Raw genomic sequence first — 72,089 nt, forward strand, 5'->3', positions numbered from 1 at the left:
GCATAATTTAAAAACAAAATTTAAACTTTAAAGTATTTATATCAACCAATCTATAGTTTATTTGAAATCAACTCCTTCGTAAAAAATGAAAAACTGTAATCAAAATAAATTTTGTATATCTATTTTAAATTTTAGATCACTGAGTGATACAAGATTTATACATCGTAGGGGCATTATACATTTTTCTAAATAAATGTAATCATGTCTTCTAGAGGCCCAGAGGTCAACATTTTAATCGTCCTTATACCGATGAAAAACCTCGTAACTGTTTTTAATTCTAAAATTTAAACATTGCGTAACTCTGAAATTCTTGTACATAACTTTATAATTATACTGATATGGTCATTGAGTTTAGAAAAAAAACATACTAAAATTTTACACAAAATCAAGATATAAATTATAAATTCTTTAATAATTTATAAAGTTTAAATCATTGTACTATGCATAAAAGGTTTATTAAAAATACATTGGTATAACTATCTCGGCAATAAGATTTAAATTGTAATTTAAGTTTAAAACGATAACTTCAAACTTAAATTAGTTAGTTATATTATAATTATTAATTTACCTGTAGGAAGTGCTTAAATCTTTTTAAGTAATTATAATATATTATTATAGTTTCAGACTTCAGTAGACTCTTGAAATATTTCATGTAATAAAAATAAAACTATAAAAATTACATAATCATAGTATTATTATACTATATATTAATATGCTAAAATTCTTCAAAACTGCATGCAACACGTCGTGCATTCATGCGACTATTTTATTGAGGCCTAACTTAGATTTTTAAACTTTTATAAGTATGATAATAATAATGTGGTTTATATATATACGATAAATAATTAGAAATAAAATTATTATTAATCTTAAATTTCCCGTTACTTAAAATTTTTTATTTAATAGGTATATTAATTATAATACGTAGATAAACAGTAGATATGTTAAATAAATGGAAAGTAAATAGCTAAATAAAAAATGTATAGGGAGAATATTTTTAGTGCAAAAAATACTTTACGGAAAAAACGATCGCGCCACGTAGAATTTTCAGATTTTGATCATTTTTGTTGTTTATTTAAGAGAGGAAAACTTTATTCAAGTTGCATCTTGCATGGAAGTCTGGTTTTTAATTAATTTTAATTAACGTCAGAAAAATATATTTAAAAAATACTCAAAAAATTGTGATACATATAGTCGTTTCTTTGTAATATAACTTCTGAAAATAAAGTTTTTCAAATCAGATACCAGTACGACCTGAATCTTTCAAACAAATATAAGATATCAAAATCTGACTATTTCATGAGTGTTGACTGCTTGAACATATTTTCTGTAATGAAAACTGTTGTACTATAAACGCCTCGGTTGTCGAGATTGTGCCTTTTTTGAAAATCGTGTCCTCTATTTTCATAGTTTTATATATTTTAATTTTTTAAACGTATAAAGTTAATAAGTATAACTTATAATTTATAGACATTCAATTCTTGACATTCTTGCAGTATAACGACCGTCGAGTGCCGATTATCAGCTATAACATGTCATATTTGGCATGTGGTACAGTATAATTTTAAATCCACGCCAATGTCACGTTTAGTCTAATAAGAAAATATTATCTAAAAAATCAAAATTATTTTTTAAAAATTAAAAATTAATTTAATAATACAATTTTTGGCGGTATTTTTCATTTAAGTAAAACCAAAATTATTGGTCTGGCTCGGTATACAATAAATAGGTCACCCTGCAAAGTTAAAGTAAGTAAATTTAAATTTAAAGTTAGTTTATAAAAATTGTACCAAATAATCAAACCGAATTCAAAAACATCTTTATTAATTACCTATTATTACTTATTAGTGTTACTGTTATCTTTATTATTTTAACTTTCAACAATTTTAACTACGTAATTTAAAAATACCTCAAACTTAGTTAAGCAAGTTATATTTTCTAAAAGTCTTCTTTATGATTTGAACATTTTCTTAACTAAACGTTTAAATATATTTATATACTTTTTGAATACCCGTCTCTTATCTATTTGTTAATAAGTGACAACTTGGGTAAAAGCTTAAGAGAACCAAGGTCTTGGTATATGTTAGTATGCCAACATCTTTTTTTTTTAATTAAATGGATATTTAATACGAATATTTAGATATTAAAAGATTAATAGTTGTTAACATACCTCATACTTACTTCTCTATTGTACTAGGTAGTTATAGGTAGTACTTAACTTGTAATAAACGTTAAACGAATTTTTTTTTTTTTATAAGCAATTAAAACTTTAAGATAATCATTATTAATTATTATTACTTAGTAATTGTTCAGTAGTTTAGAAATTACTAATGAACAGTGAACAGCATTTCACATTTTCACTATGATAAATCTATAACCAGTGTCTATTATAATTTTTTAAATAATTAATGTTATTAGTGATTACTTTATATTATATATCTAGATTCTAGACACTAACGAGTTATCTATGACAAATATTATATACGCTTTTCAAATTGTTAAATCAACTATATATATATATATATATATATATATATATATATATATATATAATATATATATGTATCTTTAATGTAAAAAATAATTTTAAACTGTTGCATTATGGAACGTATATTACAACACAAAGTTATAATTTATTCAATTAAAAACTAATTTAATAAAGATTTATAACTCTGTTCTCATTTTTTCTTCTAAGTACCTACAGTAACAGTAAGAGTCTCCAGAGTCTGCAGTAAGCAGTTCCGCAGATCTATTAATGTTTCGTTGTCACTTTTGTTTATTGGTTGTACTTGTACCAGTTGTACTATGGAAATGGAAATTTTACCAAATTTTTTTAACCCCCCCGTATTATAATTGTATTAAAAATATTAGATATTGTTTCTTTGTTTTGTTTGGCCACATTATTTAGTATCCCATCTTTCCTAAGGGGCAAGAGCTGAATGCCTTATTATGACTTCACACGCCAGAAAAAATATTACATACTTCTGACGCAGTTATTTTACTTAAAGACTGACTAATATTATGTGACTTTACAGAAAACTAATTTTTCTATCCTGATTTTAGATTTTGAACGGATCGATAAATGTATTGATTTACGCAATGATGTGTATGTTTTTTATCTGTCGTCGCATTTTGAGGCAGTAAAAATGCTTCAATTTTCAACTTTGAGAATGGTATTTCAGGTATTTCAGTATTTGGTAGAAAATTGGTTCTAGTTGAACTATAGTGGAATGGGGTCAAAATTACTTTTAAATATTTGTGAAAAACAAAACGATGAGATTAATTTTAAGATATTACCTATTTACCTACCTATATAAGTTATGGTATGGTATATACATACCTGTTTTATGGTAAGATAGATTCTCTCAAAATTTAATAATAATAATAATACGGTAAAAATCGTAAATATTTTTATGATAATTAAATTACTTATAATACTATAAAATATATAATGTTTTCAAAAAAAAATAAATCAACTTAACATATTATAATACTAATACTAAAATAAATTATTGATGATCAATTTTATAGAACAGTTGTTTTGGTTAGATTTTTTAGCACTGATCGTATATTATTAATTTTTTTTTAGAAATATTAATTTGAAAAATCTGCTTGTTACTTTGTTGCAATTATTAATTATTAATAGTAAGTTTATATTATTATATTATGTGACTCATATATAAATATATTTATACCAATTTTATACTTGTCTATAGTATATTATATTATTAATTATTATGATCATAAATCGTCCTTCAATTATATAATTTGTAACTACTAATTAATTGTAATTAAATTACAACAAATAGCTATTAAATCATTATTTTACGTAGGTAATTAAATTTCATTCAAAAACCGATTTTAATGAAATCAAATAAATAATTTTTTGATTCCACTTTTACAAATATTTTTTGTCTAGACAAAAATTATAAAACCGATATAATTAAGCATTTTGTTAACTGTTATCTATTGAATAATATAGGTAATACCTAGTACATTTTAGCATTTAGCTAAAATGCGTGAGTGAGTGTTGCAATGAAATTATACATCACAAATATTATATACAAATACAATTTACATTAATTATAATATTATTATATTTATTAAACAATACAATAAATGAGTAATGGCAATACAAGTAGCGTTTATTCTCGGATATTCTTTACTTAACAACAACTATCAATTATTAATTAACCCCAGCTATTAGGTAATCCAAAAAAATAATTGCCACAATTTTTCAAAAATATAAATGAAAATACGTCTAATGATAAGTTATTAATAAGTTAAGTATTCCCTCAAATTTTAAATAACATATTTTAAGAGATTAAAATAAATTATTTGTACTATATTCTGCTACAAATTATAAATATGGTCAAAAGAATATTTATAACAAACTTTATAATGATGGTATTAACTGTAAAGTGTTAAAATCCAGTAGTTTAAATTATGTGTGAGCTTAAATATTATTATAATGAAATTACCTATTATAAAACTTAAAAGTAAGAACATTATCTGTGTTCTCTCATTAGATTTGCATGATATATTAATTTTTAAGCTAGTTAAAACTTTGATATAACTTTATAAGTAGGTAAAATATTAATATTTAAAAATTGTAGTAATGCAAAAAGCAACGAGATAACACAGATTATGTTCTTAACTCTGAGTTTGATAATAGGTCAAACATCAAACTAAAAAATACTAACAAATACAAATTTGGAACTGCTACACGTAAATTTTGATAGGTTATGCATTAGTAAAATAAAGACAACACTTGCGGATACGATGTTCTCTTAACTATTGATGTCCAAAATTGTTATGGCATTTATTATAATATTGAAATGAACAATTCGTTTGCAACTAGTACTATACTATACTTGCATTTTCCTTTTCATTTCAACAGACGAAGGATTAAATATGATTTATTTTAAACACAGGTATAGTTATAAAAATGGTTTTTGCGGTCTCTTTGTTTTATAATAATTTATTTTGTAATAAGTTTATTGCATTTATTATATAACATCCGACAAGATTAAGTATGAATGTTTTTTTAAATTATTTAGAAGCAAACAAAAAATAAGATAAATATAATGATTATTATATATTGTGAACATTTGCATAAATATTTTTGGGTAACTTTTGAATGTTCCATTTATGTAAAATGTGTTGTTGTTACATATACATTTAAAAAAAATCAGAGATCCAACTAGTATACTACCTGTGATTAATTCCTACTAGTGGGACCCAACTTGGATGCACCAATTTTGTTTTTAGTAACTACTATTTATTATTTATAAATTTGTATTATCAAAATTACTCATTTATATAGTATATTACTTCTAAATATATGAATATAAGAAAAAAAAAATTACATGTAAGGTTACTTTTCCAATACTGTTGAAGCTTAATAATTAAAATGAATGAAATATATGATTAATATTTAGTATAATAATACTGAGTAAAATTTTAAAAAGGAATAATTTACTAAGATTTATCAATTTTGTTATATTTGGTATAAATTAAAAAGACTAATTTCTTTAAAAATAACTTGTTTTATTTAAATTTAAGCAAAATACTGTAGTACAGTCACATAAAAATTCTGTTTTTCACCATCTTGGTCATTGTAAAAAATAAAAATGGTAAATCGATTGATTAACTCATTTACACATCTTATAATAATTATACTGTCTACACTAAGTCAAAAAATTAACAATTTTGTTATAAGGCATATTGATGTATAAAGTTATGCACAAATATAACTTATTTTAACAAACCAAATATATTAAATTTTAGAAAAAATCAAAATACAAAATAAATTATTTACTCCTGCTTTAAAAAAAAAAATATTTTCAAAGACCTCATAGGATAACACAAACATAGTTGTACATAACATAATACTTTCTCATTAAATGGTAAGTACAAAAAAAAATTAAGCAATAGAATATAAATATTTATAAAACAAAAATAGACAATTTAAACAAACAATTGCATAGTTACTAAAAAAAAAACGCTCCTTATAATAAATTATTGTTCTCTTTGTTATACTTTAAGTGTGAATTTATCTGAAACAATATAAAACATTGATTAATTATTGGAAAAGACTAGATTTTGTGAATGTTTTCATAGAAGTTGTATACCACTAAGATTTTCTACCATACTAATTTCAACAAATATTATAAATTCACATTACATAAGCAAACTGTAATTTCATTTATTTAAAAAAAAAAAACTAATTTGAAGTTCATTTTTTCTTATTTTGATTGTAAAACAAATCATTATATTTAAATAAAAATATTAATTGAAGCTGTAAATGTTTAGTCATAATACTCATAACTTAATTTTAAAATAAAATAAATATTTATTACTCTTTAAAGGTTTACCATATATATATATATATTACTGAAAATACAATATATTTAAATCATTGGATATTCAGCATTTATATATATTACATATTGTGTTAATAATATTAATAATAATTATACGTATCATATTAAATTATCGGTGAGGAATGTTCATCGATCTTTGGTGAATAGACAATTTTAATACGCATGCGTTACAATTTAAAGTTGACAAAAAAAGACTATAAAATATGTAATTACAGGGGATTCTCCTTAATGTGGACACATTGAGACCAGCCCTGATTGCCCACATTAAGTGGTTGCCCATAAAAACCGAAATTAGTTGTATTATTTATTTATATTGGGACCAGACCACTTTGCCCATATTAAGCGGATGCAAATATAACCAGTGCCAGAATTAGGAGGAATCTATTGTACTCATATTTGTAACACACAATAAATTGGCAAAAAAGAAAATAATTAAATTATTGGTATAATTATACTTTATTTTCCATTACCTAAGTTTCATTTAAAGCTTCAAATATTATATTCTTATTAATACAAATAAATGGCAACTCCTAACCTAGACACAAAAATGAACTTTATTAAATAATTGGATCACCAGAAATGTTTGAAACAGGCGTGATCATTTTTGAATCAAAATTGACAAACTTCTTTTTAGCAAATTCAATCATCAACAATACTAAAAAAAGAGCCATATTACTCTCATCAGTCAGTGAAGAAATTCATAAAGTACTTTTTAGTTTATGTGTTCCTAGTACATCTGACAATGTGGAGTATGACACTAATAACAATTTGAATAAATATTTTAAACCCGTTAAGTTATACTTCATGGCTAGACATACCTTTTTTTTACCTTTTAACTAAGTAAAAAAAAAAAGACAGTATGAAAATGTGTGCTAATTTGTATAATAATTCATATTAGTAATACTCAACGTAAATAAAATAAAATATTGCATATTGTATGGACATACGGGTATATTAGGTATACTTTATAGCACCGGTCAGACTTACATCAGCTCTGGCCCATAAAGATTCTTAAATCGACACACAAAAGTAAAATTTTAATTTTGAACTCCAGAATAACCATATAATCATAATAACTATATATCCGAGTTGTTATTGTTAAAAAAAAAAACAGTGAAATTCATTAAGAACTAGAGAAGAAAATAATAAAATAATTCTTCGCTATTTTATAATTTTGTTATCTTTGACTCTATCTCTTCCTAAATAATTTTAACCAGTCATGTTGAATAACTAGCTACTAATAAAGAAATCTATAGGTAATAAATAATTCATAATTACTAACAATTTTTATTTTGGCTGCACATAGGTTCTTTGTTGATGTCTCCTAACACGTCTATATTGACGTCCTTCGATAAATCCAGCATCCCAATCGATTAATAGTTGTTTTCCATCTAATGTAGTTCCATTCATAATTTTCATGCAATTTTCAGTTTCCTTTCTTGTTTCATATCTAAGTACAGTGTCAATATTATAATTAAATACAATTTATTAGACAAAAAAAATTGAAATCAAATTAGTTTTAAATTTACATGCTATGAATATGGAAATTAGTTTTTTAACTAATAAATAAAAATAAAAAAAATAGTCATATTGTTTAACCAATTTTGTTAGTTTTAGAAGCTTTACAATTATTTAATCCATCAAAAAGCTGATAATATGTCACATATTTTGCTTTGTGAGATTATAGCCTCTTACCAGTCTAATCCTTTCACGTGCGGTTACTATAATAATAGAGATATACCAGAAACTTCTTTATACAATGTCATCTCTAAGCAATAATTTACCCTATCTACTCATATTTGAGTTTGGTGGTACTTCTAGCAAATTACTGTAATTATGAACCAACTCTCAAAAATAAAAATTTAAATTAGTCTAAAAAAAAATATATATAAAGTGTAAATACACAGTACATAATAGGTATTTAAAACAATAAAAACCAAAAAAATAGAAGATATAACACTTATAAATAGCACAAAATAGCCAAAATAAAATAAAATCAATTTTGAAAATAATTTAAATGATAGGTCTAAAACACATCTAACTTCACAAAATAAATATATTTGAATTTAAAACTTTTAAAAAGAATGTGTAAACAACTGTATACGTATATATATTTATAAATATTTATGAAATTTTGAAATTTGCGCCCCTAGCTCATGCCCTCTTCGCCTGTCTTGATAATAAATATGATAAAAGAAAGAATTTATTTTTTAGTCACATAAATATTTTAAACTAACATGCAGACTGACTAGTAATAGTTTAATTTCAATACTAAATCATTCTAAAATTGCTGGATATAACATAAATATAACATTTGAAGAAAGTTATTAAACAAATTTTCTCAAATAATAGTAATATAACAACTTTATTTTATAAACTGATAACAAAAAATAATTTTTTTAATAATTACTACTACAAATACTCTATACTTAAAAATTAAAAAAAAAGGTAATAACTCTAAATTAATAAAAAATAGTTGATCAATAAAGGCCAATAATTTAATGTGGTTTAAATCAATCATACTATTATAAATATTTTATCAAAATTAATTAAATACTACTAGGTACTAAACTTACAAAGTAATTTATAGTAAAGCATTAATTCAAAAGTTAATTTTATACCCTTTTTTTTTTTTACAACAAATCAAGATTATTTAAAAATATTTAGTATTAATAATTATTTATACATACTCAATGAAGCAAAATCCACCAGGACCTAATGTATTTTTATCTAATCCCATGATAATGGTTTTTATTTTTCCTGCCTCTGAAAATAGCCTACGAACATCTTCTTCAGTAGAAAGTAAATTTAAATGTCCAACATACACAGTAGTTGATTCTTCAAGCTTTTTTGAATATTCTGTGCGAGTCCCCTAAAATTGAAGTAAATTTAAATGTACTTAAGAGGTTGCCAGTGTAGTATTTGTTATCTCTCTCTAACCCACGCGCAACATAGAAAATTTTACATTCACAATAACGACTATAACCATATTAATTTCTTAAATTAGAGTGAAATAACCTCATATGAGATTTAAAGTTAAGAACATTAACTAGGGCATCTCATAAGTGTTTTATTATATTTTAATTTTAAAGCGAGTTATGAGTATTTTTAAATAGTAAATTGTTAATACATCTTAAAAAACTTATGACTCGCTTTAAAACAAAAATATAATAAAACGCTTATGATATGCCTTTGATAATGTTCTTAACTTTAAATTTGAGAAATTAATATGTATGTTTATAGTCATTATTGTGAACGTAAAATTTGCTATGTTGCGCGTGGATCAGAGGGAGAAAACAAATAGTATGCTGACATCCTCTTAATGATTTTTAATACAACAAATTTACATTTACTTAGTATAAATAATAATAATCACAATTATTATTTGTAAATCTAAAAACATATTTTTACAAATCGTATTATAAAACTAATTACTAGTTTTCAAATTTGACAATATTATCTTTACAGATCAACATATAGGTAACATAGCTTGGTACATACCTTGAATTTACAATCAAAATACTTAGATAAACCCACATTGTTCAAATTACGTTTAGCAGGTGGTACATAAAACTTGGGACGTAATTCTTTATTTTCCGAATTCAGCACATTATTATTGATCACCTTTAAGATTAAGATTGTTAAAATTTTTTATTATTTTGGAGACAAAAATATTTAAATTTAAAATTTTTAAATAGGTTTATGAATATATTATACTGTAGGTATCAAAATAATATTATTATTATTATTATTAAAAGGTATATTTGATTCATCATAATATAATTTGATCTAATATCTAACTATTATAAAGGAAAATTCTTAATATAAGTAATATTCTAATATAAAAAAATGTACCAAATATTAAAATAATACTTAATAAAATACATTTTTAAATTTTTTAGATAAAAAACTAATCCTCTTATAAAAAATGTTATACATTATAATTAAATGCTTAAAAAAACTATTAAACAATATATTTACAAATATTTTTTTTTATTTTAACCTAAATGTTATGAGTAGGGCTTGGGACTTCATACCCTAAAAACTTAAAAATATGCATGCATTTATGCCCTAAAGAATCTTTAAATATGCTATTAAAATATGAATTTAAAAAAAGTATATTTGTAATAAATAATAATATTTGTGGATATGATCCATAAATAGATAAATTTGATTAATTATTTAAGATAATTATTTTCCTTTTTTTAGATTTGTTTTTATTTTACATCAAGTTTTAGTCTAAAATAAAAACTTTTAAATTTTTTTAAAAAAATAACAAATTGAATACATTTGTATATTTTTAATATAACAATAATTACCTTGAGAATTACATAAAAGTTTGAACTATTAGATATTTTCTTAAGTTGAAAATTAAAAACTTACTTATTCATATAAATAATTGTCAAATATGCACTTAAAAAATGAGAAATGGTCAAATATGCAACTATAAATTTTTCTAGTATTGCTATGAAACAAATTGTTATATTACTTAGATATGTTTTTAATGATTATTTAAAAATATGCAAACTCCTAGAAGTTCCGAGCCCTAGTTGTGAGGTAACATAAGTGTAAGGAAATAATATCAAATAAAATTTAATTAAGTATAAAATAAGATTGTAATCAGTCAAAAAAATAATTAACTGCCTAAGGTTATCATTTTAATGTTTATTTATATTTTCCAGTGCTTGAATTGTGAGAGAAAAAGATAGGAATCACTAAAAATAAAAAATATTTCACAGTATTCTTTTAGACATTTTTGATTGACAATTACATTATTCAGTAGTTAGAAATAAACAGTACATTTTAAGTACATACATACATACATCTGTATAACTTATCTTATTTTTATATACTATAATGTTTCAAGTTTTAAAACCTAAATAATCCTATCCCAACCTCATGTAAGTCTAAAATAATAAAATATTTATCAAAACTGGACATTAGCGAATTAAAAGTTAAAATTGAGTTAAAACGTTAAGTTAATTAACTAGTTACTTTTTTTTCAATTTAATTTTATTCAAAAATATCTAAATTAAATTAATTTTTGTCTGAAGAATAAATAATGCAAGAATAATTCAAAATTTTCAAATTTATTTTAAAAATTTGATTTTTTCATAGCTAGTTAGTAATTTGATGTATCAATTTAAATTTCCATGGTAATTTTTTTTTTGAGTGTAAAGAAAAAGTATTTAATAAACAATATTATGTGTCTGGAATTTTTTATTTTTGCAAATTAAAAAATTTTAACTTTAAACTAAGTTCAGTTACTTTTTTAAAATTTAACTTTTAACTTAATGAGTTAACAAAAAAAACATTAGTAACTTTAAATATAACTTGAGGAGTTAAATAAAAAAGATAGTTAACTTGCCCAGCCTTGAATTAATTATGTTTATATTTTTTAAGCAATCTCCTGTGATTAATTAAATAAAATAAGGTTTTGTTAATAACATTATATGAATAGGTTATAATTTTGAAATATTAATACCTAAATAATATTAACTTATTTTATTAAATTTAAAAATGTATAATATACTATATAATATGCTAAATGCATGCTTATAATTTATCATGTTATTTAATTAAAACACAATGTTTATACTGAAGATATCAATATTCATCTAGTAATATAAATGTAGTTATACATATAATATTCAAACAAAGTATAAACTTAATTCTCATTAATTAAAAATAAATATATTTTCATACCTTTGCATTATTATTCACCCAATTGGCAGTATTATTGTTCAGTGAAGCAGTATTATTGTTCAGTGAAGAAGTATTATTGTTCAGTGAAGAAGTATTATTATTCAGTGAAAAAGTATTATTGTTCAATGAAGAAGTATTATTATTCAGTGTATACACAGTTTCTACACATTTTTTTCGCAAATGGGGAGGTCTATATATTGCACAGGACCGTACTGATTCATTACAATTGAAAGGCATATTATTGACAAATTGTAAGACAATAAAATACAACTATCTGAAAAAAAAAATTTATCTCCAGTTAAATGGCAAAATAATAAGTTTCACTTGTGAAAATGAAAATAAATAAATTAGAAAACCACTAGCAAGGGATAATAGTATGTAATAATTTAGGCACCTTTTTATTAGATGCAGTTGTTTTTTCTAATTGATATTCACTGTATTGCCAAACAACATTAGTGCTACATACATTTACATTATTACTATATTAGGTGATAGTGTGACACAATATTACTAATATACAATTTATATATATTATTCGAATAACTTAAATTATTTCTCTATAACCAAAATATCAAGAAGAAAATTAAAAATAACTTCATAAAAATGTGCAAATTGTCATATTTTAATACAAGTACTTATACAAATTAGCCATGTTGAATAATATAATATCAATGCAGGCCAAAACAGATCTCTGCCGAAGTACAAATATACCTCAAATATCAATATTATAAAACAAATATCTAATTATAAATAGGTAGCAATAGCATATAATTTATGAGCAAGTAGATAAATTGTAGATATATATTTCAGTACCTATTGAATAAATAAAGTAGATACCTACACAGTTAAATGCATTTATACTATATGAGGTTCAATTAAAATTATGGAACTCAAAACAAGTTGGTAGGTAAATGGCTCACAGAAAAAGTATCTCTATAGGTCTCGATAGGTATTCTATATTATTGATGTAAGTTATTAATTTACATTATTTGTATTCGTAAACATGTCATAGTGATACATTAATAAGATACTTAATAGATATTACTTACCTATGTACGAAATTATAAAATTATGATCAAAAAAATCAAGAACGAAAATAAATTAGGTTAAAATATCATGACACATGAACAGTCACAAATGAAATGAACTATCAACTAGGTAGTCAATTCACAAATGAAATTGCTATTAATTTTGAGTTATAGCTGTCTGGATGTATTTGGTACGGATTATGTGATTTTTATTATAAATCATCGATTGATTTGGATGTTTCTAACCTCAATTTCGAATAATAGGGATTATTTATTGTTGACAATCATCGCATTAAACATCGAATATACCTAAAAATAGGTACCTGCTCATTTTTACGAAAATACATATGTTTGATGATAATAATTACGACATATTATATCAAATAAAACTTTTAGACTAGTCGCCATTGAATAATATTTATTTACATAGTTATACAAGGTACTTACTTTATAATACCAAGTTTGATTACTTACCTACAGGTTTTCGACGTATGTTTTTTGGTTCTAGTCTTCTAGTACATAAGACACATAGTCACCGTTGTATTATTGATATATGCGAATGACAATCGTGGTAAAGCGAAGCGAGCAGCAGAAAATAATGTTTAACGTTTAACCACTTTTTCGTTGACAGTTTAATTTATTAACTAAATAGTAAATGCCCGTGTTTTTATGACAACAATGTGTCTCAAAATAAAATTACGTATGGTTTATTTTCTTTTTTTTCGTTATCTAATCTATAATCTACGAATGTCGTTGTAGGTACCTACTCGTTCGAAAACTGTACAAAAATAAACTTTCAGCTAACCGGTTCATATTTTGTGGTTTTAATGTTTAATGCTTTTATCTCATTATTATCGTCGATTCATCGATTGGACCCGCGAAGTAGTTCCGAAAAATTACATATTTTAACTCATTAAACTCTTGTATTTTGTATTGTCGTTTCCCGGTATCGGAACCTAAACTCATTATATTTATACATAATATTTAATAATATCAGATTTACGAGTAGTCGCAGAGAAGAAATAAGCAACTTCCTAAATGTAAATTTATTATTTAAATCACCATATCACTTCTGTTCAACAATTTATTTTGTTATAAATGAGAGTAAAGCTTATGCTTTCTAATAATATTATTCGTACATTTATTCTCCACAAGAATAAAAAAAAAATAATAGCTAATTTTCAAAAGTTCATTTTTTATTATTTACTTTAAATGGATTTTTGTTTAAATATTATGAAAATATAGTTTTAATTAGTCAACAAATTAGTTATGGATTTATGATAGAAGCATATTATACAGCGGCATACATCGTATTTTGTGAACCATAGTAATGTAAAATATGATTATACCTATAATAATTATTATTATTAATTATAAGCAAATATCTATATTGACTATATATTATATAACGTAACAATACAGGAATATTCCAAACATAATTATAATTTATAAGGTACTATATATTTTGACATTATGTACATAATTGTATAGACATTAATAAATTATTAATTTATTAGATTAAAAAAGGAAATTCACTGATAGTCGCTTTCACAGTTTCGCGTTTTCTTGTCCAGTTGTCTCAATAAACATCGAATGGGACGCTTTTTTTCCATTTTAATCTCGTTATATCGATGTAATTAAGTGCGTAAATGAAAAAAACTTGTACGTTTGTACACCAAATAAATACAAAACAATATTGAAATCAAAGTTAATTAGCTATAAACTTATAAATAACAGTTGTCAGTTAGAACGAACGTAAAGTATTAATTGTTTCTCTACGGTAACCGATAAGCATAATATGAGACAAAAGGTCATATTGCGCAGTGTATAATTTATTATTATTATGAGACCTCGAAAAGTCATAACTGACACTCTTTTAAACAACACACGCCTGTCCCAGTGTCTATAAAAGGCATAGGCCTAGCGGTTTATTTTAAGGGCCTGCAATTCTTATCAAAATTTACCCGAAGCTATAAGATATTGTAACCAAGTTCGTTGAAACTGTGAAGGCCCACTTACAAATTACAATACTAACATACATTTAAAGTATTGTTGAGTATTTACTCATTTACCATATTATGAACTTTAAATGGTTATAAATTATAATATATTTGGGAGGAATGACTTTGAACAGTTTATACAAGGTGTATAAAATATTAAAATTCATACCTATACATTATATTATTACGGTTAAAGAAAAAAAAAATCGGTCATTGCATGTATACTATTCTAGGATAGTGGGCATTGTATGTATTGCACGTAATATTTAAACCAAGTTAATTATAAATATTTATTTCCCACGTAGATTAGTTGCACTAGTTGCAGTATACAGTATTACAGTGTTATTATGTTAAAACTGGCGCGGGAAAATGCACAATTCATATGACATAGGTACTTAAGTTTATACTATATAAGTATATAAGTGTATAACCTAACTAAGTATAATATCATTTAGAACAGTTTATTATATTAGACAGACGATACCTAGTCTAATTGAGTATAAGACGTACTGAGGAGTGAGGGAAGTAAAAATTTAATAATCATGTAATCGAACGCTTTAAAAGCTACTTGTCGCTATTATTGTATTTGGTATATAGGTACCAAAGGCGCCTGCAGAAATATTAACCGGGTGGGGGGGAAGGGGGACAAAGTCAAAAGTATAAATACTTAAGTCATGCAAGTAGGTAATAAAACAATTGAATATTGATATTTAACATTAACTAAAATAGCGGGGGGCCATGGACCCCTGGCACCCCCCTGCGGGCGCCCTTGGTAGGTACGCAGCTTACTAGTATGCAGCTATATGAGCCATTATTATTATTTTACATACAGAGTATGCATATATTATACTATATAGTATATATTATATTATATATTATTATTGTTGTGTATGCCGCAACAAAGCCACACATGTGTTATACGTCGATGATGCGTTCGATTTATCGTACGTATATATAGGTATGTACTGTTACTGTATAAATGTATAATGACTATAATGTGTTGTAAGAATGTAAAATTTATTTATTTATCGTTTAAATAATATTCATTATTGTAATAAATAAATAAACTTTAAAAGTTAAATGTGATGATGTGAACGTTAGATGTGATTACTCAATTTTTTTTTTTTTTATATTTATTCTCTAAATAGAATTTTAAATGTCAATAAATCATAAAAACAAAACTATTACCAGTATTATCACTATTAATTATTACCTATACAATTTTTCACTTGAAAATTTTAGTACACAATGATCATTGTACACGATATTTAGTCATTCTACTCTATGCACTTATAATTATCTTATATAAAATTCCAACACTGTATATATTAATAATAGTATCATTGAATATTGATTATTATATACCTAGTCAGTGTTTATAATGATAACGATTAATGGCCATTTTTCTACTTGGACTATAAGTTATAGGCTTTAGCATAAATATATTTAATTATAAGTGAATTATAAACTAATATTATTATAATACCTAGTTAATACATTTATGAGTAGGTACTACTTATTAAAAAAAATAATATATTTGGCATTTAGGTACTATACATTTTAATTACATGTTCCTTAATTATACTTTTTGATTTTTATGTTTCAGAAGAACTAATTATTTATTTATTTTTTTACTTATTATTACCTTCTATCTATTATATTCTCTGAATTATTAATATTGAAAATGTTATCCACTTTTAATTGAAAATTATTTGAAAATTTTCATTTTTAAGCGCTTAAAACAAAAATCGTGCCTTTATGTATTTTTAATATTTTCGACGTCGGGTGGTACTACTGAGTATCTTCCCACTCTGTTGTTTTCACCGCTATTTCACTCAACAAAATTATTTATTGTACAAAATTATGTATAGCTTGTAATTATTCTTAATAAAATAAAAAAAAAAAAATATTTTCGACTGCTATACAGAGAAACTTGAGGACGTTTCGCCGCATGTGTTGTCTCCGTCTTACACACGTACGACATAGTACATTTTCGTTTACGTTTCAATAATCAATAGTGTGCTAATATTAAAATTTAAAACTATATTAGAGTGAATTGACCTATTATCAAACTTTTAGGTAAGAACATTATCTGTGTTCTCTCGTTGTTTTTTTACAATATTTTAATTTTTAAGTGAATTATGAGCATTTTTAAATATTTAATAATTTCATACTCATAACTCACCTAAAAATTAAAATATCGAAAAAAGCCAACGAGAAAACAGATAATTTTCTTACCTAAAAGTTTGATAATAGGTCAATTCACTCTAATATTAAAACTAAAAGCACACTATTTAAACTGGTGAACGAAAATGTACTATGTCGTACGCGAGTAAGACGGAGACAACACATGCGGGTGAGACGTCCTCTTAAGTGGGATTTTATATGATGATTGCAGAATATCCAATAATGTTATTCAATTTACCATAATTTTATTTTTATTTTTTTCTGTTTGTATTTAAAGTACACAGACATTTTTATTTTCGACCAACTAATAAGTACTAACGATTCAATTTTTTACCAGAAAAAAACTTAAAAAAATTAAAAATGTTTAGTTACATAAACAGGGTTCTGCTTAAAAAATGATGACAGTTTAAAATTTAAATTGTGAAGTCGAAATTATTCGTTTTTTTTTTTTTACATAGGCTTTAATCATACAAATAATAATGGATTATCAACAACAAATTATAAATTATAAATTTATCTAACTATCTAAATATACTAAAGTCATTTAAGGACTTATAAGACGTTATAAATACAACATAAATACCAAATAAGCAGTTATTTAAATTGAATTTTTTAAATAAGTTAATAGTTAATACATAAAAGTAATAATTCAATATAGATTATATATATTATATAATAAAAAAGGAAAGTATAGATAGGTACCGGAAAACTAAAATACATATTAATATACCATTATACGAATACCTACCTTAATTGGTATGTAACATTTTTTATTTATTTTAAACAAATTTACTAGTTCTTATTCATTATTAATACTTTAATAATTTTTAGTTTACATTGAGTTGCTCAATACAACATATTTTTTTAAATATCGCCTATAAAAATGAATTAAAAATCTTAAATACTCATATTGCATAATAATAAGAATTTGTTTGATGTACCATTTAAATAAAATGTTGATACATTAAAATTACATAAAATTAGTTCCAGCCTTCCAGGTTACAATAAAAAAGTGAATATTGTCTACATTCACATTATATTTGATATGATTGACAATCGACGTTTACGTTCTTTCTAAAGAATGTCATAGACTCCTAGTTTGCTACTGCACGACTAATTCCACACACCAAAATATTTTAAAATAATAAACATAGACCTAGTAGTACACAATGCACATCAATACATCATGCTACATATATAACTTTGTTGCATGATTATTGTTGGTACTTATTAATAATTAGTTATAAATTAGGGCACGGATGTTGTTGCATTTGTAACTTTTTTTCTACTTTTTCAATACATCGCTAAGTACGTTTTAAGTGCAATGTTTTGCAATTTTTGTAATTTTTGGATTTTTATTGCAGTTTTATTGAATTTACTCATTTATATACAACTATTTTAGTTATATAGTTGACACTCAACCATCGTAACATCTATGTTATCTTATAAAATAAACATAATTTCAAGTTTTTAGGTATCTAATACAGCAAAAAAATAATTTGTAAATTATAACTATTTAACAATTATGCGTTATATTGTTTTAATTTGTTCTTCGGCTACTTCGACTAGAATACTGAATTATTTATATTTATATTTTTGGTAGAATTTTAGATAATAACAGTAAATTTAAAACATTTATAACAAAACGCTGTTATTTTTTAGTGCAATTTTTAATATTCTAACTTTTAAGTGCAATTTTTGGTATTTTTTAGTGTAATACTGCAATCAATTTTACTAATTTTTTAATACTACAACAGTACAACATTCTAACATCTGTGATCTACTAATTAATAATTTTCAATAATCAATATTGAATATTATTCAAATAAAAATGTATAAAATCCAAAAAAATACTGCACACTTTTAAATTTGCTACTGCACATTTAATATTAGCTACTACACATAGTGTGTGCTACTGTACACAATTTTAGGCCCTGCCAACACCAACAACTATAGTTGGTTCTAGTGTAACTAAACTAATAACAGTAATAAGAATAACTAATAATACTTGTAAATTTATATAATAGTGTAAATCTAGATTTCTCAGTGACTAGTGCCCCCCCTAGTCAACAGAGTCAACAGTGAGTGTTATTACTTATATATATATTTATTTAATTAGTAATTTCTAATTAGTCTAATTACCAAAAAGGCCAGAACACCCGAGATTCGTAAGATTCGTTAGTCTATTACAAAAATATTGTTACTTTATTTAAAATTCCCATTTGATCTAGGTACCTAGTACATTGACTGGAACTTGGGAGTGTAAATACCTATTTTATTTATTTCATACAATAAAATGCGCTATAATTTCGTAGTTAGGAACATTCGCTACCTCGCACGGATCGCAATTCGTGAGTGATAACAACAATAATGAAATATAATATTCTATTATATAACAAGTAACAACAGACACGGTACACGAACGTTATTTTTAGTTTCCGAGAAACGATAAGATTTACTACTACAATCACACGTGTCCCGTATGCAATATAAACGACAAATAATTATGATACACGCGTCACACAGTATACGGGGAACGTGTTCGTTTTGCCGAATCCTTTACGATAACGACTTACACTTTTATAATATTTTCTAATACACAGACAATCGATGCATTTCTCGCGTTACTATTTACTACTATGCAGTTTTACGGTCAACGGATGGCAGACGCGTCAGTTTTCGGTAGGTATTCGACGTCGTCGCCCGTCTCAACCCTGTCGGTCTGAGACCCGTATCGGTCCGGACTCCGGAGAGCACGCATTGCACGCCAAGTCACGAGACAAGATGAAAACATACATCACGTGTCGCCTCGGGACGGGTACAGTCGGAAAGTCGTCGCGCAGCTGACAACACGCGTTCCCGAAGACGTCTGTGCACGACGTAGTCAATAGTCGTGAACATGAGATAAATATTTAAATCCATCGTCGTCGAGTGTAGTCAATAATATTTTATTATTGCACGGCGAGAGTGTTTGCTGCGCGTGCGCGTCCGTCGCAAATCGCAATTAGACGGTATACGCAACGTCGCCAACTCGCAATTATTCGCACCAACACCCGTCTCCCGTAGCGGTCCCGTCTGGCGTCCGGCTGTCTACGATCTCCAGTCATTGCCCGCTGTGGCACAGTCTGCCACCGACGCCGCGCACCCGAGACGTGTTTGCTGTTGGACTTGGAAACTCCGCCGCCGCTCGACGCGGTCCGCCGGAACACGTTCGGTGGCCAAAGCTCTCCGGTAACCGCCATGACCACTTACCTGGACCTCGGACCGTTGTTGTTTTCGCTGCGCTCCGAGAAACTGGTCGAAGTGCTGTACAGACGGACCGACAGGCCCCAGTCGACCATCAGCATGTCGTGCAGCCGCTTCGTGGCCAACGCCAGGTGAGCACCGCGCCCGGGGTAATACTTACTTTTTGTGTAATTACTTTAGGGCGAGACTTTTAGGGTAGACGTCTACAATTGTCTTGGTCGGCCATAATCGGCTTGTATCTCTTGTCTTTTATTTGAGAATGATCGTACTTTGAAATGGCGGTGGAGAAGACAGTGTGTGGCTAAATTGTTAATTAGTTTTTTTTTTAATTCGCGTAATTGTTTTTTTATAATTTTAGTACAAAAATAATATACTTTTAAAATTCATTTGCTAAATAAAATTCACGATATAAAAAAAAATCTTCCAGGGGGGGAATTACTTAGCCCAAGCCTCTCGCCCTGGTTATTCTGAAAGTTCCGTCGATAAAAGTGACTTAATAAACTAATGACTTTTATAGGTTACTGAACCACAAGTTGAGGAAAAGCTGAGGGATGGTTAGGACAGGTAACCCATATACAGGAATTTTCTAGATAGGTTCGATTTTTTAAGTTTAAATTTTTATACAACAAGTCTTTAGACACTTATTTTTATAATTGTTGTAAAAAACAGTGGATTATGATCAGAGTATTTGTTATTTACCATGTTATCACATTAATTGAAGTATGCATTTTATTTAGGTACCTAAGTATATAATTTGTATTTCTCAAAATTTATGAAAAAATCAATAAACAAACTAAATGATTATGTGACTGACATAAAATCATAATAAAAATATCTGCTCTACTATTCTTAATTTAATTAAAATTTTTTCTGTATTATAATGTTTTTCCAGACAATACTAAGCAATTGTACAGGTTGAATCTTATTTAAATACTTTTGTGTTAATAAACTAATTAATTTAGATAATTTCAACACATTTTTAAAATTAATTATAGAAATATATGATATTTATATTTAATTTGTATTATTTTGACTGTTCATATCATGTTTTTTTAGAAATTTCGATTTTTTGTATGACGAAAATGTAGAATATGAAAAATATAGTGATGATGAATTTGATTTACATTCAGATCAATTTAAATTAGGCTCTTCTATTGATGAGAATGGGTTATTTAATGTTAAAATGTAAGTATTTATTTATTAATTATATTTAATCATTTAAAGTAAAATTAAATGTATTTCAACTATTATAATTACTGAAATAATTTTAGTTTCTATTCTAACATTATAGTAATTTAAAAGTTTTAGTTTATAGCACTATAATGAATTGGCTTTATATGTTTTAATTTTATTTGTAGATGTATTGTTGAATTACTTCTTTAAATGTAACAATAAAAAATGTACTTAATAATTTTATATAATAAAGATCAACCTGAATTGTTAGGCTTGAATTCTTTATGATCGCAGGAATATAAGAAATTTTTAATAGTATCGGTTAAAATATTATAAATTAAAATCTTGGCTGTTCTATTAAATTTGAAGAATATTCAAAATCAAAATAATAATAATTTAAATAGTCTAATTCATTGTTTATTGTAGGAAAGTATATGAAAAAGGAGTAAACAAAATTAATGCAGCTCTTAAGAATATAGGTTTGGTAGTGTGTAATTATAATTCTATTCAATATAATATGGAGCCATTACAAATATATTATCATAAGAATAATATTGCCAGTTACATTTCAAATAGAAATCGTTATTCACCAAAATCAGATGTTAGTATATTTTTGTTTATTTTACTGTATATAATTGTATTCGTGTATAAATTAATTTAACTAATCAATTTTCATTAATTGTGTTTTAGAATTCAATAGATAGTCTGGATAAATATTATTGTGAAGAAAGTGATTACAAGTCAGTTTCTTCTAAATTATCTTTTGAGAAGAAATTTTACATAAATGTTGATGAGAATAGAGTATGTATAAAATTTGTATATCTTATTTAATATTAGATTTGAAGCTATTATTGTTTTGCATAATATATAACTTAACTATTTTACAGGGATATGTTAATTGTATAATATCATTTAGGTTTGTCAAAATGCTATTATTTTTAGTTCATACATAATTTTTAGTTTATAGATCTTTTTACTCTACCTGACTAAGCTACATATAATTTGTTAAAAAGCCCTTTAAGTATACAATCTTGAATTAATAAAATATTGCTAATTTTTTTTTAAAAATATTTAATTCATTATTGCTTTAAAATAAATTAAAAACTTTTAAATACATAAGTCATACTATGTCATATCTATTAAGTTTTTCAAATGTAAAGAGTGTTTTATACCGGATCACTTAGTATTTTTTATTAGGAAATTTAGTGTGATTGTAAATTGTATTATAACATTTAAATATTGCGCCTATAATATTAATGTAACACTTTCAATGAATTACTGTCAATAAAAAGCTTGACTGTAAATAAATCTATTTATTAGAATTATTATCAAGACCGACCAAAAAGTACAGAATATATTCATTCAGGAAATAAATATTCTCATAGAATCAGTAATCGAAGAAGATTTTCCAATAAATACTGGACAATAAGGCATATGTTATTTTCAAAATTTGAACACGGTATTCTACTAGATGATGGTAATACTAACACAATTTGTTTTTGTCTTATATTATTTTTTTATAAAATTATGTTTTTTACAGAAAGCTTTTATTCTGTATGTCCAGAAATATTAAGTTATCATATGGCAAAACGTTGTAAAAATGACATTTCCTTAGACCCTTTTTGTGGTGCTGGTGGAAATATAATTCAATTAGCATTTACTAGTAAATTAGGTATTGTTACGTATTAATTTATTTTAAAAGTAAATTATTATGTAGGTTTTGATAGAAATTATTTGTTTTAGTTATAGCCATTGATATAGATCCATTTAAAATAAAACTAGCACAACACAATGCCAAGATATATGGCGTAGCTGATAAAATTGAATTTATTGTTGGAAATTTCTTTGAAATTTTTTCAATGTTAAGAGCTGATGTTATATGCATGTCACCTCCTTGGGGTGGTCCAGAATATTTGTTTGATAAGAGCTTTAGTATTACGTCCATGTGCAAGAATTATAAATTTGGTGGTTTTGCTATTTTTGATATTGTTAAAAATATTGCACCAAATATTGCATTTCATATGCCCAAAACCACTAATATATTAGAAGTAGGTTATAGTTTAGGTTCAAAGTTTTTCAATTATCATATTTTTTTGTTATTGCTTTTCAGTGTTTATGGTTAGCAAGATTTTTAGGGAAAGTGGAAATACAACAGAATATCATCAACCAAAAGCTGAACTCAATTACAGCATTTTATGGAGACTTTATTGATTTAACTAACAACGACTATTAAAAATATATATATTTATATATATATAATAAATTTAAATAAAAAAAAATGTATAACGTCATATCATGTGTATTATGATGTTTTATTTAGGTAATTTAAATGTTGAACGTATAATTTGTTATAACTGTTTTATTTTTTCTATTATAATTTACTATCATATATAAGAAAAGGTGGTAAAGAAATATTGCTAAAAAATTACTACTGTTTATAGAAGACTAAATAGTCAAAGTAACTAATAACAATATTATTACAAATGTATGTTAAATACGTGAATATTGGATTATTGTTCCATTCTATTTCTACAAAGTTCTATTTGAACTTATAGTTTTACAAAAAAAAAGGGCATTGAATACAATTTTAGCAATCTATAATCTAATTAAAGACCTACTTTTATACTATTAACTAGTTCTTAAATGTTATAAAATACACGAACATGTTCAGTGGAGCCCATTATCTTCTTGAAGAATAAATAATAAAATAAAATAAAATACATTTTTTATTAATGATTTAATTGGAATTCGTAATTTATCCAACAATAATTAACTTTCATAAGTTGATTTTTTATAATATCTAAGTAATTTGTGTTACCAACTGCTGTGTTATACTAACTGACAGTTATATAATTAGTATTTTAAAGTTTGAATGTAATATGTCTATACACAATTCCTATAAAAATCTTTTGGGTGTTGTACATTTACTATTTAGATGCTAATCTGGTGATAAGTTACGTATTATTTTTTATGTACCTAGAATATTTAGTAATATATTCTATAAGGTGGATTGTATTTCAATTATTAACTATTGCTTTTCGATATTGCTGTCTTACACTGACTACTTATGATTTGTCAGCGTCTCGCTCCTCCCTATTAAAACATATGTTTACTCTTAAAAAGTAAGAAAGAAAATAAATCTATTAACATAATAGTATCTGATATGTTAGGATAGTTACTAGTATTAATTACTACGAGGAGTACCACGGACATGGGAAATATCAATAATTTATTAGATATTACACTGATGAAGTGGATGTATAGAACTGTAGTTGAATTGTTTTTATTTAGCGTGTACGAGAACACACGTACAGTAAACCATATTATAACTCATTGTTATAGGATTATTATATTCAATTTGTAATAATATTGTTAATTAATCAAACACCGATTGTAAAAAATTATTATAATAATATTATCATGTCAATAATTCATGTATTATTATTGAATGATAACAATAATTATCTCGCGGAGAATAATTTGATAGTTTGATAACTGCACAACTGTAGTAATAATTGTAAACGAAGACATTTTGTGGTTATAAACATCGCTTTCGTATTAAAGTCGCCTGGCCTGCCCGACCGTTTATTCTGTGATAAGTGATAGGACGTACTGGCGTTTCGTTGATAACGTTTCACTAACGGTTTGAAAAATGAAAAATGTGTCTAATTAACAATATAATAAAATATTTTATCATGTTTTTGTGCATCGCGTAACAGCGTAACGCGTTCCATTTCGAATCATTGGTTGTCTGACACTTAATAATAATTATAGTTATAGAAATTATTGGCGAACTGTACCTTTGAGTAAGTTGTCTCGTGTGAGTACGAAGCGGATTACACAAATTCGTTCAACTTGAATGTGTTTCGTTGTTTGAGAGCAGTCTACAAAATCATGCATTCTCCGCTGTTCTGTTACCCACCGGTGACCAGTACCAGTAAGTACATCGTGAATCATTATCTTGTAAACCTCATTTTTAATATTTATGTTTATTTAACAGCTCTGTCGTCAACATTATTAGCCTCTGTAGACCCGAACAACTCCTGTTATTCACTGATCGAGCGAATCCGAGTGATCACGAGCTATATTGACGATGCGGACGAAAGAGATTTATACAATATCTATGTAGAAATTATATTTGAAATTTTTGGACGGGGCTCCGATAAAGGATGGGCATTAGATAAACTCAAGACAAGAGTATGTAATTTTTTTAAAAAAATTTTCTTACATATTTTATTGATAGGTATAATTAATTTTTTTACTATTGAACATTAAAAAAATAAAAAATAATTTTGGTTCAATCGTGTGACTTTTATTAAGTGACTTTAAATTTTAGTGTAATTAATATTATTTTACATTCTAAAAGTGAAGTAATCTTTTTTTCAATTTAATATTATCATTCATATACCTAGTATTAAAATATTCTTTTAGTGGTTGCTGCTCCACGATCTATTCTTTAATTCTGTTGGATAAATGTATTAAGTTATTTAACAAATATAACAAAATTATTAGTACAAACATACAGCACATTTATAATTTTGATTAGATATTCTTTTTTTTCTAAAAAAAGCTAGTGATGCTTTTTATATAAACAATTATGTTTATTATTGTACTTGGCGAGTTAAAAATAAGTATTCAGTGTGAAGTTTTTAAAATAATAGCACTTACTTAGTGTATGATATTTTATTATGTAGTGAAATTTCTCTTTAGCAATTATTAGTAAGATAAAAATGAACATCTTATATTTATAGATTGACAATATTTTGATACTGTGACATGTCAGGTTTACTATTATTAACAATAATTTATTATTACAGATATATGATGATCAAAAATACATTTGCCGAGAACCAGATAGCGTGTATCACTTTTTATCTAGTAGTGGCCATATTTTTAAATTATGCTATAAGTTGCTGTCTAATAATTTGCTAAAATTTAATATTTATTTTTCTGATTTACCAGTAAGTTTACTTATTTATTATATATCTAAGTATTAAAATATATCTGGATTTAATAATTACTAAAATATATTTCAGATTGAGCTTAGACAAAAAATTGATAAAGCATTTGGACAATCTTATTATGGTTCACGGTTTTTGTACCATGCTGATTCAAATTCACCCATTGGATTAAACTTGAGTATCCTTTTTATAAAATATTGATTGCAAAGATACATAATAATGATTTATAATATGCACTTGTAGTGTACATATTATACAATAAAAATACTTTTAAACACATTTGAAAGGTTTTTGCTGTTTGTTATTACTTATTAGCATTTTGTGGTATATAAATGCTTTTTGTGTTGCGTATAAAATAATCATTATTTTTTTTCATTTGTATTCAAATTATTCTTTAACTTAAGCATTAGATTCTTTTGAATACTATATGTTTCATTTTGCCATTTATGGATTAAAGTTGACCTTTGATGATATTTATAATGACAATAATGATTCTAATCAACAATCCGTGTACAAATTGTTGTGCATAGAGTATCTTACATTTTTTTTGCCATTAGATAATTCAGCTTCTATGATTTTACCTCAAATACAGTTCAATGTTCTATCGCCAATTTCTAACCAAAAACAAAATACAACTACAAGGTATGTTTAAAGCAATGTTAAATACCAAATTTCATTTTTCATTTTTAAAAAAATGTTCATTTACTTATACTGTTCTTGCTTGACCAAATATTATAATTTTAATTTATTATATGTTTTTATTTTAGTAAATTATTGAATTTCATAAAAAAAGATATTGCTTCGAATGATTTATTAACTGATAAAATCCTAAGTTCATCCTGGATGTTGACATCAGAAGCAACATGGCGTAGTGAAGTAGTAGCATTTTTTTTTGCTGACATCTGGTTAAATTATAATTTATTTACAAATGTAAGTATGCAGCATTTTCTGTATTTATCTATATTATATAAATTTAAAATGCTCACCACTTGCTTAACTCGGCAGAAATTATGATGGAAACGCCATGTTCATATTTTAATATACTTAGGCACCACCACTCACCACTGGCTAGTACATTTATTTCATCTTAAACTATAAATACATAATGAATAATTAAGATACCTTTATTTAAGTGAAGGTCCTTAATTACCTATATTTATTTATTTATTAAATTTCCTTAATATATTTTTATTTATAAAAATAAAACAATAAATAACTATTATAAAATAGAAATATTCAATCACAATTGTCCTATTTGATAAAACTATTATTAGAAATCTTTCAATATTTTTTAATTTGTAAATCATAATATACTATCTATTATGTATGTTATTGAAGTCTGTGATTTTTTATTATAATTGAAAAATTAATCACAGTTGGGTGTGACCAATAACAAAATTTCATTAAACTATAAAAAAAAATGTTGACAATAATTTACCAGTTGGTCACTCAGTCCACCAGTTTCTGATCGTTGCCTTAGAGCTTAGATCATATTCTAACTTTCAAATTTGATAACACTAGTTTTAATAATAAAGCTGAATATCGTCAGCTATGGATGAAATCTTCATAAGTCACTTTTATCAAATTGTTCAGGAACAGCAAAAAAACTGTGACATTTTTATATTGATAATATAGCATTTGTTTTTGTATGATATCTTATGAAATTTCCGGGAAACAATATGATATTATGATATCAAAATATGCACAAAAATACAGTGCATCTAATAGAAAAAAAAATTTATGAAAATTTAGATGAGAGGTTTTCGTTTGTATCCGTGATATACAAAATTGGTTTTACTAATCCTAAAGTTGTTATGTTGTATATTAGTACAATAGGGATTAAACATCGTTAAGGTGTGGTATACTCTTATGTATTTAAAAAAAAATGTATTTTAATTCTTTTATATATTATTAATAGTTATTATTGGATTATTACCGCTACTATTGATTTTATAATATATGATAGCATTTAAAATCATGATATTGATATTTTATAAATGTATGCTATTATAGTGTTGCTTAATATTTAATTACTGAATATTTTTATTGAACGGGAGTACGGGATATCTATCTATTATAAAATCAATGTCATTATTAATGTTTTTTTTACAACTTTTATTTTTTTTATATTTCCAGGTACCATGCATCGATTTAACAAAGCTAATAAGATGTTTCATAAAACATTTACATTTATATTCAAACTGTGCTAAATATTTGCCAGTAGACAATTTAAAACTGTAAGGTCATTTTTGTGTTATTAGTTAATAGGTAATATATATTAAACACTTTTTCAGAATATTGATGGCTCGTCATGGTATACAAATCTATCAGTATTTATCATATTATATGGTTCATTGGCCACAGGATTTTTCATTTCGTCTTTTACTTGAGAATTGGCTTTGTTATATTCAACCTTGGCGTTACGATGAATTATCTAAACAGTAATAAATTAAAACTACATTTTTCTTTTTTACATTTAAATGTAATCACATTCTTTTTTTTTTTTTGTTCAGACAATGTTCTATCACAGATATAGAAATGAATGATAGATGGAGAATTTTTGTCATCAGAAATTTACTGTGTTACACCAGATTATTTCATCTTGCTATAAAAAGATTCATATGTATTGATGTGTGTTCACCAAGATATTCAATTATGGTTTATCGGATGTTAAAAGTGAATTATATAAATTTTAGTTATTTACTAATTTAATAATGAATACTTCAATAAAAAAATATACTTATTATATATAAGATCCGCATGGGTTTATATTTTATTATTTTAATAATTATGTTATTATATTTATTATATTAGGTTTTTACCCACCCATATTTATTGAAAATGGTACTTGATATAGAACATTTATATGTGAGCAACCAACTACAACATAAAAAATGGAATACACTATTGACTGAATGTTTGGTTGAGGCCGAAGGTCCATCATTTAAATATGAACTGATGTTTTCAGAAGAACGTAATCATGAAGTAAATAATTATTTTTAATTTTAACTTATTAAAATTAATAATTATGGTAACAATACATTTTTTTTATTTTCAGTATAAACTATTTTATTTGAAACTACAAAAATCACTGGATCACGTTGCTGTAGAATTATGTCGTTGTCAAGAAGACAATGTAGGTAGAAATAATTCATCAATGTTGGAATTAATATTAACACCTAGAAAAAATAAAATGTCGGACTATACTCTTAATGAATGGACAGATATTCAAACTAATTTAAAATCATCGGTAATGTTCTTGGAGCAAATTATTGTGAGTATATTATCATATATTTATTAATTTCTTAAAAAAAAAATTATTCATAGTTGATTTTTAATATTTTAGAATGTTAATGTTACAACTACACCAATGATGGCTGATTTTTCAGCGTGGTCTATTTCTGGTGTAAGTGGAAATAACTCTACTTCTAGTATCTTCAATAAAAGTCATTCACTTCTTCAGTCTTTTGAACGTGTAAGTGAAATTAATATTTTGTTTTCTATTACTTATGATATTAATTTATTTTTATTTTCAGAATACAATGAATTTACCTTTTAGACCTGTAATTCATGCAAAAGAATGGGAGATCGACCCGGATTATTTGGATGCTTTATCATATGAAAACTATTTTCTTGTTAATTTAAGCAAGTTCTTAAGAAATACTGTGGAGTTATATGTAAGTAGTTTATTGTTTTGAGTTAAATTTAAAACTTGTAGGTTTTATTTGTTTTATTTTTATTAAGAGAATTTCACGCCTATATGAATTACAAAATATGTACATATTGAAAATTTGTGTGTTTAACAGAACTAATTATGTGTTGTTAAATTTACCATACATGTAACCAATATAGTCTATTTTAAAAGTTAAAGATTGGAACCTAAGGTATAGACCTAATTAGAAATTTAAAAATACTCAAAACTTCCTTATAAAACTTTACGATTAACACAGATAATTTTTATCTAGAAGTTTAAAGTGGTTATTCACTAATATAAAATCTATCTACACAAAAACTGGTTTATATTCTGCCAAAAAAATTTGCTATGGTGTATATTTTTAAAGTGGACACAGCACATGCGGTATGACATTCTCTTAAATACCATTGACTACATAAAATACCAGCTCTAAAATAAGATAATTTATATTGGGTATAGAAAATAGATTATAATATTTAATAATTCAGTTAAGTCGCGATAACTCGAAATTGAAGGTAGATAAAAAATTGCTTCAAGATATCTAATTGAATTTATAGTATTTAATATATAATTTATATTCTTAGAGAAAAAATAAATTTGAGTTGTCAAGTTTTTCATAGTATCACGACTTGACTGTAATACAATTTGTAATTTATTTAACAATTTATTTGTTAAAACTTATTAAAAAAATATAATTTTTATTTATTTATTCCTTAATTATTTTAACAATTTCTTTTTTTGTAGGCTGTATAGATAAAAAAAATTGATGACATTTTTTTGAGAAATATATTAATATGCTTTCATAAATTATTTAAAATAATCTCTTAATATTTAGAAATATTATTTTGTTGAATAATTCATATTTTTTCCTACAATAAAAATATATGATTTTTTTTTTTTTAATTGGGTATAAGTATACTATATACAGTTGCCCCAAAAGTTATATATCACCTTAGTATCTTCATAAAAAAAATCAATATATATTTAAATGTGGTTTTTTTACAGTAATAAGCAAGGTTTAGGGCTCATAGCACTTAAAAACACTAAAATATATGCTTATATATCACCCAATAAACTTAAAAATATACAATAAAAGTGAACAAAAAAAAAAACATTTGAAAAATAATCAACAAAAAGAATTTATTAGATATGAAAATTTTTTTTTTTTATTATTATTGGAAATTATGTTATTATTGATAATAATTTTAAATTAATTAATTAATTATTATAAATTTATAAATCAAATTTCTTAAAAATTAGTTTTTGAGTGTTCTGAAAAAATATGTATATTTATAAATAATATACAAGTTTATGAGTTTTGCTGCATATCTATTAAAAATAGAACATAGACCTTATGTTTATGATGTAATATTAAAAAGATTAGGTTTACAGTCTTTAGCCGATAGACATATTACCAAGGTCTTCCTAATTAAACTTATCAATGGGTTGATCGACTGCCCTGAACTACTTTCCAAGGTCAACTTTAAAATTCCCTATGTCCAGGTCTGCTTATTCTATCCTTTCACTATTCTACTGTTTATGACAGATTATTCCCGTAACAAACCATTGAATAGGATGATGCGTATAGCTAACGAGGATCCGTCTTTTAGTTTTTGAGTTATGATATGTAATTCTTTTCTTTTGTCTTATTACCTTTTCTATTTCAATTGTCATATCTACTACACATTTTTGTATTGTCCTTATATTATGTTTAATTTGATATTTTGTACTTTGGCTAAGGCCCGTATTAAATAAAAAAATACAGTAAAGCCGCTTATTAGTAACACTTTGGGACCAAGGTGACTATGTATGTTTATTATATAATTTAAAAAAGTAGAAATGTATATATTTTACTATATTATTTAAAATATGTGTCTCACAAAATTTGTTTTATTGTGTCGAGTAACTCCATGACCATATTTATATACGAGTAATGCTGCTCAAAACCTATTTCATCCACACGGTGCTGCACGGCTCTCCTGAGGACACTTAGAGCTTCTACAATTTCCTTGTTTGATGAGGGTGCCAGGGGTGCCTCGCTGTTTTCTTCTTCATCAACAGTATTAAACGAAACACTAATCGCCTTTACGTATGTAAACCGAATCTGAACTACAAACGATACGTACAGAAATAGTATTCTTATATGTATAGGTACTGTACTTATGATAAAGTACAGTAAAAATAAACGTAACGACAGAAAATATAAGATTTAAGTACATTGGTTATCGCTGGGTATGTCAAATGACATTCGTTTAATTGTTTCAAATAATCGATGTGATGTTTCAATAATCCGATTTATTTTCAATGTTCTAATATATGGCCGGTCCGTCTCGGAACATTTTGTTCCAATAACGCGATTGTATCAATTATTATCCGTGTTCCTAATGAGCGGCTTCTACTGTAAATAAAAATAATATTGATGGTGACAAGGCTAAAAGGTCTAAGCGACATAATTCATAGTTTTCGGGAGAGCCAAAAAACTTTTATTGGTGATTTAAATTTTTTTTTTTTCGATAGGCAATAATTTTTACAGTAAGAATAGGGCATTTTTTTATGGAATACTTTTCTTTTGTTTGTATGTGTTCTTATTGTGTATTAATATTTTTAATTAGCTTTCGATTATAATTTATGTGCATACAGCAATTTGAACATGGTTTTTCAATAATTTTTTCGTTAATGATTATCGATGTCGGTTGTACTACAATCTTATCATTCCTATCACAATATAATATAAACGTCTGAAAAATTCGGGTACGAGCACATTGCCCATTATCGTCGCTTGTCCCCCAAAAAATAGCGCCAATGTCTTTTGTTCCCTATTTTTGTCGTTTAGACTTGGACCCTTTATTAGAGAAAGCAAAATATAAAAATGTTGCTTAGACCACAAACTTAAAATTCAAATTTTCATCATTATAATGGTTATAGCTGTTTTTGCGCATGCCCAATAGATGTAAAATATATTTTCCCATCCAATAAGTCGTGTCGCTAGGCCCTTTTGACTTGTCACCATTGAATTATGATAGATAAATATTTACTAAAAATGTGTTGTTGTTAATACAATTAATACAATTTCTATTTTTATGCATGTTTTTGAACGTTTTCAAGCAGTAAAGCTACTGCTCCCATACTACCTATCAGCTAGAATTTTATTTTCATTTATTTGAGATTGAGATCAAAAACAATAATATTACCTAAAACATTTTACAAGATAACAATAATTAATATATTGTTCGATACCTACTCCCTTTAATGAAAGCTTATGTGAGAAGCGAGAAGTTCACAATTTCATGTTGTGTAACTTATTAAACAATAGTTAATGAATATTTAAGCAATACTTAAAAATCAAAATTAGACATTCATAAAAAAATTAAGTAGAGAAAATAAATAGTAATAACATAGTAATGGAACTGTTAGAGAAATAATTGCAAATAAAATTGTAAGATTTTATCGTAATTCATTGAATAACTTTATTCCTTTATTGACATAACAATTTTCCATCTATGTAATATTAGGTTTATTTGGAATACTAAATACTTTTTGTATTTTCCCTATTATGGTGTTTGAAGTTAGATTTATTTTTATAATCGACATATAGTATATATGTATATTATTGTATTATATAATTTGATTAAGTGAGAAAACCTTGAGAATTTTAAATAAGTTATCTGTTTTATAGTTGTTATTATAATATTTTTTTAACATAATTCTAACTAAAATTTTCTGATCTCCTTATAATTAAGCCATAAGTTAAAATAGATTGCTAGGTATATTATTCTAATTATTTTAATACCTAAAATATTTTGCAGTACCTTAAAAACATGGAAACATTTCGAATATTTTCATGTAAAAATTTATTTAAGTGTAACTTCAAAAAGAAATTATTTCTTTAGGTAAATTTATTTTATTTAAGGAAAATAGAATAAATACAGATTTATTATTATTGATAGATTAACTATTTTTTATATATCATTTATTAACTACTATCAATAGCTCTACATTTTGATTTGTTTCTACTTCATTCCAATTCTGACCTTCAAAAAACAAAACAGTATTGTCTGCAAAAGCTAATTTTTTTTTATTTATGTTTAATTTAAGCAAGTTATTTACATTTATCACAAGAATAGGAACTAAGAGTCCTTTTTGGTATAGTGTATCTTAGTTTTTAAAAATCATTAATATTTTTGTTAATTTTACTGATTGTGGTCTATTACTTAAATGTCTTAAGTATGATTTAAACTAAATAAATGTTCCACGTCAACAGATGTTATGCAAGCATACTTAAATACTTTTAATAAACCAACTCGGATAGCTACATTGTTATTGATAGTTTTAAATTATTTTTTTTGAGTATTCATAGATCACGTTAATATGCAACATTCCTGTGACAGATAGCTACTCAAATAGTATTACCATTGATTATAAATACTAGTATTTATAGTCAATAGTATTACTAGGCTCAAAACAAATGTTTGTAATTAATCATTCAACATTTTAATTAATACATTTTGAATTATTATATTATCAGATTATCCATAACTTGATAAAAATTGTTGAATATGCGTCAATATAACAAAAAAAATTGTATATTTGAATTCTCTGTATTATAAAACGTATTTTTATATCACTGCTATGTTTTACTAATTTACTACATCTATGATAAAGATACAAATGCTATATTCTGAACCCTGGTAATAAATTGAAAATTCTGATTGAATGGCATAAGATTCAATTTTTATTTTTTAAAGTTCAAAAATTATTAAAAAAATGTTATACAATTAAGTTTTTTAAATTTTCAAGTTAGCTATTTTTTAATTTTATTTTTTAAAACAGTTTAAAAAAATATATATTAAAATTGAATAGAAATTGACCAAGTTAGTGCCAATTAGGTTTTTTAATTTCTAAGAATAATACTTAATAGTTATGTTATCCAAGTAAAATACAAATTGCATGATTTAATCAATCTTTGATTTGATTTATTAGTGAAGCTTTCAGTTAAGATTAAAAAATTTAAATTTTTGATAACCAGTATTTTGTATGTCAATTCGTAATAATTAAAAAAAATTAATTATTTTGTATTTCAATAATAAAGTATTTATTTAAGTCTGAAAATACTACATACATATCAAATTAATGTTTTTATTTTAATAGAAATAAGAATAGCTGTGTCTTATTGCATACTGATTAGCGTAACTGGTTACCTATTTTTTTTAAGTATTTTAATTATTTTGAAATTAACTTAAAATTAAAAAATGGGAATAAAAACTTTAATTAGGTGTGTATAAGTTTTGTCAGGTGAAATAGATATTTTATATTGAAATGTAAATTAATTAATTTTTTGAATTATTACAAATTGACACTAAATTTATGGTTATCATAAATTGAAATTTTAACTCTAACTTAGTCGATTTTTATTCAGTTTTAATATATTTTTAGACAGATTGTATAGTTGTAGCCAATTTTTAGGAGCACTTTTGGGTCAAGATGAAATGTGTTAATTAACTAATTGGTTTTATTTATTATAAAAAAAAAAATGTATAGTTTAAAAAAAATTTATCTACTATGAAGAACACTAGTTATTTTATAATATGTTATGTAAAATATGTATCTATTAATGTTTGCTTTTTCGTCGACTAATTTGATCACCATATTTTTATAAGAATAGTGTTACTCGAATCCAAAACACTAACCTATATGTACGCTGACCGAAGGTAAACTAAAACGATAACAGTAAAGAGCACAGTAGGTACTGTACTCACAATAAAGAACAGTAAAAAAATAACAAAATTAATTGGACAAGTGCAATACTGTATTTGTAGGTTTCTACTGTATATTCTATACAGTATATACATTTAAATTAATATTTAATCATAATATATTTTGCATGTGCCATTAGGATTTCACATATTGTACTAATACATTTAAAAGATTATTAAATTAATTAATAATTAACTATATTTTCAGTGTAATTCACATATACTACATTTATCAACTACAAATTCCATTCTTGCGGGTATTCTACGTCAAGCATTAATAAGAAAACCAATGAAGATATTTTCCTACGAGCCTAGAAATGATGGATCTGGAAAGCGTGTTAGAACACCTAAAATTCTTCCACCCACAATTAGTTTCCGGTGGATGGCATCATACTTTAATCTTTTTTGGATTTTATTTTTGTTGATATTAACTTATGTATTTAACAACATTGGCTTTTGGATAGGTGTATTATTTGTCTTGCGTATTGTATATTTAAGTCTTAAATATTTAATTGGGTATGCACCACCATTCAAGTGGGACAATAATCACGAAGACTAGTTATTTTGTTAATATTTTTTGAATTCATATTGCTAAATGTCATTTTTAAGTTATATAACTAAATTTGTACTGAATTTAAACTTAATAATATGATTATTGTTTTTATACATTTGTAATGTTTTATAATTTTTAATTAAGTTAAATGTAAGCATCTTTTTTTGATTAACAACTTTATCTTACATTTTTATAATTAGATAAGATAAAATATTGTTTTGAATGACATTTTCCTATTAATTTTATCAAACACAAAATACATTTTTTTATGTTTATGTATCTATTAAATATTAATAAATATTGTTGGTAAGTATATTTTTATCTAAATATAACACAATATATATACATGCAATATATTCACTATGTATATTTCTTTGTAAAATGTTTCATAATATTTTTGTTGTAAATAGCATATTGAAATGCAATAAACACTAAAATAATTTTTAAAAATAGCATTGATAATAAGAATATTCAGTAAATATTTTAAATAGCAGCAAAAAATTAAACATCCAAAATTTACTTAACTTGAAGGAATTGCAAACTGTCAGTTATTTCAATTAAAATGCATCAATATTTTGTTAATTATACTAATGACCCAAGTAATGTAATTATACTTTTGAAAAAATACCAATTGGTCATCCAAATTGTTTATTTAAAAATTAACCTCTCACTTAAAAAATAAAAAATTCAAGTCTAAGTATGTCACTGCCCAATAGAATATTCATTTGGTTAAGATATTATAATGTATAGACTTTTAATTGGTCATTATTCGGGTTTATCAGCCTCTATTACTAAGTAAATTTCATGATAATATGTTTTTGATATTACTATTAAAGAAATGTATTTTACTATAAGTATTATAGTTGGTTGATTTATTTTTTGTTGAAAACATTGCATTTATTATATTTTTAATATTTATATTATGTATAACGGTGTAAATAGGTAGATTAAATTTTTTTCTAACAACAATTGCCTAATTTTTAATAATTTTTATTGAAAAAATAATTATCTGCAATTTGATTTATAGAAATTATAACGTTGATCGATATTTTATGCTATAGATATTAACATTCTGTACTTTTTGTTATTTCAACTGTTGACATTTTAGATGTCGATGTTTCATAACACACCCATTTGAAACTAATCTAAATGTTTTGAAAATATTGTTGTATACGTAAAAATATATAATAATATAATATATTATAATAGAGTCTATTATTAAATAGATAATAGTATTTCCATGAATAATATTTTTGAACTATATTAAATTATACAAATTGTGATTGTTAGTGGCAAAAATGTCTGTCAGGCCAGTTAAGGATGGGCAAATTACTCAAAAAAAAGTAATTAATTACAAACTAAAAATTTCTTAAAATCACTGTAATTAATTACAAATTACTATTTACATGGCTGTAGAATATTAATTAATTTATTAATTACAAACTACATAATTCAGTTACTTATAATTACAAATAACATTAAAAAATAATATTTTATTTTATACATAATACATTATATAATTTATACTTTATTTGTGTATTTAATTATATTATTAATTATTATAAAAAAGTGAACAAATTAAATGACAAAAACATTATTTTGGTAATTTTGGTTACCTTTTAAAAATACAAGTTTTTCAAATTGTTGGTCAGGTAAACAAGAACGAGTTGGTGAAGTTTAAAAAGTCAACAAAAAAAAAACAATCTCTACCGGTGCTGAATAACAAAAATTAGTATTTTAATGAATAAATAATTATTTACCATGAAAAAATTGTGATATTTATAATTCTAAACTATTTTTGGAGGAATCTGTAGAAGCAGAAGCGTTGCTACGTTTCAGTGACATACATATTAAAAAACTGCTCTCGTCATCAGATATATGGAGACAGGAATGGGCAATTAACTCGAAAAAAAGTGATTAATTATAAATTACAAAATACATAAATAGGTAATTGAATTACTATTTACTGTAGTTGAAAAGTGCCCTATCTTGGTCATATTATTATTATTATTATTATTATTTATCATAATATTCCCTCGTGCGAAACACACGATATACGGGTTACACCTAACAAAGCCAATCGACAAAAATCCACCCGACAAAAAACCATTAAAAACCGACATAAAGCCACGCGACAAAAAGCCACATACCTACATTTTTCGTCGGTCTTTGATTTTTATACTTTTTTTGTTCAAAATTCACTGTGTGCGTACTCTTGTTACTAATTACTAGCTATTGTTATTGTTTTATGCAACAGCAGCATTCTATCATTGTTTCTGTGATGTTCGTTTAAATTATTTATGCACAATATAATTATTATAACAAACCGTACATGACGACACATCGTAAGTTTTTTTTTATCATTATTATTATTATTATTATTATGTCATTGGCATAATATATCGATTGTACGCTTGGGCGTAGACACCGACATCACAGCCATTATCGGTACAATAACATAATATATACATCAGCAAGGTGGGATCTATCGGCTGTTTAGCGTCGCTGTTTCCGCGATCGAAGTCAAGGCTTAGGTCATCTAGCCCCCTTCGTCTTTTCACTCCACCTGTGTTTATTGTTCACCAGATTTCAATAGTCCAAACAAGGACTAGGGGTTTGGCGCGGTTTTATATGCGCTTTGTGTCGTGTACATAACATATTTAGTTTCAGACAGGTACGTATATAGCGGGGAGGGGGTTGGGGTTCACTCCTTCACCCCGAAATATTTTCGAGTAACGAGGAAAAAATTGTTTTATTATACTGCGGCACAATTTGTATTGCTAAATTTTGTAACCTCCCCCCCGAAAACCGAAATTTATTTTTATATACGTGTGCCTTGTTTCAGGCATTTACAAATCGTTTCTGTAAGACTGTAATAATATGCTAGCGGGGTGTAGGAGCGTGTGGACTGTATATGACTGTATGAATGCGGTTTTCTAATTGTATGTTAGCAATAACGAGCGATGGTAAGGTATATGCGCTAGTAAATCGAATTAAAGGGACCGTCACGACATCAACTATTGTTTTCTTTGTCCATCTGGCGCATAATATAGGAATAAAGTTATTCCGATATTCAGGAAATATTCTTGAATTCTTCTTTATAAAATATATTTAATAGGTGCTCTTGCCCTAAAATAAACCAGTGAGTCGCAATCGTGAAAATACGGAGTGTCTTTGTTCCGATATTATATGCGCGATAGACAGAGAAAATATTAAATGTCGCCATGCCGGTGACACCCGTATGATTCCGCACAATATACCTTTTTGCCTACCCAATTCAGCACATTTTAGTAATACAAAAGATTTTTTTTTCATCTGACAAGAATGTAACACGATGTCGCATAAACATGTTTGCTACATTACCGGTTATGGCAACAAAAAAATATATACCTAATTGTAATCATAACTTTTATCAAATTTGATTGTAATAAAAATAAACGAATTATTTAATATACCCAATAAAACAAATAATTATAAATAAAGTATACAAAAACAAAAAAAAGTTAATTTCAATTCATTCAAAGGTTAATGATAATATATAAGTATTGGCTTTTAAATGCTAAAATAAAATAAATATAACAAAAAAAATAGAAAAAATTAGTGAAAATGACTCTACTTGTGATAAAAATGTCGTAGACTATTCGGAGGAGCTTGAATTCTTTTGTAAAACATTTCGATGTCTACAATTATTTTTGAAAATACAATCGGCAACGTCGCAAATTCATTTTGTGTGGAGTCGTGCGTGATGTGGAATCGTGAATCAACGAGGGTGGCGTCCTTTTAATAATAACCCACCCGAGTTTTTGTAGTATATACATGTACATTGTACATATAACAATGTATAGAGAGAGTGTGAAGTGTATCCTCCGCATACGTGTAAGATATACAATCGTGGTAGGTGTCGTATATTCAAAAACCGTCGCCGAACGTTGTCGCCGGTTTCGGTATAAATTATTACCACCATTGTGAGCATAAAAGGCGGAGAAAAATACACGAAAACGTGCGTGTACCCCACTGCACGCACATTGTTCTGTAGGAGATTCAAAGATTAATCGTCGTCTGGACCTGACAGTACATCCCAACCCTTTTGGTTTTCGTGGAAACGACCGACGCCAAGTGCGAGTTCGCGGCAGATGTTCCTTTTCTTGTCCGACAACATTAATGCCGTCCATTGTCCACGATTCATATCGTGTCTTACTATAATATATTATATACATTTATCCATTATATTAGTTTTCGTATACACGACGACGACGACGACGACGATAATACAGTTTTGAAGAAGGTATCTGCACCGTAGCAGTTTGAGTCGAAATAATATTGTACATATCATTATACGACATACGTACATTATTCGAATATTTACTACATGATATAATGTTTAAAAATGATTTCAGTCGAAGGCCGACTTGAAATTATATTCGTGTATGCGACATAGGCGTGCGCACGAGGGGTCCCGCGTGTGCCTGGACACCCCCGACATGTAATCGAGGCCCTACAATTGAAGTCCTATTATAGCATATAATATATGGGGGTCCGTATTTTAACTAATGTTACTAGAATAAAAATGGTATTTACTATTTTTTCTAAAAATTATGTCGTTTAAAAAAAATAATACAACGTAAAATATTTTAAATTTGTGTGATAAAACTCATTATGATTATAACAGCTAGATGTTATTGACTACATAAGTAAAAATAATAAATAAATATTGCAATTATCTTGGAAATAAATTTTAGATCCGACTATCTAATGAAATATTATATTACTTGGTACTAGAAATACCACTAATTAATAATATGTGATATAATGTAATATGTATTCGTGCATTATAATTAATTAAAATATGTACCTACGTGTCTTGTTAAGAGAGGGCTCAAATTAAGAAAAGCGCCTGAAAAAATTGTAGACACCCCCGAAATTCAGGTCTGCGCACGCCTATGTGTGTGGATTCACAACAATTTACGCCACTACGTTTTATTTTCGAGTTGTAGAACTTTTTAAAAGGAATCGACAATTTATTATTGCCGAGTAATATTATTATTATTATTATCAAATCGTGGCAGGTGTATAATATAAAAACCGTCCCCGAACGTTGTAACCGGTTTCGGAATAAATTATTATCATTGTGATTTATATCGTGTCTTATTATATATTATATACATTTATCCATTATATTAGTTTTTGTATACACGACGACGACGATAATACAATTTTGAAGAAGGTCCGCACCGTACAAATATACGCAAATATATGCTTTCAGTCGAAGGCCGACTTGAAATTATATTCGTGTATGGAATGAACACAATTCACAACAATATATACTCCACTACGTTTTATTTTCGAGTTGTAAACCTTTTTGAAAGGAATCGACAATTTATTATTGTCGAGTATTATTATTATTATTATTATTTAGCGTTGATTCGACTGTCATAGCGTCACACAGCGCCTCGTACGGCGCCGCCAGGCGTATAACCACAAGGTAGGAGCAGTGGCGTACTGGCGTAGACATGATTTCTAAAAGGGGGGAGGGATAAAAAAAAAGCTTAATGGGAGGAGTAAATTGAAAAATCCCTTATCCTCCAAAACTTTTTACTTTGGTAGTAAAATATATATGAACAAATGAGGAACAACGAATAACATTTGAATTGATTCAAAATTCACTTTAAACACAATATAGAAGATTATCAACTCCAATACTCCATAAAGTCAAAATTTCTGTACATAAAATGCTACATCATTAAATGTACAAATAAAATAAATAATAAATTAATTAACAAATCTTGTTTTTCCTTTTTTTTTTGCTATAGTTAGTCTAAAATTCTGCTGTAATTAAATATTTCTATAAACTGGCATACATTTTAGGCCATTTAACCGTTTCTGTAACAAATACATTTTCAACGATCCCGTGAGTGTCTTTTTTAGATTTTAAATAAATAAATGGCGAGTACGTACTATGTGCCTATACTGTCTATGTAGGTACTATGTCTATATGTATAGTATGTATACGCGGTGAACTAAACCCGTAGCGATAATGATCTCATTAGTCATTTCTCATAACAACGATAATATTATCTGATAACATTTTAAACACAAACTCACAATGGAAGCATAATAGCTCTTTTAGCCGAGCCTATTACATACATAAACTCATACTGGGCAGGAGCGGTAGGACAGGTAGATGGACTGGCAGTATACGACTGAATATTAAAATATAATAGTATTTCTGTTGAATACACGAAGAAAAATACTTTTACTATACTATTCACGATTTTATGTTCGATATAAAAATAAATATGGGAGACACAATTCAGCCGTATGTTGAAAAAAGTCTATAAATATATAGGGTATACATTGCAAAAAAATCACTGTCAATCATCATATCATTATAAATCAAATGGACATAATAACATAAGCGTGTTTACGGGTGTTATTAGTTATTATACTGCAGTTATCCAGTATCCTTTAGCAACAATTGCATTTTTCTTTTCAAATAAATATTTTTTACTTAAAAGTCATAAGTGTGTTGCGTTGACTAATTGACATCATATTTTGAATATTTGTGTAAAATTACTATGGTTGTTCATTATAATCAGTAATGGTAATTAATAATTAATAAGTATAGGCCATAATGTGTCCCAGTATGTATAGTTTACCAATCACTTATTTGATGTAGATGATTGATACAGAATTTATATTTTGACCTGTAGTTAGGCTAAAATAATTACTACATATCAGTTGTTGACCGTCTTTATTATAATATATCAAATCGGAAAAGCATCGTACGTTGTAATAACTATTAATTTTATCCGTCAATACTCAGTTTATCGATCGTATTGTTTGTTCACAATACCCGTTTGTTACATATTATTTTCTATGCATGTGCGCACTAGGTAACTAGCAATTGTCGAGTTAATAAAAATGTACCGCACGATTTCCAAAAACTAAAATATAATTATACACAATTTTCAATTAATGAATAGTATATAGTTATTATAGTTACTTTATACTTGATTAAGCATTTTAAATTGGCTACAATATTCATTTAATAGATTACTTAGGTATCTATTATACACTAATCACACTCTAAAAAAGTATTATAATTATTTAGAAGCACATATATTAATTAATAATTTATACATTATTTTTCACAATTTAATTTATTTAGCTTATTAATTAAGTTATCTATTTGTCAAAATAATATATCCTGTAAATTGAGAGTAAACTACAAATGCTATTATACTCGTACGCAAATAAAATATGAAATATGTATTACTCATTTTATAGGTATCATATGAAAGATCAAAGCATTTAGGTACGTAGAGTTACTGGTTAAAGTGTTAAGTCTTATATTGTATTGAATACTAATAAATGTTTTAATTTTAACATTAAAAAATGTAGGTTGTCAGTCAAGTACGTTATTTAATACATTTATAGAGTCTACAAAGACTTCGTAGCCATAGCATTATAGTTAGATTTCTCTAATTTTGAATAGTATAAAAATATTTTTTAAGTATAAATGATTGTATAACGAATAACATATTATACGCATAGATTAAAATACGCGTAGGTAGTATCAATTTGTAGTAGCTATGGAATGTGACACCATAAACAATAAATATCACACATAATTGTCATGATTGTTGTCGAAGGATGACATACATTTCAATATAAACATTATATTGGAATGGTTTGTGATTAAATTTATAAAACACAAAAATACGGTATCATATATAAAATACCCCCGTACCACTTCACTCCACTCACCTTAACTTTAAATATTTATTAGTTATAACTTATAACTCAAAAACTATTGGTCCGAATTTTAGGTTTTATGAAAAAAAAAATACTATGAAAATATCCTGTTTTACAATATCCTGTATACGAAATTTAAAAAGTATGTTGACATTCAAAAAAGTAAAAACTTAAAATTAAAACGATAAAAAATATTTAAAAAAATATTGTTTTATTTCGATTGTAAAAATTATGTAAATAAATATTTTCAAAAACATTAATAGATTTTGAAATAATGAGTGTTGTTCCTTATATTTTGTATAGGTATATTATAAAATATATAGAGTATGAAAATTGAATGAAATATAAAATTTTGAAATATTTTATGTAATTATTTTAATATTTAAATAAAATATTTTGTCTTTCTTTTTTAAATAAATTTTATTTTTACGAACATTTATCATTCCATTTATAAATTTATAATTTACCAAAAGCTTATAAAGAATTAATTAATTATATATTTTTTATGGAAAAAAAAAACAAGTGCTATAAATAGACGAAAACAAGACCCTAAAATATAGAAATTTCTCGAGTATTGTCATATTTTGTCAACCAAGATATTCAATTTTGCATTAAATATTAATAATTAATATTAATGATTAAAGCTACAACTTGTGGACTATATATTTATTATTAATTAATAAATAATTATTATCAATATTTGTATAAAAAAAAATTCAATATTTCACTATAGGATGAATTTAATTTTTATTCAGTTAATTAATGAATTATAATTTTAACATATAAATATTGTTGTTATTATTTTATATAAGTGATGTAGACTGGCTGATTTCCATTTCAACGATCGCTAAAGCACACTTTTAATCATTCCTAGATATTTTCTTTTTAAATTGACGGTCCTAAACCTATAAAATAGAAAAGGGAAATGTGTTAAAAAGCGGAAACTATAATTCGAGCATTAGCATCATTGTAAGTTTAAACGGGAACCAATGTTATTCGGCTTTTTCAAAACGAAACAACGGCAAAACGGGATACGATCATTAAGTTAAATCTTAAACGTATATGATGGTATCGTGATCCATATAATTTTAATCTTTAGATCATCTAGACTTAATGCAATTTGTATAACCTTCCAGTATAAGTTCGAGCAATTGGCACTTCGACTTTGTCATATCGGTTCCAAATCAGTTTTATTTTTTTGCAACCAATTTGCGACGTTGATAAAAAAAAATTTTCAGCTCATTTTTACGGTGGTACAAACAAGCTTTGGGGTGCCAACTTCACGTACGTTTCCAGTATAGTAAAATCTAACTATATCTAGATTTATGTCAAAAGACATAAAAAAGACAAACAAAATCTAATTTGATTGTAAGCTAACCTTACCAACTTTCTACTTACTTTACTAACTAGAATAATGCCTCTGGGAGTATATTAACTGACATAATACATAAGTTTGACTGTGTTAATATTAAATAGGTATTATATTACTTAATAGTAAATGTATATTTAATATTGGAAATTTAATATATACATAACTATTTAAGTGATCACTTAATGAGGAATAATGTTTTTTTTATATATAATATATTTATGGTGAAAATAGATTTAGAATATTTTACTACTACTGTTTGATCGACAAATTAACAATACAATTAGAAATATTTTTTTAAAAATGTTTTTCTATTTAGTAAAAATGATCTTATTGTTCAAAGGTTCAAACTTTTTTTTATCGTAATTTATAATAAATCTACAAGTATAATATAGTATGTTCAAATATATTTCTAAAACATGCAATAATAATAATTATTAATAATACATAATAATATACCATCATGTGTCCATGCCTACAGAATGAAAGTTTGAAGTTGATAGATATTAATTTTTAATTAAATTGGGAATATTATGTTATATTTTGTATTGGGAGATCTTAATTTTTTCAAGCGTTCAACCATTGAGTGATCACACGTTTGATTAAAATAACGTAGTATTGAATATCGATAATTAATAAGAACTTAACAAAGGGAGAAATACGTATACATATTAGATGGTATAATCACTAATGACGTATAATATTGACAAAAAATATATGAATATCTGCAGGTGTCTGGTAGTGATGTACAAGTTCAGTTATCTTGATATTGTTATTAAATATAATATATGTATTATTATAGCATGACAACTTTTATAACTTAAAATGTAATAGGTAAGGTAATATGCATGCCCTATTAGCCCTATCATTGCCACTTAACTCTATATATCGTTAATCGATTGTGTCCTGTAATATTAGAAATTATAGTTTTAATGATGGCCATAAAATATGTGTACACAGTTATTCCGCCTGGTCACCACAACCGTGAAGGAAATGGCCGGTCTTGAGTTTTTCTTGTAAGGACTGAACTCTCCGTAAAACTTTGGATAAATGTATAGTTGTCGTTTCCTTAGGTCTCGGATCTTCGTTTGCTTTAATATCGGCCAAAAGACTCGATGATGAATTCGATAGTTCGTCTGTATTCACAAAAGCCGCCTAAAATAAACGTATGTATTTAAAAATACATAATTTTATAGGTTTGACGAAATTTGTTTTTTTTTTTAAATTTATTTACTTCTTTGTACACGTCAATAGCATCTCCTACTTTGGATTGTAATGCGTTAATTTGGTCTTCAGTATCAAGTAATATCGGTATGAGATTTTTGTTTTGATCCCGAATATGTTGATCGTATAGCTTATTGTATTTTCTAATGACATATGTAATAATACCTATATTATTTATTTAGTAGGTACTTAATGATATATTAAGCACGATGATTGAAACGTATTATAAATCTAGTCTGGGAAAGTTGGTAAAAAAAATAAATAAATAATGTATTAAAGTAACTTAAAAAGTTTTAAATATAGTAAATTAGTTGACTATAAGTTGGTTGATTAACGTAGGCACTATAACTAAGATAGAAAAAGAGATTGTAATAAGGTAATTTTGACTTGCGGTAACGGTGCGTAACTGTTTCGATTGTTTATATTTATAGGTAATTAAGAAAATGCATAATATTTAGAACCATTTTGATGTGTGCTGAGGACGTAGGTCACTGCAATCTATAATACTTAGCTACTATGATGTACAAAGTGACTAGGTACATTCGAAATTTACAATTGTACAGAAGAGCGTCTTTCCCATTTTTAAAAAAATACAATGTTGATACGAACGAATGATCGGAAATGTCTGCGGTGAGCGACTAGCATAGAGAAAGCATAATTATTAGCGAACATTATAATAACATGCGTGTAAAGTCGTTGCTTTTTATTCAAATCAAATTTGTTCGAATAACGGAGTGAAGTGGTGGCACCACACGATAAATTGGGAGTTTGTAATTTGCACCAAATTAAAGATATGTAATATGCACTACCCTCAGGTAGTCAAAAATAGAATTTGTAATTTGCACCAAAATGATTATATTTTGTTCGATTATTGAATATTCAATTTTGAAATATTCGATTATTCCTCGATATCCCCGTTGACGTCAAGACTAGATGGACACGAATGATTTTTTTTTATATTCATAATTATTATACGATTTTGTATATATTTACAACATTACGTGTATAAGCTCAGTTATTTTATAAATTAAAACTAAGCTAAAGTTATATATATATATTAGGATTATAGACATCTTTATCGAAATCTATATTGTATACTTACATTTGTTTTTTTCAATTTTACGCATAATTGTTTTAATAAGCTAACTTTTTTTTTTTTCATAATTATACGATTTTATATAAACTTACAACAATGTGTGTATAAGCTCAGCTATTTTATAAATAAAAACTAAGCTAAATTTATATTAGGATATAGAAACTTGTAAGTTGGTACTATCGAGATACTCTCAAAAAAAATAATCGATTTTAATTTTGGTGCAAATTACAATTCCTATTTCTTACTACCTGAAGACGGTGAAAATTACATATCCTTATTTTGGTGCAAATTACAAACGCATTTTAAAAAATATGGTGCAAATGTTGTATATATTTTGAGTCAATTTTGGTGCAAATTCAAATCACCTTACAAAAATGTGTATCGTCAATATTGCACCGGTAATCTATCAGCGCACGTTAAGAGGACGTTATAAGTATCCGCATGTGTTGTCTGTTTGACTAATGTAGATCATAGCAAATTTTCGTTCAGCAGAACACATTTTGTGATGTTAGCTTTAATATTAGAGTCAATTTACCTATTATCAAACTTAAAGGTAATAATGTTATCTAGAGCATCGCATGATGGGCTTTTATTGGTATTTTAATTTCTAAGCAAGATACGAGCATTTTAAAGTTTTAATATTTTATATAACTATAGCTAATTTAAAATTAAGATATTAATAAAAACATATGAGATGCCCTAGATAATATTCTTACCTTTAAATTTGATAATAGGTAAATTTACTTAAATATTAAAGCTAACATCACAAAATGTGTTCTGCTGAACGAAAATTTGCTATGATCTACATTAGTAAGACAGACAACATATGCGGGTATAACGTCCTCTTTAATTGGGCGTGTTAATTATAGCGAACAACGATTAAGCGCATGCAACATTTTTGTGCGCTTCGATTCAGTGCAACAAATTTTATATTTAATCATATATTTATACATAATCGAAAGAATATCCGTTTATACTATAACATAGTGTTAATAAATAATAGTGTTATTACCCAGGTACCTAACTAGATAATCGAGATAATCAGATATATAACTAGTTAGTATATTATAATTTAGTATAATACCTATCAATTAGTCATTGCAGATAGGACAGACGAAATAAAAATAAAATAATTTGGCGGTAATTTGGGCGAAAATCAACATTGCACAGGAAGAGTACATTCATTATATAGTAAGTAGGTAGTAGGTACACACTAGTTTTGACATTAAATAAGTGTTGAACCTAACCAATCTTGACTGACGTCTTGCAAATAATACTTTTATGATATAATGTAAAAGACTCGTAATACTGCCGTAAATACAAATAAATGTCTTGTCACCAAATTATTTAAAACAATTAACACTATTTTTTTGGTTTTGAAAAAAGTGTTTTACATATATGCGAATATTTTGAAAACCGAACACCTACTTATGAATACCTACTTACAAGGATGAATAGACCATAGTTCTAATTTTAATAAGTGATATACATTAGAATATAATGTTTACTAAGCAATAGTTATATTTTTAACATGATTTCAATTTAGTATTTTATTATATTTATTATTTTTAATTCATTTAGACAATTCAGTAAATTTTAGTTAAGATGATGCGCTGGCTGTCGTATGCTCTTATGCATTGTATTATCGTTCGTTGGAACGTCATGGCTGAAAATGACTGCTCTAAATTGACACAGATTCTTCCAAAATAAATTATTAAGAAACGCCAATTAAAAAATAATAATTAATATTATAATAACATACAAAGTGTAGCCTGGCAAAGTAGTTTAGTTTTTCTATAAATATTCTTATGACAAAATTATAAATACTCGTATTGTTCCCCTTCCAAATCGCAGTCTAGCTCAAACGAAACCATTATTGTATAGGTAATAGGTAGTATGTTCCTAAAATGCCGTATCACGAAAGTATCATAAACTAATACTTAAACACTAGTTTTTCAACAGACCATACTTACTATATACTGTCAATATACTATATAGACATATAGTAGTTACTAATTATAGATAATTAATCCAAAACATTTTTACTCTGTTAATGTTCGAAGTTCGTTGTCCATTGCGCCTATAGTTAGCTTAAGCTCTTGCATGTGTTTGGACAATAATTCGTAGTATTGTACGACTTTTGCTTTAGTGTAAGGGTTTTGAGGAGCTTCTATTGATTTATGTTTACGTTTCAAATGAATCATAAAAGGAGCCATTACTTTATGGTAACTGTCCATGGAACGATTCGGACAAGAACAAGAACTTTTTTGTTGATCGCACTAATTTAAAATAATTATTTAGTTATTATAATGAGCAATTATTCGTTTATCGTGTACTTTGCAATATTTGAAACACACACTTACATCCACATTTCATACATTTCATACAGATTTTAGGTATTTCAAGTATTTGTGATAAAATATATAAACGATGACAATTTTAAGATTATATTATTTATAATTTCGAGGATATTTAACGAATTTCAACATAAAATGAACACCTATTACATATTTGTATATTTATCGTTAATTTTAGCGTCGATATTGATTTTTATACATTTTGTAATTAAAAGCCAGAAGGGGTAGGTATTTATATCAATTAGACGGACGACAGTTATGATTTCTATAAAAGGGTAAAAAAGGTTTTCTAAAATTCTAATTAATGATGAAATGTATAATGTTTTTATTTTCCTTGATTTTACCACTAATACAACAGGCTGTCAGAGTGAGCCATTCTCCTCTCCCTTTTCATAATAAATTTTATTAATTTATCTTATAGAAAAATAATTAAGCTTATAAGATGCTGAATTAATTAATATTGTTTATCTGCCTAGATTTAGGCGATCGCAAACAATTGTACGATTGTTCTTTTTTTGTATGTAAATTCTACTGGAACTAACTTTTGATTTGTAAAATATACCTATGTTAACTTCACTGACATTATTTTTATACTTATTGAATCGACGTTTTTTAAAACTTTTTTTTTTTGATAAAGTATATTAGTCGTAATAATAAATTTTTCCAATTATACTAAATAAAAACTGATAAATTTAGTTTTAATTACCTAATTAATTTTTTATTGTATATACTTGAATATAATTTTACATGAATTTTTTCATTATAATATTGTTGTTGGCTTTTAAATTAATTTAGTGTCGATAGAGTTTAAATTTATGTTTATAGGTCAAAAAATGAACCAGTAGAATCTGCATGATATTAATATGACCCTTAAATATTGACTACCTGAAAATTGGTGCAATTTATATACACCCATAATATTATGGTACAAAACTACAAAATACAGGTATTTTTCAATGTACACCTAAGTTAAAAGAACTTAAGCTCCGCCCACGGACTGCAGTTGCAGCACAATATTATTTATTAATTTATTACCTACTATAAGTTACCTCAGAATGATTTTTAATAGTATCGGTTTGTTTCACTGCCCACGGGTTTAGCTTAAAAGAATTATCGGTATTGTCCTCTTGGATTATAAATTTTTCTTCAGAAATAACTGGGCAAATTTGACCATCAGAAGATTGATGTGATATTAAGCTCGTTTTGCTGTTTTTGTTCGATTTTGTTTCAATGATAAAGTTAGTAGATGCATTTATCGAATCCAGATCATCATAACTTTGACCAGGGAATTGCTGAATTTTCATAATGGTATTTATTATTTTTTATAAATAAACTTAACTTAAAAAATATTACTTATAAAACAATAAACAGCTAAATAATAATCATAAACTATTATTCTTAGACGCTGCAAGGTGAGTGAAGGAAATAGCCATTGATCGAATAATTTAATAGATCATGGCCAGACTTAGTCGGAAGGGGGGGGGCTGATTTATGATTTGGTCACCTACATTTTTAATATCAATAAACGATAAATTCAGAAAAATGTATTTAATGAACAAATATTCTCATATTAAAAACCTATAATATGGACCTTTTTTTTCTATTTAAAATTACATTTTCATCTTATAAATAATAAGTAATTTTTATTATAATTATTAAAGTATGCAATATGCGTTAAAGTTGAAAAAAAACATTGATTATTTATTATTTTACAATACTCAAAATATTAAAATTTTACCACGAGCTGTTTTAAACACTATTTGTAATAATATATTAATACTATTAATAGGTTATATTTATTGTAAGTTATAACATATTAGTATTTATAGTTATAACTATTAATACTTACCTTTATCATGGACAAAGTTGTTTGTATGTTTACACCCATATTATAACTTTTGTTAGCGCTACTGGCACAAATAAACGGCATTTTTTTCAATTTTTGTTTTGTTTCTTTGAGAAGATTTTCATTAGATACATCGAGTTTGGATTCCTAGAATTAATATTTTATGAGTAGTTTAAGATGGTTACGGTAATATATTATACTTTAACAACTGATATTAGGCACTAATCTAATTAATAAAAGTAGTACTTAAACACAAAATTGCTATAAACAATTTAGGTACATTGATATTACAGTCCCAAAATCGAAGCTATATAGCATCAAAAATAATATATAGGAAATCAACTCGCCAACTCTCGACACAGTTAAATTTAATATTACTATAAATAAAATCTAATTTATGAATTATCAATAGTTAACATTTTTTAAAGTCATTTATTTTTTATTAATAGATGATAATATCACCCAATTATAACAATATTGTATTTTTATTTTTTTGTTGCAAACGTAAAGACCATATCATATGCTTGTTTTTGGCGTATTTATTTAAAGTAATTTTATTGCGAAGGACTATATTATATAAATTTCGGATCAATAAATAATGATAAAAATATTGTTTTATTTTGACTGAATAAAACAATCACTGTGTATATATAACTTCAGAATTTACTGGATGACCACAATAAAAACGGCTATTTTTTTTTTAATAAACCAGTTCTACTAATTGACCGTTGTGATTTTTGTTATGTTACAGAAAATTATCCTTAAAGACTATATAGTATATTATGTATTATATAAGTGCATTTACTACTCATAAGTCTTACCAGTAGTCATTAGTCATTATTTATTTGTGTATTTTAAATAGATTTTTTTATTTAAATTGTTTAACTCTACTGAAATATCAACCAAACAATATTATTTTACCTATATAAGTACAAGATATTGCAGTATACAAACAACCTATAGTGTAGTCATCGTCGGGGCATCAGAAGAAGTTTTATTACCAATAAATATTTTTTGAAATATGATTTTAAAATACCATAGCTGTATTAGTATTATGGAGGGTTACAATTAGTATAATTGATAATATTAATTTTTGAGTACATAAATTTAAAATAAAAATATATTACTTATTATTTTTGTATGAATAGTTTGACTTGTATAATGTGTAAATAGTTAGTAATGAACCCAGGGAGGAATAAGAGAAACTTCCCCTTATTTGCTACCCATTTGATTTGATATCTATTATTTATAAATATTTTGTAAAATATATTTTATTAGGCACTTTTAAATCTACTTAAATCATGATAAATATTGTTTTGTGTAATATGTATGAATGAAATCCTTTTTATGATGGCACAGTATTCATAAAAAAATTGCATAACTAATATCTTTTTGTTTATTTTTAGCTTTTAATGTTATTTTATGAGAATTTCAGCGTAATATTTGTTTTGTCCCTCAGACCCGCACGAAATATAATAATAACGTAACACATCCACATAATATTACTATTTTTCATGATTTTTAAGTAATACTAGAGCAAAATCGTCTATTAAAAATGATTGAATAAAAGTTGTCTTAACATTTTACTTGATTGTATTTGTAGTTGTTTATATAATATTATTATTTATTATATTCTTCATTATTATTTTCACTATGGGTGATTTTATTCTGGGATTAATTAAAAATATAAAAAAAATATATTTTCCATGAACTCGCTTTGTCTATGTTTTGCGTGGGCTATATGTCCATATCTAGAGAAAAACCAAATAGCGCGATGACATATTTTTATATATACTTATCTTCTATTTACCTAGTATTTGTTACATAAGTATACTTTATAAATTATAGACACTCCACGCAGCTTCTATCGCAACTATATGAATTTGTGCTTTCAGCAAACTAGTAATTAGTAAATAGAACGTAGGTATCTAGCAGTTTAACTTGTTTCATATGTTGTTATAGGAAATTTCATGTTTCATTACTTTTTTAAGAAGCCTGAGAGCCGACTCAGATCCATAAATTCTTCGTTTAGACGCGATTTTTTCCAATTTGCTGCAGCATTCTTAATAAGTGAAATAATAAAAAATTAGAATTAAGGTATACATATTAGATCTTAAGACTCAAAACGTAAACATTAGCACATATTAGTTAACCTGTATAGCTTATCACGTTTTTGTTCATTTTCAAAAATGTTATGCAGAGAATGCAAGCGACTATAATATTAGTAATCAGATTAATAAAATCGAAAAAATTCTATTTGCATAAAAGTTATCAATAAACACTAATGCGAAATAAAAATGTACAAACAAACAGTTGCTAACTAAATGTATTCATGATTATGACTACATAGCATGAATTAAGATATTAATTACAATAATAGTAATAATAATAATAATATGTATTTATATTTATATTTTTAGCGTTTTATTATATAAGATTTTATATTATTATATACTCGTATTATTATGTTTATCTTAATTCATAGCTATATTTTATTATATTGAACCTATACCTATGTTAACAAAAGGTTTTTTTATTGTGTACTTACCTAATTTGTATTATTAATAAAAATTGAAAAAAATATACAATATCGAATGATATATCGTCGAAAGACAAGTATTGATGTGTAATTAAAAATTAAACATAAATTTATAAAATGTTCTGTGATGCTGTACTAAAATTTAATTAGGGAGGAGGAAAAAATTATTTATCGTTACCCACCACCTTTTGCTCTATATAACTTTTTACTTTTATATTTATGCGTACTTCGACAACTCATTCGAAACATATAGTTCGCTGCATATATAGCGATTAGCGGCATATTATATAAAGGGCCCAATAATTTTGAATTGTCGTGAATACTAACTCGTGGAGAACTTTACCCCCACCTTCTCTCAGATCTTAAAAAACTATTAAACTAGTTAGGCAATGAAACAATATAAATAAAAATAGTTATAATGATGCCGGCGTGTGGATTTTACTGTACATAGGCAATACGTACGAGTACGAATATATTACACAGTATTATTGTTTTCCCAATTATTACGTGATGTGTTATAATCCAAAACTTCAAAAACTTAAGAAATAACTAATTATATTTGATAATTTTTGTTGAAATGAAAATAAGTGAGGACTGGGCACCGCGGGACACTGGGTACGGGGGGGCCTGCCTTTTCGTGTAGGGGCCCAGGCGGCAAATGTCCATTTTTTCCTCGTTAAATCCGCCACTGCGGCCAGGTACCTTGTGATTTTATTTAATTGTTTTTAAAACAGTGTTTTGCATTGCGTTTGTGTCAGTGTATCAAAGGCGTGTCCTATGTGATCGAGATGATACACAATTAACTAGGTTAATACTTAAAAGCGATTTGTACTACATTTGTTTTATTTAAATGTAGGAGTATATTATTAGCCACGAAGTCGAACAAATTATAATATTAGTATATATTCCAATACAAATATTCAACATTCAGTCGTATGGAGATGACAGTTTAATATTATACAATATGATATTATATTGTTTAGTGTATTATTACGTTTTCTGTTATAAATATAGAAATCTGTTGTTGTTGATGAGCCGATTTTCGGGAAACCATACAACGACCATATGCCCCCCGCCGTACGCCGCACTGCCGCGGTATATTATCGTTTGATCCATCACGCGACGTTCGTCGATTGGCGATCACACAGTCGTCAGTCACACGACATACACGATGATATACACATGCCTACGTACAGACTACAGTTGTACAGTTACTATTTTTTTTTTTTATACTTACTATATTCTTTATTCTATTCTACCGTCTCCGTGTAAAAGTGTTTGAATTTCAACCCATCTACCTAACTACGACGCACGTGTTGACGTAGATCATTAAAGTTCAACACTCAACAGTGAAGTTGTACAGGTGCATTTTCGGTAAGTACACACCTAACTACTTTTCTTAATTATTTTATAAATTGTAACTTCGTACTAAAACTAACTTCCTGCTAGAACTCATTGTCTACATGAATCAGAACTAATAAAACAATATCAAGATAATAGTTTGTATAGGAAATAATATAAACAAATAGGTACCTATTCAATTTTGTAATACGCATATTGTTAATTCAATATAATCGCTCTGTATTAATTGTAAATACTAAATAGTGTCGGTCCAGTGTGCTAAATTTTCATTTATTTATCATTATTACTCTCGCTTGTGTATAAACTTTGTTGGTTTAAATCAAACGTTAGTACAACTTGTAAATGTAGGTACCTAGGTATAGTATGGTATGCGGACAATTGGTCCCCGTCATAATTTTATACTCGGACAATATTAGTCCCCGGCCCAAAAGTTAAATACAAAATATTTTTTTATCATTAAACGTTCTTTAAAATTATTTTTCAATAATACAATACTTTAGAATAACCTTGCATTCAATTTTTAAGCTTTGAAGTAATATAAAATTTAAACAAATTATGTATTTTTAATAACAAAATCTGTAGCATTTAATAATAAATTTAAAAATATTGTTAGAATTAAACTTCCAAATATTTATAATTTTATTGAATTGATACAAATAATTAATTCAACAACAATGATATCGTTGACAAAAAATAGTGATGGTGTTTTTTTTAAATAATTTTTTGAAACCTTTAAGCGACAAGAAAAAAAACATTGTTTCTATTTGTAATAATTTTAATAATAACTTTTCAAAAGATGATCTTTTGAATTATTTGTGTAGGCTTTCGAAATTTTCATAAATTGTAATTATTATGTTATACTTAAATTATTTTTTTATTCGACTATAATAATATTATTTATTAATTTATTATTATATTATTATGCTTATTTTTATTTTTTTTTAAAACAAATAACTGTTATTAGGTATATTCTAAAGGTATTATATTATTGAAAATACATTTTAAAGAATGTTTAATGATAAAAAATATTTTGTATTTAATTTTTAAGCCGGGGACTAATTGTTCGAGTATAAAATTATGACGGGGACCAATTGTCCTAGACCCGTATAGTATAGGTTTGCGACCACAATACAAATAGTGAAATAGAAATTGCTATCCCCTACTACCCCGTAATGACGTATATGTACTATATGTATCTACACTGCGTGCTATTTTGTTAATAATAATAGTCCTAAAGTACTTATTATGTACAATTTTGGGGGAAAAAAATTAATAATGTGGTACTTAAACATAATTAAGCAATATAAAAATTATAAACGATTTAACATATATTATTTTTTTTTAATTGACGAATTATAAGTAATTTTTAATAAAAATACGTGGAACGGTGAGTGCTTTAGCTCCCAAGCACCCCCTCCCCTAAATCTGCCACTAGATACACTTATGTTACATGTTACAGCTTATAAATACTCTGTAATATGCATCACAATCAAAATATTCACGGCAGAAGTACAGTTTTGTTGTATTTTAGACGAGGATTTTAAAAAAACGTTGAAATATAAAAGTTTATTGTGTTATCGGGGTCCGAAGGGTGAGTATATAATATGTAGATACACAGAAATTTCTAATTGTTCGTTTATTCGCAGAGGAATCATCACTCGTTTGATACACAATATTGTACTGATCATGTTGCGAGCAACGCGTATATCCAACATTCCCTACCGCGTCAACCATAAACCATTGCGGATATAAATAGATTTGCCCAAGGTTCGAAGGTCGTCAGGACTGAGGAATGTGTGAGCTGTTGAAGTATGCATGACAAGAAGTGCGAGTTCTCAACAGCAAACTGGTTGCTCGTCGAGTGGGGTATTCAGCAGCATGTTTGTCATGTCCACACAGCCGTCGTTACTCGTTAGTGCGCACTCCGATAGTCCGATGAAGGCTCGTCAGTGCAAAACATTTCTTTATCGTGACACCACGTAAGTTAATAGACCCTTCCGATAAAATATAATTATCATAACTCTATTATTTTCTTTTTTTTCTTTTAGGTTCAAAGATGCTGTTTAATCATAATATTACATTGGACTTGATGTGTACAATGCAGCTACATTTCAATGATCAAAAAATCGTGTCAATTTTACCTATTTTTTTTTGTCAGCGGCGATGGATTCCACGTGTTGCTGTACATTTAGTTAATTCGTTCAACAAGTATATCATACAGGTATATTGTTTTAATAAATTATCATTATTTGTACATTATATGTTACTCAAAAGTTATTTAGAACAAAGAAACATGATATTTTTACTTTAGAACAAAAAAAAGCAAGTGCTTATGATGATAAAAGATTTATTTTGGAAAATGGCATATTGATACATTAGCTTGAGGACATTATAAAACAAATATAGATAGAAATAATTTTGTAAACCATCTCAATAGTTCAATTCACTGATTAAAAATATAACAAAAAAGATTGAATGTTAGAATGTTCATGTTTTGATTAAACATTTTTAATTTTAATTCTTCATGTCCCCCTCATAGTCTAATAGTGTAAAATCATTTCCAATGAATTTTGGATTTTATTTCTGTAATCAATTATAGAAATAATCATTTTTTTGGGAAATATTTTTTAATTATTAATGATAGGATAAATTTGTGAAAAAAATTGTTAAGATTATTTATGTATTTTTTTTTATTACACATCGCATGTTAGATTAATTTTTATTTACTTTGTGATCTGTAATGAGTTAAAAATAAGGTATATACTCATAGTTCTATTTTAATATTAGTATATGAAAATGAATATATAGTATATATATTGATATTTTTAGCTCATTACTTTATACATATATTTATTAACGTGTAAATTTAATTCGGGGTGTGAATAAGAGTTTTCCTTTTATGTAAAAAAAATGAGTATACATGACTATGCGTAGAGTACATATTGTTAAAAATAGATATATTACCTTAAATCTTGCTAATCTTGTTGTTTAAATTGAACCTCTCGAGTGTTGAATGGATTAAGAATTAATGAAATACAAAAATTTAAATGTGAAAATAGTAACTTCTTGCTAGTTAATAATACAAATAAAATATAAGTCATATAATATTATAATCGTATTTATTTGAATTTGTTCTAATTTTTTAATTTTGAAACGAGAATACCAATTGAAATTGTACACTATGCATTATGGTCACATTAGAGGTCTCAATAATACTTGTGTGCTTTAATATAATTAGAAATATATGTTTAATGTATAACACATTTCAATTGTTAAAACTATAATGTTTATAGATGTTATTACTAGGGTATATAATCTTGGCTTAAAAAACATAAATTTCAACAGAGAACTTATTGATATGTATATTGTGTATAAGTACCTCCCCTTATGAGTAGACTGCTTGTAAGTCATTAATAAGTAGACTGATCACTGAATCAAGCTTGTATGTAAAAAAGTACTTATTCTATAATTATTATAAATATAAAAATAATTAATATTTAAATGTACATAATCAACTCATTTTTATTGGTTATAATTAAATTGTGATTACAGTATCATTTTAATAACCTCTCAAAATACACAAAAAATATTATTTTTAAATATGTAGATATTTTTAGAAAAGTAATAAAAAAATTACAACAAATAATTGATAATCATTCATCACTGTTTAATATTTGTGTTTTTAATGAACTGAGTTGTACTTAATTTAAATTGGTGTTTTTATTGAACTATGCTGTACTTAATTTAAATTTTTTATTATTATTATACATGAGTATAATGGACCACGAAGGATTCCATTACATTTGTACTAAAACTACACGTGATGGAAAACGGCAAGACATTTTAAATTCACATTAAATGGATAAAATTTAAAACCACTATTTAATTAGTAATTACAATATAAATTTATTAATATTTGCAGTTATTATGTATGTGCTACTCCAAATGTGTATTGCAAAGGTACAGCAATTAAGTTAGCGGAAGTCACATAGCCATGAAGGATATGATATTACATTTAAAATGTATTGCAGTTACACACACACATTTTTTAACACTGCAATTTGTATAAATTCATTGTTTAGAAAAAAAAAATAAGTCTAAAAATTGAATTTTTATAAATATTTTTAGAGTCTACAGAAAAACATTAAAAAGTTGGGTTACGCACGTTATGTAAAAGTGAACATGGCAGCAAAAATGTGTGTGAAAATGGCTTTAGCACTATTACTAGAACTAAAATAGAAACGGGTTTTGAAGACATAAAAATGTATGCTCAAACTAATAATGTTCAGCTTCCAAGGTTTTTTTACATATTTTTCTAGGTAAAATACAACAAATACATAATTGAAAAATGATAAAATGAAGAACAAAATATATTACCTTTATTTTTAAATAGCTTTTGGATTATTAGGAAGGGATCTGAATGTTTTACTGTACATGGTCAACCACGCCATACCAACAATAACGTGGAAAGTTTTTATTCGTCCTTAAAACAGACTTTTTAGATACTGCATCCAACCTGTGGACATTTCTAGTTTAGTAATAAAAGTTATGTAATAAAATGTTAAAACTTGGTAATTGTAGTATTTTAGTAATTTACATTCAATTTTATCATAATTCATTAATTTGTATTAATGTATTAGGTACTATGTGTTTGTTTTTATGTTAAATCACTAATAAAAATGTTTTGATAATATAGAAAATCTGAACAACATTACTACCAAGCAGCACATCATTGTAGGACAACTAGCTAGGGGTGTGCCAACAACAAGGTCCACTAAATTTAAATATATTTTAAATTCAGTGAGAATAAAAAATTCCACTGCGCTTCTAACGACTGGTGCAATAACAGTGAAAGAGTTCCTCATTCAATGTTCTCATGCCACTGACTCTTATTTTGAACAAGAACTGAGCTGGGAAAATGAAACTCAAAGTATGTGCCTATAGAAAACAGTTTTAAAATATAAAGGGTTAGAAAAGGAGTATAAATCCTCCATATATTTTTACTGTATCATAAAATTCTAGTTACAAATGTGTACAGTAATTTTTTATATAATAAAAAAAATACTCATAAAAATAGTGGGCATTGAGGGCACTTGCCCTAGATCACATATTTTTAAGTCTCCCAAAAAAATTATGTATGTAATTTTGGTATAACATTATTAGAGTTGAGAACTACTCATACTAATAATTTTGTCTTGTAATATGTAAAATGTAATTAATTAAGGGATCATATTACTTGTTTTTAAATTTAAATTAAAATTTTCAATATTCATTGCCATGAGACTCTTAAACCCCTGCCCATAGATATCTATATATGTATGGATGTATTGATAAACATTTTAAGTAACAATGTAACTCAAAAGTGAATATGAAAAAAAAATTAATGTTTAAATGTACATAATATTAAGGTCATAGTGGCTCTAGTTACCATTAATACATTTTTGATGTTTGATTAAATAATAATATATTATTAGGTTCTGATGAAGAAGTACCAATTATGTATCCACAGTAAAATGCCATCCTTGCTGTAGAAGATAACCCAGCCGTTGAAGATGCTGTAGACGTCATTGAGCAACCATTGGATGGAAATGTAATTCCAACATTGTTAATTTGTAACAACGATTTTGTAATGTCATTAATCATTATAAATGTCATTTGTATTTGGTAACTTACTAATGGTTTTTTTTTTTTTTTAGAAAGATTACTAGTTTAAATAAAACAACATACAACATACAATATAGTATATAATACCTATATTCCTATGCAATATATTATAGGTATATTATACATAATTATTATGTATAATATGTCTTAGAGTCTTGTTAATATATTTATATTCTTATATGACATATTTTTTTTTTACCAGCTAAAATATTATGTTAATTTTAGTATAATACAATACTTACCTGTCTTATTCCTCAAACAGTTTTATTTTATTGATTGAACAAGTTCTAATAGCAACAGAATACCAGTAGGTACTATTTTGTCGGTTTACCTCACAATAATATTTAGTTCAGTGGTTTATCTATGAAATTGGTTTTATCAATTCTGTTGCTATTCAGTGTTGTAGGTAGGTAAAATTTTACTATACTATTTTAAGGCCATTATTATAAAACTAAAAGGTTAATAATATATTTAAGTAAATTAAAATCAATTTGTTTTGAGTAAATTAATAATTATTTTATTTTATTCACAGCAATGAAATAATATATTTAATATTTATATATTATATTGTTATTTAAATTATGTTAAGTGTTATTGGTTGAAGAAAGAAGTCCATAAGCATAAGTGTTAGTTTTTTGAACGTTGATTTATTTTTATTTAGATTTGGGACTGTGTGTAGTACGAAAATTTGAATATTTTAGGGGCTGGTGTATATGTAAGAATTAAAACTGATTAACTAAGTTAGATTACTTCCTAGAACTTAAACTAAACACATTGTCTTCAAGTCTTCAACATACACAATTTATCTTTTGAAAACAATTATAAAACTATTAATTACGTATTACGATTATGTATAGCTAATAATTTTATAAATTACTTATAACTATACAGATATTGGAAAAATGGATGGTATTAAATACTTAGGTTTGTACATTTAAAATACATATTAATTATGATAGGTATTTCAATTATTATAACATATCAATTTTATGTACTCTAAGTAGTTATATTAAAACTATAGAAAACATTCAATATACCTACATTTCTTAAAATTACATGCTTTAAATTAAATTTTCCAATCTCTATACTTATAGAGTTGAATAAAATAGGTAATTTTGTTTTTTAATTTTTAAATCATGTTTTAAAAACAATGTATAATAGGTAGGTAGGTAGGTATGCTAGGTTATTAATTTATACAATTTCTCTGATAATGATTATTATATTATTGAACAAAGATGTGAAGTATAACTTTTTACTAATAACATAGTTGAATAATAATATATTTTATAAATAAAATAATTCTATAACAATAAACTTAATAAATTATTTTATTTAATAATTGCAATCAAATCTATTTCATTTTTTAAATATCAAATAGTTACACAACACTGAATACTTAGGTTTGTTTTAATATTTTATCTTTTAAAAGTTTTATAGATGATTCACTATGGTTATTTTTGGTAATTAAATCATTTTTAGAAAACAATACTTATTCTAAAACCCTAAATTTATAATTACGTAAATATATAATATAGTTGTAACATCTGACGCCATGATTTCTTCAGTTATTTTCAAACTTGTCTTTGCTTTCGCATCCAGCACACAAAACCCGAAACCCTAATAAATGATTCGGGTGCTAACTGCTAACAAGGCTTGTTTAGTAAACAAAAAAAGCAATAGGTATAATCATTTATAGGCATTTATCATATTAATTATGTTATAAAGCAAATTTGAATTAATTTAAAATGATAAAAATATGGTTGTTTTTCCCGCCTACCGAATCATTAATGATTTTGTTTTAATAAAATCAGTCGTTAATATATTTTAGTACCATAAGATAATTTTTAAAAAATAAATAGCATTAGTCTTATCAAATTTTATTTATAAATCAAAGTAAAATATATAAATAGAAAAAAATATACATACATTAAAAGCAAAAAAATGATCTTATCCCACACGAAATGAATTACCTTTTTATGAACAATTTGAATTGCCTATAATTAACATATTTTTTAATTAAATAAATTAGATGGAATTTAAACATAAATGTTATTTCAATATATATTTGGCTTAACTAAAACATGATTTATTTTCCATATTACCTATACCTCAAATGATACTTATTATAATATTCTATATTAAGAGGACGTTACACCTGGATGTATTGTCTTTATTTTAGAAACGTACAACATAACAAATTCGCTTTGAACCAATGTTGTGTTGTGTGCTTTAATATTAAAATAAATCGTTTTTTTTATAATATTATAATTTTAAGCAATTGATGAAAATAAAAAATTGTCAAATATAAAAATGCTTTCCAATTGCTTAAAATGAAAATTTCATAAAAAATGAATAAGAAATAATAGGTAATGCTTTTACTTTTAAGTTAAATCATAGATCAATTTTCTCTAAAAGATAATGGAAATAGTTCCACTAAATGCAAATTTGCAATGTTGTACGTTTATAAGATAGCGATAATACATGTAGGACGTAGGTGTAATGTCTTCTTAGATGAAATTTATTTTACGAAATAATTCTAAATCTAAAAGAGAAATGGTTATTAAATAAAGATAAATATAAAAATTAATTTAAGACTTAAGAGTTACATATTATTAAAAATAAGCATACTTAATAATTATGATATATTTAAGTAATAGTAGTAGAAACTTATTATTCTTCCAACACAAAATAGGTATAATATAAAGGAAGTAAAATTTATATAGGCAAGATATTTCATAAAACATGTACAATTAATTAGTTAATAATAGATATGTTATGAAATAAAGTTGGAAATTTAAATGATTTTGCCAATACAATTCTTAAACTTTATAGATTTACCACAAATAGTCAATAATATTTATAATTATACAAATTATTCAATACATTTTATTTCATATCAAATATGTCTATTATGGAGAGTCTCCACAGTTAAAAACAAAATGATTAATATTTTATTTAAAAAAAAAATAATATTCTTAACTTCAAACAAAACACATATCTTTCAATTATTATTTATTATTATTTGTTTGTGTTTCCAGTTTTAACATAGCTGTACTCAATGTTTTGAGAAGATTAACATCAGGACGACTTATATATTTTTTGGTTTTAATTTTAGGTCTGATTGGTTTGTTCTCAGTGTATTCAAAATGTTGATGGCTATAAAGCCTCAATAAAGAACCAAAGTAATGAATGTGAGGGTGCAATACCTATAAATACACATAAATTTACAATATAATACAAAAATATAAATATAATATAAACATATTATTGTTTTAAGTTAACCTTTAACAGAGCTTGAGCTCCTTTTTGGCGACCACCAAGTTTATCTTTACAAATTACTGTTGCAGAATATTTTTTTATAGTCATAGTACAGCGATAAAAATTGTCTGTATCAGATCCACTTTGCATCTGTTCCATTTCACACAATAGATTTGAACCTTCACCAAAATTTCTGTATAAAAAAAAAAACAAAACAATCATTTTATTTTTTTAAACAGTAGAGGAGAATTAAAGTTTTCCAAATAAAAGGTACAATTATTATGAACTAATATTGAAAAAATAATTAAAATTAACCATGAAACTATTTGATGATTTTTTTTAAGGTACTTATAACGTGCATTAATAAAAAAAATAGTGTGTTATATCAATGGACAAATTGTATACGGTCAGCTGTATAAATCATTGTATTCAATAGACGATTTTGAGAGGAGATATTATATTGATTTATTAAACTATTAGTAATACAGTATAAATACCTAAGAAATAGCTTAAAATAAATTTAAATATTTTGAAAATCTCATTAAGTCTAGTAGAATGAAACAATATGAGTAAAAGTTTCAAGTCCCTATAAATATTTTTAAATTACATAAAAATAATTGAAGTTATTTATTGTTGAAATATCCAATTTTGTCAAAACTTAAAAATTTCAAATGTCTATAAAATATAAATAGCTAAATATATTTTAAAAATGTTTATATAAACATTTGGTGAAAATTTATTATACTTATAGTCTTTAATTTTTTTAATTATGAAAAAAAAAATCAATTTTATCTGAAATCCACGTCAATTTAAAATCCTGTTTTCCTTCATTTTTTTTTCAAATACTTAGAAAACTATTGAGGATTTTTTTTTTTTGATCCTTCTTCTTCTTTCTCCAAATTATTAAAAAAACATTCACTTTCTTAATAAAATAAAAGTTGAAGATTGAAGCATTTTTACTGCATTAAACAATGATCACAGATAGAAAAATAAATAAATAATTAAAAACATCATTTTACTGTAATTAAATTGAAGCAGTTTGTAATTTAATCAATACATTTTTGCTCTGCTCAGAATCTTAAATGAACAAAGTAAACATAAAATCCATTAGTTAAATGGACTTCTATAAAATAAATAAATACTCAATAAAAAGTAATATTTGAAAAAATATATATTATGTTTAAGAAAAGTAATGTATTAAATTAAATAAATCATCATACTTTTTTACACAAAGCTTTAACATTTCATAAGGTGTGGATTCGGTAGATTGAGCACAAATTTGCGGTATTCTAGAATCTGTTACCTTTATTTTGTCAAAGATCTAAAACATTACATGTATAAAAATAAATTAAATAATTTTTGTAGTATCTATTATTGAACTAGTTAAAAATACTTACTTTGTATTGTTCAAGATAATTATTCTCTTCAATTCCATTCTTGCCTTGATTAGAATCATCAGTTTGAAAATGTTTAATAGAAGGTAATAATATTTGAAGAGTAGCTCTTGCAGAATCTATTTTAGCTTGTTTTTTGGTGGAGCCAGTACCAATACCATATTGTATTCCATCTATGACTACGGTAGATAAATAAGGATACTTGGATTGTTCTTAAAAAAATAATAACACATTGTTAGTTTTATGCATGTTAACCATTTGATATTCATACTAACCAAGTTCTTTAACCATAAATGAATGGCTTGAGGTTTTCAGTACACGTTGAATGTATTCATGCAATATACCAATGTAACTTTTGCCTTTTAAATTAATTAATTGTTGTAGGTCTTCAGAATTAAATGCATTATTTTCACTTTTAACTAAAATGTATATATATTAAATTATCATAGCGAATTATAAACGAATAAAACTATAAAAGTCAAATAGCAAACAAAGAAACAATAATACTATAGTAATTATTTGTTTTTTCTCACCAACAGAATCAGAAGCAGTTGGAATTATTGTAGATTTTTGAAGATCTTTAATCCTTAAATCAGATTTTTGTTTTCGAATATATTGTCTGCGTTTTACCCATGAACTAAACAAGAAAAATAATACAATAATAACTTAATTGACAGTTCTAAAAAAATAATATTTTAATAATAAATATTTACTTAAATTTATAAAATTTAATATTCCTGAATTTGAATACTTTACTACAGTAATTTCGATACTCTTCGTGGCATAATGTTTCGGGACATTCTGAAAAAACAACATACAATTACTAGCTATTGGTACTTATACAATAAAAACATTGTGAAAATATTACCGTTTGAAGTAGACGTTGATGCAATATTTATTTCATTATTTAATTTCTGATTCAAACAAGGTATATTTGCTATTGGAATATTATGATTCTAAAAAATTTAAAAAAAAAACATTTTAAAAAGTTTGATGGAAAAAACATTTTTACCATTAAGTTTTAAATAATTTCTTACTTTGAGACTGTGAATTCCAATATAATATGGCTTTGAAAATGAACATACTCTTGTTTCAGTATTCATGTAAACGGGCATACCACTATCATGATCTATTATTTCCCATCCTTCAGGTAAATCACAATTACTAATGGTGTCATCTAACACTGAATATAGCCATTGGTTAATATAAGAAAAATAAGTTCATTCAAATTTGACAAATTTATTATCAAGGCTGTGAATTTAATGCACTTAAAACTAATAAATATGCATACTGACAAAATATGCTCTCATTTTTTAAAAATATGCGAAACAAACAATGTATTAAAATTTAACTTTCATTCTTATTAATTTTACAATTAAACAAAAAATCAACGCGAATAAGAATAATACTCAAAAACAGGCACAACGCCCGTTGGTCAATGGATGGCGCCAAACTAAAAACAATTTTCTAACGATTTTTGTCATCCGTTATGTACGAGTTAATATCAGTAAAATAATTTAATTACGACTTCAATAGTACATAGTCAATAATACACGTTAAATACTTAACTTTATTGTACTAATAAAATATTACAAAAAAAAAGCATTTATACAAACAAATCATTAAAACATGCATTTATATGCCCTGGAACATGAAATATGCAAAGAAAAGCAAAATAAGATTTGGTATTTGAACTATAAATAAGTAAAAACAAATTTTGGCCGAATCCATTTTATTATACAGTGTAGCAAAAAAAAAAAACATGCAAATGTATTAAATTCACAGCCTTGTTTATTATATTAACCTGCACTTGTTTCATTATTTTCTGTTTTATATTCTTGATTTATAATTGTTTCATCAAAATGTTCAGTCTAAACATGATTAAAAATACATAATTAGTAAATTATTGGATGTTAATACAAAAAAATAATAAATAAATGAAAAGCTTTAGTAACAATCACAAACTTTATCACCAAAATAAAAAGTTATAACATTGATTTAGTATCAAATAAAAATTATTAATTAAAAAAACAATAAAACAGTATTTGGTTTTTTTAGGTATCATAAAAAAAACTATTAAATACATAATGAATAATATTATGTATACTTTCAATATATATTAAATACGTGAAGGTTACACAATACACATACAACCAGTATGTGTAATAGAAGCTATAAAATGTAATTACCTAGGTATCTAATTATTTCAGTTTTTATACTTGATAAAAAAAAAATTGGTTGATGTTTCGTTGTGTGAAATGGGGTGTTTCATTATGTTACATCGAAGTACCTATAAATATATAAGTACCACAAATACAACTACAGTACCACAACTAAAATTTTTGGGTTCCAAGGCAGCAGAAGTATTAGTGCCCCAATTGTCTATACTCTATACATCATTATTTGATGTAATGAATCGCTTTAAACTCTTCCACAAATATACTATAATTGTGATCAGTGGCGTATATTGAAAATAATTTCAGGGGGGGGGTTTCATTCTTAAATTCCAATTCAAAAATTCAAATCAAAATCAATACTCGTACCAAACATACATTTTGAGAGAGGTTTGAACCCCTATCCACCCCCCCTATATACGCCACTGATTGCGATGTTACGTAGAATGATTTTTCAATTTTTTTTACATCAGTGTTCAGTAAACAATGTGTTATATGAACATTTAAGGTTCATGAAAGAATTTTGTATTGTAAATGTGTAATAAAAATAAGAATAATTGAGCTATGCTATATGTTAATATTTTATAATAACAACAATAATAGGCTATGTATACGCCGTTAAATAAATAATTTTGAAGTTTTTATAAACAGCTGAAAATGTCAAATATCAAATTTGTAAAATTTATATGTAAGGGGTGCGAGAGGTGAAGCCCTCCGCGGACCTGTTTAATGTTTATAATTTTAGCCCCCCCCCTCTTCTAACAAGCAAAATTTACGCCTTTGAGTTGATCTTAACAATGATGAATACTTTAAGTATGATTATAAAATACTATAGAATAATCACCAATATCGATGTTAGACTATAAAACTGGTAAGTGAATAAAATATTGATACTACTATTAAAATTGTTAAGAAATTGTTGATAGTTAAATATTTTATATTTTTCAATTCTGTTATTTCTGGTATTATTGAATTTAGACCAACACAAAAGGTATTTAAGCTAAAAATTGTGCCCCAAATTTAATATCATAGTGTCTTTTTAGAAGGGCGTCGCCCTCCCCCCCACCGGTAATTGTAACACTGAACGAGCGTTTATATAATAGCCTACCCTGCCTACCTAATACAATGCAGTACCTTGAGAGATTTTAAAGAATCCAGAGTCAAAACCCCCTCATCCGGATAAAATCTATATACAGCCTTTTCTAGTAGGTACCGATCAATATTTACAAACACTGTTTGTTTGCCGGCATTAAAAATTGTCCCGATTTCATAGCTCGTATAGGTGAAAAATATTTGTCAATAATAATGTCCACCCCATCATACGCGGGAATCGATTTTAATCGCGTGAGTGCCACTTGTATGGCTACACTAGGGTGAACCCTTATTTTTTCAACCCTACTCATATAATCAAACGATCGCACCTTTAACTGCAGCTGCACATCGTATTCATCATTGCCGTCGTTGGATTCGGATCCCGAGCCAAATAAGTTGGATTTAGCAGTTTCGGACATAGCGGTGGTGTGGATGTTTTCAGAAACTGTATTCAGTGTCGGCGAGGAAATGTTGACTCAATCAGCACAGGTATATTCTATACGTGTTTTAATGTTATATATCTATGATCGTCAATCAGCGAATCGGCTCGTCCGTGACGCACACCAAAAAGTAATATTATAAATATATATATATATATATATTACTCTATGACACACGCCCTCTGTCGAAAATGACAGGGTAGCCAAAGTCGAGGACGAAATAATATTTTTAATATGGAAGTTTGCCCTTTGCGGGCGTAAGAGATGATATTTCGCACAACTGACTGTCGGTGAACGGTACTATGGATCACGGATGTAGTTGTAGTAAATACGGTCGCGACTTCCAAAGTTTATTTTGCGGTGGCACTGCGCACTGATCGATATTTTCGGGGCATCATCCCTCACCCCTCGTCATATGCACGAAATTAATTCAGCTTCTTAACAAAACCTTATCGTGTAGTAAATAAACTATAATAATTTATATAAAATAAACTGTAGCTAGACAGGATTAACAAAGTTGTAAAAGGAACTTTTGCTCCTAAGAGTCATCTTGTAACTTTCACGTATATTCATATAGTACAGCGTTTCCCAAACTTTTTCTCTACCGGACCCCTCAAGAGATAATAAAAATCAAAATACTGACACTATACATTGACTTAACATATTACAACATTTTATTTAAAAACCAGGATGTATTTCACTGTGATACAAAGAACGCAACAAGGAAAAAAACAATTGGCAAAGCAATCTAAATTGATATAAAATATGATACAAATCAATAATTACAATTTAAAATACAATGTATAACACTTTAATTTTAACAATGTACCTAATTTACTAATGGACTTAAAATATAGTACTCATACTAGTTTGGTATAGATAACTATATAAAAAGGACAATATGAATATGTAAAAACCGAAAACAATAAAAATGAATAGTACTCATTTAACAATGAATTCACGTCTTCACGACAAAAAATCGGCCTTGGGATGAATCGTAGCGCCACTTGGCGGTACATACTATTAAAATATCGTAAGGCTTTGGTACTCCGAATACATTTAAGCGATATCATCTTATCTCCTCAACACCGTGGATATGACAATCAATCAATCTGTTAATACTCTGATTGGGTCTTTGTTTACCTACGATCTGAACATTGAACTCCGAAGTCTGTACCTCCGGGAAATATGGACATTTTGATAACGAGCCCGAGCACCAGCCTGGTTATTTATTATTATTGCACAAACTTTCCATAATATTTTAAGGCATTATGTTATTGCCTAGGCCGATTCCCTACAGCTCATAATTAAAGCTTCTTCTAAAGCCCCCAATAAGAATTCTAAATCCATAATTTCTTCGAGAGCAATTTTTCCAAAGTACTGGTAATAATAATAAATTATAATATCGTATATTAAACTATCTATTTAAAACCAATATAATATAGTAATATTAATATACTTAAGGAATACCTTAAAAAATCTTTCATAAACGCAAATTACACAATAAGCCAACAATGAATAAACAAAAATGACAATATAAATAGTTAAGATAACAAATAATAGGAAATCAGTGCCGCGACAACCACAGGGGCAGTCGGGACAATGCCCCTGTAGAAGGCCACTAATCGTTGGATCAGGGGGCCCCGACGGCGTCCCACATCTATTTTAAATAATTGCATTGTAGTCTAATGTTTAAGTCAAATAAAATATATTAAATTAAAATATTATTGAATATATTTATTTTTATTATTACTATGCTATTTAATTTGTTGTCGAAGAATGGAGGACCCTATTGATCCATAATAATGTTTATATTTAACTATATAATTATA

The 72,089-nt window shown here is 25.9% G+C and overlaps 6 protein-coding genes across 8 annotated transcripts; 3 read left to right on the top strand and 3 right to left on the bottom strand.

The window, feature by feature from the left end:
* Nucleotides 1-5,538: 5,538 nt before the first annotated feature.
* Nucleotides 5,539-13,876, bottom strand: LOC132924497 (uncharacterized). Of its 2 annotated transcripts, none has more exons than XM_060988854.1 (6): nucleotides 13,142-13,316; nucleotides 12,093-12,366; nucleotides 9,888-10,010; nucleotides 9,077-9,258; nucleotides 7,669-7,836; nucleotides 5,539-6,059 (listed from the first exon to the last, which is right to left on the bottom strand). In XM_060988854.1, exons 2-5 carry the CDS (start codon nucleotides 12,327-12,329, stop codon nucleotides 7,674-7,676), a joined length of 705 nt encoding a protein of 234 aa, XP_060844837.1. In that variant the 5' UTR covers nucleotides 12,330-12,366; nucleotides 13,142-13,316; the 3' UTR covers nucleotides 5,539-6,059; nucleotides 7,669-7,673. The 2 variants fall into 2 exon arrangements, with proteins under 2 accessions (XP_060844837.1, XP_060844836.1); XM_060988853.1 differs by lacking the exon at nucleotides 13,142-13,316 and adding an exon at nucleotides 13,595-13,876 and having other exon boundaries at nucleotides 5,540-6,059.
* Nucleotides 13,877-19,789: 5,913 nt separating this feature from the next.
* LOC132927703 (trimethylguanosine synthase-like) lies at nucleotides 19,790-24,404 on the top strand. Of its 2 annotated transcripts, XM_060992295.1 has the most exons (8): nucleotides 19,793-20,684; nucleotides 21,610-21,738; nucleotides 22,153-22,327; nucleotides 22,417-22,527; nucleotides 23,047-23,203; nucleotides 23,267-23,398; nucleotides 23,470-23,774; nucleotides 23,837-24,404. In XM_060992295.1, the coding sequence occupies exons 1-8, from the start codon at nucleotides 20,548-20,550 to the stop codon at nucleotides 23,957-23,959; spliced, it is 1,269 nt and encodes a 422-aa protein (XP_060848278.1). In that variant the 5' UTR covers nucleotides 19,793-20,547; the 3' UTR covers nucleotides 23,960-24,404. The 2 variants fall into 2 exon arrangements, with proteins under 2 accessions (XP_060848279.1, XP_060848278.1); XM_060992296.1 differs by lacking the exon at nucleotides 21,610-21,738 and having other exon boundaries at nucleotides 19,790-20,684.
* Nucleotides 24,405-25,322: 918 nt separating this feature from the next.
* LOC132927118 (sphingomyelin phosphodiesterase 4) lies at nucleotides 25,323-37,047 on the top strand. Its single transcript, XM_060991578.1, has 14 exons — nucleotides 25,323-25,663; nucleotides 25,727-25,923; nucleotides 26,544-26,687; nucleotides 26,763-26,865; nucleotides 27,098-27,329; nucleotides 27,455-27,617; nucleotides 28,824-28,924; nucleotides 28,982-29,128; nucleotides 29,201-29,363; nucleotides 29,502-29,672; nucleotides 29,746-29,961; nucleotides 30,034-30,162; nucleotides 30,224-30,364; nucleotides 36,343-37,047. Exons 1-14 carry the CDS (start codon nucleotides 25,621-25,623, stop codon nucleotides 36,691-36,693), a joined length of 2,301 nt encoding a protein of 766 aa, XP_060847561.1. The 5' UTR covers nucleotides 25,323-25,620; the 3' UTR covers nucleotides 36,694-37,047.
* A 9,724-nt stretch (nucleotides 37,048-46,771) lies between these two features.
* On the bottom strand, nucleotides 46,772-54,515 carry LOC132924385 (uncharacterized). The gene is made up of 7 exons (XM_060988667.1): nucleotides 54,488-54,515; nucleotides 54,317-54,396; nucleotides 52,338-52,481; nucleotides 51,538-51,780; nucleotides 50,178-50,410; nucleotides 47,046-47,178; nucleotides 46,772-46,966 (listed from the first exon to the last, which is right to left on the bottom strand). The coding sequence occupies exons 1-7, from the start codon at nucleotides 54,513-54,515 to the stop codon at nucleotides 46,772-46,774; spliced, it is 1,056 nt and encodes a 351-aa protein (XP_060844650.1).
* Nucleotides 54,516-60,793: 6,278 nt separating this feature from the next.
* LOC132924708 (uncharacterized) lies at nucleotides 60,794-61,903 on the top strand. The gene is made up of 3 exons (XM_060989151.1): nucleotides 60,794-60,806; nucleotides 60,932-61,165; nucleotides 61,710-61,903. Exons 1-3 carry the CDS (start codon nucleotides 60,794-60,796, stop codon nucleotides 61,745-61,747), a joined length of 285 nt encoding a protein of 94 aa, XP_060845134.1. The 3' UTR covers nucleotides 61,748-61,903.
* A 3,004-nt stretch (nucleotides 61,904-64,907) lies between these two features.
* LOC132924709 (microprocessor complex subunit DGCR8-like) lies at nucleotides 64,908-70,236 on the bottom strand. The gene is made up of 11 exons (XM_060989152.1): nucleotides 70,147-70,236; nucleotides 68,356-68,422; nucleotides 67,589-67,734; nucleotides 67,420-67,507; nucleotides 67,265-67,352; nucleotides 67,085-67,188; nucleotides 66,827-66,970; nucleotides 66,555-66,763; nucleotides 66,378-66,478; nucleotides 65,182-65,350; nucleotides 64,908-65,105 (listed from the first exon to the last, which is right to left on the bottom strand). Exons 1-11 carry the CDS (start codon nucleotides 70,234-70,236, stop codon nucleotides 64,908-64,910), a joined length of 1,404 nt encoding a protein of 467 aa, XP_060845135.1.
* Between the last annotated feature and the right edge of the window lie 1,853 nt (nucleotides 70,237-72,089).

Source organism: Rhopalosiphum padi, chromosome 3 (assembly GCF_020882245.1).
Source record: "Rhopalosiphum padi isolate XX-2018 chromosome 3, ASM2088224v1, whole genome shotgun sequence".
Lineage (NCBI taxonomy): Eukaryota > Metazoa > Arthropoda > Insecta > Hemiptera > Aphididae > Rhopalosiphum > Rhopalosiphum padi.

Bases quoted from the DNA above. Each gene is read 5' to 3' on its own strand.
- LOC132927118 (XM_060991578.1), top strand. From the start codon at position 25,621: ATGCATTCTCCGCTGTTCTGTTACCCACCGGTGACCAGTACCA. The intron at 26,866-27,097 runs GTATCCTTTTTA...CTTAAGCATTAG, and splicing joins ACCCATTGGATTAAACTTGA to ATTCTTTTGAATACTATATG. The intron at 30,163-30,223 runs GTAAGTGAAATT...TTTTATTTTCAG, and splicing joins TTCTTCAGTCTTTTGAACGT to AATACAATGAATTTACCTTT.
- LOC132927703 (XM_060992295.1), top strand. From the start codon at position 20,548: ATGACCACTTACCTGGACCTCGGACCGTTGTTGTTTTCGCTGCGCTCC. The intron at 22,528-23,046 runs GTATGTATAAAA...TCTATTTATTAG, and splicing joins TAAATGTTGATGAGAATAGA to AATTATTATCAAGACCGACC. The intron at 23,204-23,266 runs GTAATACTAACA...TGTTTTTTACAG, and splicing joins CGGTATTCTACTAGATGATG to AAAGCTTTTATTCTGTATGT.
- LOC132924385 (XM_060988667.1), bottom strand. From the start codon at position 54,515: ATGAACAAAAACGTGATAAGCTATACAG. The intron at 54,397-54,487 runs GTTAACTAATAT...TCACTTATTAAG, and splicing joins AAACGTGATAAGCTATACAG to AATGCTGCAGCAAATTGGAA. The intron at 50,411-51,537 runs GTAACTTATAGT...ATTTTAAATTAG, and splicing joins CTATTAAAAATCATTCTGAG to TGCGATCAACAAAAAAGTTC.
- LOC132924497 (XM_060988854.1), bottom strand. From the start codon at position 12,329: ATGCCTTTCAATTGTAATGAATCAGTACGGTCCTGTGCAATATATAGA. The intron at 10,011-12,092 runs GTATGAAAATAT...TTAATCTTAAAG, and splicing joins GGGTGAATAATAATGCAAAG to GTGATCAATAATAATGTGCT. The intron at 9,259-9,887 runs GTATGTACCAAG...CTTCAATTTTAG, and splicing joins ATTTTGATTGTAAATTCAAG to GGGACTCGCACAGAATATTC.
- LOC132924708 (XM_060989151.1), top strand. The intron at 61,166-61,709 runs GTATGTGCCTAT...ATATATTATTAG, and splicing joins CTGGGAAAATGAAACTCAAA to GTTCTGATGAAGAAGTACCA.
- LOC132924709 (XM_060989152.1), bottom strand. From the start codon at position 70,236: ATGTCCGAAACTGCTAAATCCAACTTATTTGGCTCGGGATCCGAATCC. The intron at 67,508-67,588 runs GTAAGAAATTAT...TAAATTTTTTAG, and splicing joins TTGGAATTCACAGTCTCAAA to AATCATAATATTCCAATAGC. The intron at 65,106-65,181 runs GTTAACTTAAAA...GTGTATTTATAG, and splicing joins GAGCTCAAGCTCTGTTAAAG to GTATTGCACCCTCACATTCA.